Consider the following 66,536-nt stretch of genomic DNA (forward strand, 5'->3'; position numbering starts at 1 on the left):
TGGCCATTTGTAGGAAAGTGGATGGACCTCGAGGGTGTCATAAACGAAATAAGTCAGGCAGAGAAAGACAGACACCATATGGTTGCACTCATAGGTCTAACAGGAGAACAGGAAAAACCTAATGGAGGACCGGGGGAGGGGAAGGGGGAAAGAGAGTTGGGGAGAGAGAGGGATGCAAAACTTGAGAGACTATTGAATACTGAAAATGAACTGAGGGTTGAAGGGAAAGGGGGAGTGGGGAAAAGAGGTGGTGGTGATGGAGGAGGGCACTTGTGGGGAAGAGCCCTGGGTGTTGTATGGAAACCACTTTGACAATGAACTATTTAAAAATAAATAAATAAAAAACATAAAAAAAAAAGTAAATCCATGTGGTTCTTCACTACCTCTAAAATCACCCAAATTGGCAATAAAATATTAAAAAAAAAAAGAGGAGTTTGAGACATAGACACAGAGGGAAGACCATAAAAAGACACAGGGAAAAGACAGCCGTCTATAAGCCAAGGAGAGAAGCCTTAGAGGAAATGAAACTTGCTGACACCTTATCTCAGATGTCTAGTATTCAGACCTGTGTGGAAATAAATTTCTGCTTAAGCCACCCAGTCTGTGGTCCTTTGTTATGTCTTTCATAGAAAGCTAGTACAAGGATTCTGTGCTCTCTAAAGAAAAGGAGAAAATCCTATTGGAAGGTGAGGTGGGGTGGGGGCAAAATTTTAGAAAAACTGGAGAGGAAAGAATTTGAAAGGCTACTCAAAAAATTTTTGTTTCCTAAGTGCCCAGTCCTTGGGGCAGAAGTTGTACATATGTCCACTCATTATTTTGTTGGGGAGGAGAGAAGAAAATAACAGTTAAGATGCTGGAGATGCATTAGTGAGTAAGGATATGGTTTCTCCCCCTGTATTTTCTAGTGGTGGATAAGGTCACCAGCCTTCACAATTGCTAAGAAGCGGAAAACAGGCTGATGAGAGAAGAGTAACAGGCTGAACTAACTTAGTCTGAGCGTTTGGGGGAGACTTGTCTGAGAAAGCTGCACGGAAAGAGTGAGGGTTAAGCAAGGAAAGAAGAGGAGGTGTTCTAGAGAAGGGAAGGTCGACGGATATGATCAAGGATCTGAAAAGCACTATAGTGTGGCCACAGGGCTGAGAGGAGCAAGAATGTAAAAACGGAAGTTAATGAGTTAGAAAACATAAGCAGCTTAATGCTTTTCATGGAGGAAGCATCCCAAGACTGAGGCTGGGATTGAATCATCCAACCCATTCAGCTGAGCCTGCAGGCTGTACTAGACACTATCATTCATTTTCTGATCTCTGAGAGGAATAGCTAAGGAATACTTAAGCCAACTATGTGCAGTTTTTTCAAATTCATGGAAAGAACGTCTGCTCTGGATTTTCCTTTTCTTATTCCCCGGGGAGCTGACTGGGACAACTTAAAAGAAAACCTGCTTCCACTCTTGTAGGTCTAACCTGGAATTTTCTTCACTTCCCAGAATATGTGTTGCCTGTGAAGAAGGGAACCCAAATGAGAGAGGGGTTAGGAGTAATTGCAGCAATGTTAGAAGCTTTGCTTAGAGAAAATGAGAGATGGAGAGGGAAAAGATCCGTTCAAAAGGCTCTTCTTTCAGCAAACTTTGATTTGTCCTTTCTCCACTCCTGCCATGGTTACGTGGTACAGAGCTTTTATGGAGAGAGGCAGATGTCTGTCTGTACTCTGCACCTAAGCGGTTTTCGGTCTATACTGTCCCCAGTGCCCAGTGTCTAGCATTTCTGTGGTGGCTACATGGCTTCCTCCCCCCCCCCCCATTCCTCTCTTAGTATCAATGCTCTCTCCCAATCTCCTCCCCAGTGGGACCATTGGCAGTTATGGAACATGAGGGAGAGTGTTTATCAATTCCTGTTAGTCTTTAAAGTGCAAATTTTTCTGGGAAAAAATAAAACAAAACAAAAGGGATGACTGTGCTGTTTCGAACAAAGCTTTCAGAATTTGGGGATTGGGAAAGTATATTTCATGAAACTATGAAGAACATGTACTCATCTGCATAGGGAGTATTTGAAGCTACCAAACCCACTGACAATTGTTATATGCCCAGAAAAATGTGAGCTGTTTTATTGTGTTTTCAGGATGGCACCTTGGGGGGCTAGGCACAAATCCCAACAATCCTGGACTACCACAAGTAGCTCAGTGTAAGCAGATGTCCTTGAGTTGCATGATTTCCACAAACTTGGAATGACATTAGGGGAAAAATTCCCAGGGCCCAATTCAGAAGAAGAAAAAAAAAAAGGAAAGAAATGCTGTTTCCCAAATCAACCGAATGCCAGCTTGTTCTCTGCAGCAGTCTAAAGATCTATTACCAGACAAAACACAATCTAACTAGGAAGATGAATCTGCTTCTAGCAAAAACTTGTTATTCACTCCAAAGTCAAAGTTATGAATGACTTCATTCATTAAGTAAACCTCTATTGACCTTTGGATTGTCCAGTGTTTTTCATTGTCTATAAAACTGCTTGTCTCAATTTATGTTCCTAATGGGAAGCTAACTATAACTTACATTGTCTGTCTGGGGAAATGGGATGCAATGAAGCTATCTGTAGAGAGGTTATTTGAATCTTTGTCCGGAGAGAGACCAATAATTCACAGGGTGAGTTGATGGATTCTGAAAACAGCTTGGACAAATCTCCCAATGATAAAAGCACCATAAAGTATTGTGTCCCCCAATATACTTGTTAAAAGCAGAATTAGGGAAAAGAAACTTTTGTACTAATTCCTTTTTGCTATCATGAATTTCTATTCTCAGGAATTAATCAGACAAATTAAGAATACAAAGGAAATCCTGTAGGAATAGATTCTACATCCAGAAGTATTTTGTATTAGGTTACACTACAATGTCTTTGACCTGTTTTACTTTTGAGAACAAAGAGGGTGAGATGTGTGAATTTGGGAGTAGATGTATCTAAGCATGGCTTGTCCTTTATTGCTATTCCCAGCATGAGATCTTGTTATATCACTAAAAAATCAGATTTTTTCTAAGCAAGTGAACCAGAAATATTTGTATTTAGTGGGCAAAAAGCAAGTTGAACAGAGGATTAATTTGTGTTTTAAACCCCCACATAATCAGTTTCCATCTTTTAACCATGCACTTCCTATTTCTTTGACACTACAGATACCAAAGGAAGCCTGTACTGGCTGCAGGCCATCACTGGGGTAGACGGAAGAAATTTGGGAAATCTCTCATCTGTTTAATACTTGGGTTTTACATATTACCATAGCTCAGATTCCACATTGAGCCCCCAGGGCTTGGGAGGTTTATCAAGTTGCTCTTTCGAGCTTCTTTTATCTCACCAGGAAGTCACCTCCCCAGGGATGACGTAGAATGGCCACAAAAAATTAAATCAGAAACAAAGTTCTTTCTGGGGCCCATAGCTTCCTCATATTACTCAGCCTCTCCCTCTCACCTTTGCACTAAATCTTGCTGTATCTTCTCTTTTACCTCAGCTTCCTCTTTAGTTACTCTGTGCTTTTGGTAGGCTCTTCCCCATCACTAGAATGCTTCCGGAATCCTCAGTTTCTCTGAAAGCTGTCTGCCATGTCCTCAGACACGCTGCAGTCGAGGGGATTTGCACTCTCTGCCTGAGAGGCCCTCCCTTTGCAGGCTGGCTTGTTCAACACTGACCTTATCTTTGAAGTCTGAGCTTAAATTGTAGGATTTGAAGTTTGAGTTCCAGCCTGACTGAGGTTCTTCTTCCTTGTGCTTTTGTGCCATCATTTCGTCCTTTTCGTGCTAGTCTTCATCCTGGGTAGTCATGTATGGAGATGTCCATCTTCCTCTGTGACTGTGCCTTGGAAAGCATGAGCACAGTGTGCTCATTTACATGCCTCTGGGGCTTGACATAGAAGAGGTAAAATGCCCCCAAAAAGAAGAGATTGTTCAATCACTGAACAGCTATATAATAAATCATTATATAGATTCTAACATCATGCTTTCCAAGAATTTTTAATAATATGGAAAAATGCTTATTTCTTTGTGTGATAGAAAAAAAACCCAGTATACAAACTATATATATCATGATTCTAGTTCTATATTCATAAGGATGTGTATATTTATAATTATAGGTCTGTATACATATATGAATATATGCATAGAAGGATAAAAGAGTAGAAGAAAGTACACCAAAATATCACTTGGTTTTTATGGAATTGTGGAATTATATGCTATTTTTAATACATATTTTTCTCCAGATTCTCTATAGTGAACATATATTACTCTTATAATTAGAAGAAAAAAACTACCATTTCATAATGAATGGCAGATAGGAACTATTTCTTACGTGGAGGAGGGGAGTATACCTAACCTGGTTAAAGTAAAATTAGGTGAAATCAAGCATTGTTTTAAGTGTGTGATGTTCTGCCATGAAGGAAAATAATATGGGAGCATATTTTTTAGTTAACAGTCACAATGACCTTCTTTTCACAATTTCATCAATAGGTTGGGGGATATTTAAACCAGTTTGCCTCTTAGAAGATAGAGAGTAATATATTTTCTTTTTTATATTTTTTAACATTTTAATTTATTTTTGAGAGAGAGAGAGAGAGAGAGAGAGAGAGCGAGAGAGAGCGAGCAGGGTAGGGGCAGAGACACAGAATCTGAAGTAAGGTCCAGGCTCCAAGCTGTCAACACAGAGTCTGATGTGGGGCATGAACCCATGAACCAGGAGATAATGACCTGAGCCAAAGTCTGATACTTAACCGACTGAGCCATCCAAGAGCCCCAGAGAGTAATATATTTTCTAATTAAGAGCTATTGAGATCATAAAGATATGGGATAAGTGTAAAACTCCTCACTTTAACAGTTCTCTAGGGAGTGTATACTCCCTGCCCCCATACCCTCTAGTGATTTACACAAAAGTTAAAACCAGATTACACTGGGCATCAGAATAAGTCTTTGCTCTGTGCTATAGCTTTAAAAAAACAGATCAGAAAGATCAAAATGTGTGATCAACTTTACAGGTTATGAAGGAAAAGGATTGAGACAGGAGTTTATCTCTTACCTAAGGGTGTGGCATTAATTCCATGTTAACAAACATTTTAAGGAAAAAAAAAAAACCCAAAAAACAAAACATCTTTTGTGGAAAGGTCCATGAAAGATCCTAGACAGGTCAGGAAACCTACTCTTCTTGCTTCCCCCTCTCATGAAAGAAATAAATCAATGAAGCAAATCAGATGGCCAGCCTCGTACTCTGAGTGCCTGCTAACTAGACAATAGTTTAGTGGTTAATCTGGGATATTGGAATCTGACAGCCAGGGTTGAAACCTTGGCCTCATCACTAATGAGTGATGAACTGAGGCTCAGTTTCTCCTCTTAAAAAATATAACTCCTCATAAAGTTATTAAAGATTCATGAGATAATATAGGTCAATTGCTTAGCCTGTCTGGAATATACCATGTGATTAACATTTAGCAACTTACGGTATCTACTCAGACTTCCAACCCACTCCACCATTTTTATGCAGATATGGCATTTTGTTTGTATGCACACATTGTCACAAACTTTTAATAGTTGTTCTTTATCTTTTCCTTTCTTTGGCTTGGTGTTATTTCCATGTATTGATCTCAGGTTTGGGTCTTAAATTAGACCACTGTGACTCTAAGACCTCACTGCTGGGCATCCCTTTGCTCCTTTTTTCCCTTCTGTCTCAAGTGCCAAATTGACTTTTGGGCTATGTCTACACTTCGATCCAGATTTATCTTGCAGACTGTTTTATAAGTGAAACTCTACAAGTTTTAGTCATAAAGACCTGGAACTTAAATTCTGCCTCTTACCAGCTGATTTCAGGTTAGTTGCTTGTGTCTCTAAGGTTGAGTATCCATGTTTGTCATCTCCAGTGTAAGAACAATGGTACTCACCTCCTGGACCAGTTAAGAGGATTAAATGTAAAGGACCAGAGTGAAGCTCTTAAGGGAGACCTATAGGCACAGGAAGTGTTTCTTCTCCTTATTCCTTCAGAGGTCACTATTGTAAATGGTTTGTTTTCCTTCCCTCATGACTACCATGTTTTCTGTTTATATTAGTGAAACATGCTAACATGAAGACTGATGCATTAAAATACTACTTAATTCAGGACAGCCCCCTTATTAAGACTTCATGACCTTTCTGTCAGGGCCCAGGCTGAAATTTACCTTGTCATTTTAATCCTTTGGGAGAAAGAAGGAGGCCAAGGAGGAAAGGAGAAACTTGGCAATGTCTGACCCACTTTGCGCCCAGAGCTACTTTAGTGAGGAGCATGAGACTGTTTTTGCTTCATAAAAAGTACTATGTAACTAACAATGGGGTATGTTGGGGAGGCTATTGCATTTATTTAACAAAGAAAGGAAAAAGACAACTTTTTAAGGCTTTATGGCTTCTGGATGGACTATTTGAGGGAACAGTTTCCTGAATATAAATATCCCACAAACTCCAGAAAGTTGGTGATTGTACAAAAGCCATCTGTTTCCAGGTATATCACATACCACCCTTACAACTGTCCAATTACATGAACTGTGTATTTCCTCACATGAGCTTTTGAGCTAAACATGGAGTTTGTCATTGATTTTACATTAGGCTTCCATTGTTTACTGCTAAGGAATGAGCTTTGAATCTCCTACAGAAAATTTTTTAAAACTTTAATTATCTGAGCAGGTAAGAGAGGAGCGTATAGGGAGAAATTAAGATTAGAATTAAAATTTCACCTGCTGCAAACAGTTTTGATGTGTAGTACACAGAACTCCAGCACATAAAGCCTCTTAACTCTTAAGGGGGAGGAGAGAAGTGAACTTGAAGACATAAAGAAAGCTTTGAGTGTCATCTCCCGTTAGCTCTCCTTTGTGTTTTTTCTCTGCCTTACTCAAGTGCCCTGTGACCTCCAGCCTCTGCTCTTTCACAGATTCTCCTCTCCCCACTTTAGAAGGGGGCTGGACAGGCAAAGAGGAAACTAGAACTAAATCCCATCATGGTCACCCACTTTATGGTGTCAGGCAAATGACTACACTGTGGGCCTTAGTTTCCTCATCTGTAAAATGGAAAGAATAATACTCCATTCACCTGAACATTTTTGGGGATTAAGTTAAATTCTCAATTTCTCAGTGTCTTTAGGACAGAATAGTACCCTGAGATATGCCAATGGGAAATGGGAAGTGCTGTGTACTTTATATTACTGCCATCAGGTCTCCAAGGAATTCTACAACACAAAAACCCCATTTAGTTCCGTTAACCTGGGCAATGCTGAACCACAAATACAAAAATAATGAGTTCGTTCCATTAGCATCTCCTTACTTCTACCACAGGCCCTAAGTTCCCGACTTAGAGTTCAGAGAGAAGGAGCTGATCAGTACATGTGGGTGGCAGGAGGAAAGGGCAGAGAAATCATGCCCATCCCAGATAAGAGCTCAAGTCCTGCATAGATTTTTGCCCAAGATTATTCCATACTCGAGGATGATCCTAAAACTCATCTGTAAAGAAACATTTTCTCTCCAGTTAACCCCAGTTAATAAAGTTAGTATCTGCAACCAGGGTAAGAGTGAAAGAACTGAAGTCCTGAAGAAAGCATTGTCACTTGTAGTTAGATGCATCAGAAGTGGTTAAATTCCCTTTCCAACGGCTAGTAAGGCAGAAAGTATGGTTTTCCTGGAGAAACAAAATGTTTTTGTTCCCCCACTAATAAAAACAGTAACGATGAAAAGAAAATGCTTTGGAAGGTGAATGCAGAGATAGAAAGCAAGCAGCAAGTAGGGTGGTTGTAGTGTTTTTAGCAAATGACTAAGTAGAAAACCACTTCAGAGAACATAATGGACCTTGGTAGTATTCATTTGCTAAAGAATAGATGGAGAGGATTCCTTTTTGCTAAACTAAACACACAGATTAGAAAAATTGATATTCAAACATTGCGCTTGTTTTTATATTCATGGCATCAGTTCAATTTGTCATTAATTAAACAGACATTCTCAAATGTCTGTTTTAAGAAACTCCAAAAATAACCTCGTAAAATCAGGTCAGAGATACATTTTATGTCCTGAGGGCAGCAGGAAGCAAAAGGGAAAATAGGAAATTAGAAAGTGACCTGTAATAGTCACTTCACTGGAGGTGATATAACCTCCATTATCAATTAGGAACAACTTTGATGCCTAATTTCACTGGCTGTCTAACTTATCAAATTAAATTAAGCACAAATGAAGAAATACTTGGCTAAGGAAAAAAGTACCATGCCACTTTGCTTTTTATCATCTGAAAACGAACCCAATTAGCACAGACAAGGAAAAATAAGCTCAAAAATGTTTTATTGGAGGAGGAAAAGTTAAAAGGGATTATTTCCCCCAAACTGTCCTAGCAAAAGGTAGTTGTCCGAAACAGCTTACATTCCCTGGTGCTTACTATATTTCCAGAATAGAGAAATGGTTGTCTTCCTTCACTTATTCTACTAATATCTGAATGCTGATTATGTGCCAGGTTCAAATCATTGCTTTATAGGATAAATTATGCCTCCTTTTCCTCCCTGCTCTAGGCCTAATGCTTCAGTGCCTCTCCCTTCATTGTTGCAGAATTTCCCAGAGAATTTGTTAGATGGTGTATGTACTACTCGCTATAGATACTTGAAAACAATATTTTGGAGTATTTCCCCAAAAGGAAACTCTCCCAAGGTTGCATCCAAAGCAACTTCACTTCTCTGTTTCCTATGTGTACTTGGTAATAACAATGTAGAATCTTTCCTGACCGCCTGGTTCTGCCCTTGTGCTGAATTTTTGAAGCCAAGGCACCAGAGGTTGTTGAAAACTGTAAGCAATGAGCTCTGCACAGGAATCTGGAAAGCTGCTGGACCCAGAGTGGTAGAGTTCTCAATGGGCAGGAGAGTCTGACCAGGGCAAGTTACAATTCTTCCCTTCTCTGGGCAGAGATTTTCTTCACCAAGAAGTGAAGGCTGTGGGAAGAGATGCTACTATCTCAGACACTCGTTTTTCTGCTATAGCTCACTTGCTTCAGCTTATGAAAAGAACTGCCCCCACCCCTCAGAAATGGGGAAAAAATGATCTTTTTTTCTAAATGATTCATGAAACAAGGAACTGTACAGAAAGAAATCCTTTCAGCTGACCTCACTTGCATGTTCTTTCTGCTCCCTTCTTCTTGGTCATGCTCAGCTGGCACCTGCTGGGTCTTGGTCCCTTTTTACAGTCTTATTCCTGGTGTGACGGCATGTCCCTGCAGCAGGTGCCATCTGGAGAAGCTTCTCTTTCTTCCTCTGTGTTATTAATCTGCATTTTCAAATGGTTCCTTTCTCTCACTATACCTTCTGTTTCTACCCCTCTCCAACACACACACTGTGTGGAACTGACCTTCTACCCAAATCTAGCCTTTTTTCTGTCCTAAATCTCACACATATATTTTCCAGTAAACACTTAATTCTACCAAACTGTCTCTATATGTTTGTTGACTGAAAAATGCCAAATGTACAGAAATTGTTCTGTTTTTAGTAATATTTACTTGTCTCAGCAGATTTTTTTCACATGGATGTATGGGTTAATATGTGTCTAAGCCTATAGACAGCCATGAAAAAGGGAGCAACATGCAATACATTTGGGAGTACTGCATAGTTGCATGTTTTAGACTTTGATGGAGAGTGGATACTACTAAAAATTCAGATTTTAACAAAACCTTGATCTATCTTCTTTCAAATCAGGTTTAGTTATATATTGGATACAGTAATATGCCTTTTTGTTCATAAGAATGCTTCCCTCTATTAGGTCTGATCAGTAACATTTAAGATATAAAAATTCTTTTCATTAAAATATCTTCACTAAAATAGATATTTCTTCTCTTAGAAAAAGAATTCAAAACTTTTAGGACCTAGTTTTAAAAAGCATCACTCTGTAGTTGATTTATTTTGGTGGTTGTTGTAGGGATGTGAAAAATATCACCACTGCCACTAGCAAGAACTATAAATGATACATTATTGCAAGTGTTCTAAAAAAATCAGAACAAAACTAATTTATTATAGTTCTGTCTTCATTATACACCACATGTTGGTGAGTTAAACACAACAAAATTGTCTTTCCTTTTAAAAGTGTCTACTAAAGATAAAAAGAATAAGGTAACAATTAACATGTAGATTGTTACATTAAAAAATCTGATATACATATTTCTATTGCCTGTTAGCTTGTTCTAAACCTCTTTAACTATTACAAAAAAGGAAAAGTCATTGTTCAAAGGCAAACATTCAATTTAGTTGATACAACATTACAGTACAGTCAACTAACATCATTCAAAGAGGGTAACAAGTCTAGCCTTTGCTTCTTGAGTTAAAAAGTCTGTAGACCAGATTGCTACAAACGGTTCAATGCTGCTTCACAACTGTATGTTAGCTTTTTGGAGGACTTTGTACTTTCTACTGATGGCTTCAGAAGGGGTCATGCTATTGGTAAAAGCACAGGGGAACCCCAACCTGTCATTAATCATTTTATTGAGCATTGTAGTTAGAACAGCATTATTGAGTTTAGCACAACAACTAAAACAAAATAATAATAATAATAATATAATAATAATAATAATCATAATAATGATAAGAATAAAAACCAAACACAAACTGGAAGCCTAGAGATGCTGCCAGCCGTGTCAAACCCTTGCGATACGCTATACTAAAAAAATTTGAAATATCCACCCATCCTCTCCACTCTGCCACAAACTAGCAAAGTCAAAAATACAAAAGTCTTCAACTTGTTACTTTTGCAGAATAAAGCAAAAACGTCTTTGTGCTCCTTACTACCAGAAGCAAAATATCCACTGAGTTACCACATGTAATAGCTTCTGGATGTGTCAACCTGGGTTGGCTTGGTGTCTGCAGAACCATCTTTGTCTTTCTCACTGTCACCTTCCCAGAGGTTAATGAGTGGTGGGTACAGCTCATTTAGTGGGATTGAAGAAGTTTTTTGCATATACTTTTTTAATGAGTGGTGGTAGTTTTTTCTCTTAAATCTTTTGGCAATGTACACAGCAATGGATGCAAGGCTAATGACGGCAAACATGGACCCCATTACCGCAGCAAGGGCTGTGCTTGTTTCTTGATCAGAAATGTCCAGTGCAAAGGCGGCATTTTTGGTTGTGACATTCACACATGACTTTTGAGTCTGCTGATGAATATTAGACACTGTGAGACACACTTCGTAATCTGTGGAAGGCTGCAGGTGTGTTAGGTTGTATTCATGAACATCTACTGGAACCCTGGCAGTATAGGTTATGTGAGGATTGTCGATCTTCATAGTGGCAGATGACCATTTTAAGTTTGATGTCATGACACTGGAATTGACTTTCCAGGACACTAAAATCGAATGAGATTCTGTCTGCTTGACATATATTTTCAGCACCTGGGTACCATCCAGAAGGGTTCCATTAACCTTAATTGTCACTACACGCGTGTCAGCCCCTTCGACATTCTGGGCGACACAAGTGTATCTTCCTGAGTCTTCAATTTGTATATTAGATATTTCTAACGTACCTTCGCTACTTAGCCTGTATTTATCTGAAAGTGTATCCACAGTTATTTTATTTCCAAGAGGAGTTACCCAGTAAATTTCAGGTTCTGGCTCAGCCATGGCCCGACAGTCTAGGAAAACCATTGTGCCAATATCCATGTTTAAATGATTTGGGAATGTGTCATGAGATATCATTGGGAGGCACTGTTCACTTGAATCTTGGATTAAAACTTCCTTTACCTGCTGCCCTCTATATTCAGGTGGCATGGCACAGAACATAGACAAAGGCTCCATGAAGCGGATGTTTGTTTTGTTGGAGTTAATCCAGTGGATGACACAGTCACACCTCAGGGGGTTGCTGTGGATACTGATCTCACGAAGATTGGGAAGGGATTCTACTGTTTTTTGGTAAACAGCATTCAAGGCATTATTGTTCAACATCAAGCTTTCTAGGGCAGGAACGCTTCGAAAAGCCAAGCGGTGGATATAAGATAATTTGGGGTTATTGGTGGCTTCTAACTTTGTGAGTTCAGGCAAGTTATCAAGGGCATAGCGATCCACAGAAACAAGTTCCCCCATATTGTTGATTCCCAGTTCTTTTAGCCGAAGCATATTTTTGAAGTCCCCTTCTTGGATTTTGTGGATAGGATTTTTGTTGAGGTCTAAGAATTTTAAATTTGGAACCTTTTGCAGGGCAAGTTGAGGGACCTTGACCAGTTTGTTATCATAAAAAGACAGGCTTTCCAGGCTATCCAAGCCCACCAAAGCATTTCCAGGAATATCAGTGAGATACATTCCTGCCAAAACCAGGCTTCTCAAATTTGAGAGGGGTTTAAAGTTCATATCCAGAATTCCAATCACGGGGTTTTCCCCAATCATGAGAATTTCCAGGTTGGGTGTTGAATCAAACCAGCGGCTATCAATAACTTTCAATTTATTGGAGTTCAAGTGGAGCCTTAAAAGATTTTTTAAGCCTGAAAAAGCATTAGCAGAAATAGTGCTAATCTGGTTATGGTTGATATAGAGCTCTTGAAGGTTGCTGAGGTCTTGCAAACAGTAATCAGTCATTTCTGTAATCTGATTTTCCTCCAAATGTAGAGTAGTGAGCTGGGTCAGGTTTGCCAGCCCAACCTCCTTAATATTTGTGAAATTGTTTTGGGAGAAGTCTAGCTCTGTCAAGTTGAAAAGCTGCTGGAGCTCATCCACGGTCTTTGCGATGTTATTGCTCTGTAAGAGAAGCACTTGAGTATCGCTAGAAAGGTTGCTGGGAATCCTGGTTAAGCGGAGGTCATTGCAATCAACAGTAGTGGCTTCTCTGTATGTGGACTGCGGGGTGAACCAGGGCCTAATTTCACACACACAAAGTTGTGGACACTCACTATTTTGTAGGGAAGACCCAGTTAATGAAGTCATTAGCAACCCCAGTACCAACTGGCAAGCTGCTAAAAGAAAGCTCATCCTAGCCATGCTGGCTTGCTGAGCAAGCTCAATCCTTGACACTCCTAAATTTTAACACAAGATGAATACTATATAGTGATAGGTAGGATAGCAAGCAGAAAATGTAAACATTCAAGCAAAGCCTTGGTTGAGATGGGTACAATTCTGGATCCCGAAGGGACGGTTTTCAGAAGTTTTCAAAAGGCAAGAAGCAACTGGACGTCTTTTAACTGGGTCTCTCAATTCCAGGCATGCCCACAGCTCTATGGTGGAAGTTACTTCAGCCAAATCGAAGTCTGGAGATGTGCCTGAAAATTAGATTAGGACAGATGTTATGTTTTTACCATATACTTGCTATATTATAGCCTTTCTTTTGTCTACTATAAAAGGCATAATCACAAATCTATTAAAAGAATATTCAACAACTATACAAGCCTTTAAATTACAGTATACATTCCTGTATTTTCCTAATTACACTAAAACTACCACTTTTATAGTTTAATTGGGTAAAAACACACACACACACACACACACACACACACTCACACACACACACACTCATTCTCAATAAGAACACTCAAAAACACACAGATGTCATTTCTTTAAAAACAAAGTTGACTTGAGAAGTTGCCTATTTAAGGCTCCAAGAAAAATCGAAAGGTCAAAAGCAAAACATGAAGGGCAGTTTATGAAACACTCAAAGTTCATTTTTAGTGTTTTGTATTTTAATAATTGTTTTTATTTGTTTTCAGAAGTTTTTCTTTTCCAAATTGTATACTCTGTAGACATATTCAGTCTATGCTTTTCTAGTTCAGTTATTTTTATACAAAAAATTAATCTAACACAACTATAAAAAGAAAATATCAGGGGGTCCTGGGTGGCTCAGGTTATGATTTCACAGCTCGTGGGTTCAAGTTCTACATCAGGTTCTGTGCTGGCAGCACAGTGCCTGAGGCCTTCTTCAAAATCTGTCTGTCTGTCTCTCTTTCTCTCTCTCAAAATAATAAATACTAAAAAAAAAGAAAATATCAGTTTTTCTTATATTCTAATAGTCACAGCTGATCTTGGACTGAATAAAATAGTCAAAGGGCTTTACCCCACTATTACCACTCGTCTTCATGAAAAACACAAATGTGTTCACAGATGTTTAATTTCACCGATCTCATGGGAATGTCACTGGCCACTTAGGAGACATAAAGCATGGATATATTGGATATGTTCCTTTTGCGGGGGTATGTTCTTTAATATTGTAAAGCCTCAGTGTCTTCAACTATATGAAATGGGGTTGTCATTAGGATTATTGAGAGAATCCAAGGAATTGATATAAAACTCTTAGTGTAGTGCTTAACAGATACTAAATGCTCAACAAAATTTAATTATATTTACTGTCATCTTACTATATCTTTTATCTATATTAGTTTTAGCTAACTAGTTGTGGGAGGACAAGTAAATGAAGGAAAACTGGGGACATTTGATTTATTCAGTCATAGTCTAATGGTTTTAATAAGGTCTTCTGAGGTCAAATATGTATTGCTTACCTGCTTATAAAGATAATATTGACAGTTAATGGTTCTAGTTTTCTGGATTTCAATCAGGTATAAAAAGCCACTGTGGATCCATGGTCTACCCTGCTTTCTCAAAACTAGGCAGTTGCTTGCTAAGATATTAAATGTAGAGATATAGGAGACATACAGCATGGATATATTGGATATGCTCCTTTTGGGGAGGGGATATGTTCTTTAATGTGAAGCCTCAGCGTCTTCAACTATATAAAATGGGGTTGTCATTAGGATTATTATTATTATATTATATGTGTGTGTGTGTGTGTGTGTGTGTGTGTGTCCTTACAATTGTCTTTCTATCCTGAACTTCAGCTTTGAGTATTGAAGGAACTTTAGTGGCTGGCGTTGTCTTTAGCCTCGTAAAATTACTGTAAGGATTCACTACAATATAGCACACAATGTACTTGAGGCCTAGTGTCCAACACAGAGCAAACTTTCAATTTGTATTAGGTGCTATTATCTTTGTATTTTGCAAAGTATAGTTATCCTTGTGATTTACCAAAAAGCACATTAATACAAATAGCCAGTCCTAAAAGTTCTGTATTTGTCATATTTTAGTAGAAAAAAAGAAAAGTGCTACATTTTTGTTGTTGTTTTACAAAATATGCAAACCAAATTACTAGTCTAACAAGATGGTATTTAAAAAAAAAAATCACCCAATCCAGATTTGGCATTTGGAGGTAGAAGGAAATGGATGTATTGCATAATGCTGATGCTGGACACTTGCTGTTCTGTGTAGGGCGAGACACGCTGGCATTTCCCTCCCCCTAATCTGGTTCTTTTACCATTACCATTTATTATATATGTACAAAACTTTTCAACAGGGGCACCTGGGTGGCTCAGTCGGTTAAGCATCTGACTTCGGCTCAGGTCATGATCTCATGGTTTGCGGGTTCGAGCCCCGTGTCAGGCTCTGTGCTGACCACTAGCTCAGAGCCTGGAGCCTGCCTTCAGATCCTGTGACTCCTCCTCTCTGTGACCCTCCCTTTCTCACACTGTCTCTCTCTCTCTCTCTCAAAAATAAATTAAAAAATATTAAAAAAATTTTTTTAAACCTTTTCAACATTATAAAACTACCTGATTCAGACTTTATCAGAAAATTCATAAAATAAAAACATACCTCACAGGGTAATACTTTTCCAAATATCATTGCCTCCACAAATTTATTCCTTTTTTTGCTTCCATTCAGAGTAATCCTAAAAGAGGTGCAATGACCACAGTAAATTTTCTGTTAAGTAAACTTCTGCCACATGTTATTGCTTAATCTTAATTTAAAATAGAAAACCCAAGAATAAATCTACTTTTCATAACTCTGAGATGGAATTTCAATTAATATTTATATTTTGACTGAACTTAAGGAAACAGAGCTAAAAGTAAATATGTACTGAAGTTGTATGAGTCTCCCAAAACCATCTGTTGCCACTGAAAGATATCTTTAATGGGGCTATACTTTGAATATTGTCATGAGTAATGCCTCCATTTTAGTTTAAAGTATGTGGTTTGAGGTAATTGTATTTCAGTACTCAAATCTGTTTGACATATACATGCCTCTTTAAACAAAGAAACAAAAAAAAAAAAAAAAACCACACAAGTTGAGAATATTAAATACATATCAAACGTAGAGGGAAGACATTTTCTTTCCCCCAAACTACATTTGGCTTCTTTGGGAGTGGAGAATGAAACTTCCTTGACATAAAAGTAGGTGTTTTAAGATGTTTCTAGTTGTATACCATTCTGAATTCTCTTTAGCGTATTTTCCAGCCTAATTTTTGAACATGATTTTATACAGAGAACAAAGCTTAATAGAATGCTTAAACCATTTTATATGTTAAAACATAAAGCATATCTCAAGAATTATTCACTAATGGTGTTTAAAAGAGAAAAAAACTACAGACCAACTGATGTTTTGCAACTGATGCAAATCTCAACAAATACTAGCAGATTGAATTCAACAGCATAGTAAAAGGTTATACATAATGACTAAGTTGGATTTATACCCAGAATGTAAGGATGGTTCAATATAAAAAATTAATTCAAAGCAATACATCATATTAACAGAATGAATGACAAAATCCACATGATCCTCAATTGAGGCAGAAAATGCATTGGAAAAAATTCAACACCTTTTCATGGTAAAAACACTCAACAAACTAGGAATAAAAAGAAAACTGCCTCAATATACTAAAATCCATATATTAAGAGCCCACAGCTAAAATCATATTCATTGTTGAATGAGTGTAAGCTTTTCCTTGAAGATCAAGAACAAAGTAATGATGCCCACTTTAGCCATTTCTATTCAACTTAGTACTGGAAGTTCTAGCCAGAACAATTAGGCACAAGAAAGAAATAAAGCATCCAAATTGGAAATGAAGAAGTAAAATTGTCTGCAGATGGTATGATTTCACATGAAGAAAATCCTAAAGATGTCCCAAAACTAAACTGTTATAATAAACAACTTCAGCAAGGTTGCAGGACACAAAATAAATACATAAAAATCAGTCGTGTTTTTATATACTAATAATGACCAATCCAAAAAGGAAATTAATAATCCAACCTACAATAGCATCAAAAAGAATGAAACACTTGGGAGTAAATTTAATCAGTGGTTTGAAAGACTTGTGCACTGAAAACTACAAAGCATAAAAGAATAAAACATACAAAGGAATAGAAATATATCCCATGTTCATGGATTGGAAGACTTAATATTGTTAAAATAACTCTCCTATCCAAATTGAATTATAGATTCAATGCAATCCATTTCAAAAGCCCAACAGCAGTATTAGCAGAAATAGAAAAAAAAATCTTGAAATTCATATTCAAGGGACTCAGAATAGCCACAACAGTCCTGAAAAAGAACAAAGTTGGAGGTCTCGTTTTTCATGAATTCAAAACATACAATAAATTAACAGTAATCAAGATGGTGTGGGACTATAGGCAGACATATAGAAGAAAGTGCACAAAAATAAATTCTCCTATGCATGATCAAATGATCTTTGACAAAGATTCCAAGACTAAACAATGAGGCAAGGATAGTTTTGCCAACTATTATTGGATATCCACATGCAAAAGAATGAAGTTGGACCCTTACCTGGCATGATATACAAAAATCAACTCAAAATGAATTGAAGACCTAAATGTAACACCTAAAACTGGAAAACTTCTAGGAAAAGACAGAGGGGAAAAGCTTCAGAACACTGATTTCTTGAACGCCTAAAACATAGGCAATAAAAGCAAAATCAGTAAATGTGAGTAAATCAGACTTAAAAACTTCTGCACATCAAAGGAAACAATCAACAGAGTGAAAAGCCAACTAACAAAATTGGAAAAATATATGCAAATCATATATCTGATAGGGACTAATGTTCAGAATACATAAGGAACTCCTATAACTCTGTAACAACAGCACAAATCTGATGAAAAATTAGGCAAAAAGAATTAGACAGTTCTCCAAAGATATCTGAGTGTACAATAAGTATATGAAAAGATGCTTAACATCACTAATCCTAAGATAAATACAAATCAAAACTACAATGAGATATCACCTCACACCAATGAGGATGACTACCATTAAAAGAACAGAAAATAACAAATAAAATAATGCATACACTATAGAATACAGTATGGGGGTTCTGCAATAAATTAAAAATAAACTTTACATATGATCCAGCAACCCCCCTTCTGTGTATATATACAAAGGAATTCAAAGCAAGATCTTGAAGAGATATTCACACACCAACATTCAATGCAGCACTAATCACTATAGCCAAGAGATGGAAGCAACCCACATGTCTACTGGTGGATGAATGGAAAAAGAAAATGTGACATATACACAAAGGGGATATTATACAACCTTAAAAAAGAAGGAAATCTTGTCACATCTACATGTGGGTGAACTTCAAGGACATTATCTTGGATGAAATCAGCCCATCATAAAAAGACCAGCACTGGATGATTCTACTTATATGAAGTATCTAAAATAGTCAAAATTATAGAAACAAAAAGTAAAATGGTGGTTGCCAAGGGTTGTGGAAAGAGGAGAGGAGGTATTTGTATTTACTGGGTATTTAAGTTTAATAAGATGAAATAGCTTGAGAATTATGTTGGACAACAATGTGAATATATTTAATACCACTGAACTGTATACTTAAAAATGGAAGATAGCAAAATTAATGTTATTTTTTATCATTAAAAAATGTAAGCCCATTATAATTTAGGCCCACTTTGTCACAAATATACCAATTAATTATCTTAAATTCTGCAAAAAATTTTAAAAATGGCCAGTATAGGTTTTTTTTTAAGTGGAATTATTTTGTTTTGAGCTTAGTTTGTGGACTAAGTCATTCAAATGTGAGAAGAAAATGTCCTACTAATTACCAGAATGATGTTCCACAATCAAGTCTGGCAGTTTAAAGAAACAATTCCTTAAGTGAGAAACCATAGCTATAAAGACCCAGAATTGGCAAGGGACGCATTTAAAGAGGTCCACAAACAATTACATAATTACATTTGATGCTTCTTTTTCCAATAAGATATGTTTGGGACACTCTGAACTGAATATAAAATTCCAAGGGAAATGGAGTGCATGGTCACTACCATCAAGTGAATTTGGTGCTGATCCCCATTTTCCCCATAGAATCATAGGAGATGGGATGTCAGTTTAACAAAATCACAATATTTAGTATAACTTGGGTTTGGTTCCTTATGCATTAAGTTTTTACAAAGTTGGATGAAAGGAATAAACAATCACAAAAACATGATGATTAAGTTAATTCTAGTTATATTAAAACCCAGATAGCTCTCCATTTGTAGAAAGAATTCTGTCTTGGGGGGATCAAGTGATCTGAATTCAGATTCTGACTTCTTCACTTATTAGATGTATTACCCTGTGTCAACTATGAAAATTCTCCATCTCATTTTCTGTGCCTAAATTAAAGCTAATTATACATACTTCATATATGAAAATTATGATAACTAAAGAACCTGGGAAAGAGTCCAGCACAGAGTGAGCCCTCAGATACTTATTTGAATCTCTGGAACCTCATCAAGTTTGCCATTAAATTTCATTCTCACTCTGCAGGGCTACTGGGAGGTAATGAATAAGCAAATCTCTTTAAGACCTTTGGACATGACAGGTGTTTGGGAAAAAGTCATCGTTACTTTTTACCATTTCCATTATATTTCCAACAAGTATTTTTGGAATTGTTAGAAATTCAGAGACCAAATATGGCCCTGTGCTAAATTAAAACCCTATGTAAGCAAGCAAATTAGGAAATACAAACCTCCAACCTAGAAATTAACATCCTTTCATAGACAAAGTAGTCACAGAATAAAGAACTAAATTTTTAAATTTTTTTAAACATTTATTATTGAGAAACAGAGAGAGACAGAGCATGAGCATGGGAGGGGCAGGCACAGAATCCGACCTGTCAGCACAGAGCCCGATGCTAGGCTCAAACCCAGGGGTGGTGAGATCATGACCTGAGCCAGTCAGATGCTCAACCAACTGAGCCACTCAGGTGCCCCAAGAACTAAATTTCTGATCCCCCAGAAAATGAGAATGCTGTCTTTGGACATGTGCCTTTATGTATACTTTCTTTGTTGGTCAAATTCACACTGTGTATATAATGTTTTAAAAAAAAAATCCAAATGGCTTTGCTTATCCATTTGGAGTGTCATTGTAACTACTGTATTGTAAATGATGGAAAATAATTGCATATGTTTAAAAAAGTGTTATATTCTAAAAATAAATAATACTTAAAAAATCATTTTTTAGGTCTATTGGTCCCCAAATAGACCCAGAACGAATACACCATTCAAATTTGCTTAGCTTCTTTTGGGAATGGCTTAATAATAGGACAATGGGATTTTTGTTCCATGAAGCTTTCCCTCTAGTTAAAAAATGCATTGTCTCCATATAAATTCTCCCTGTAGCCACTGTCTTGTGGGAGGAGGGGAGCAAGGTTAAGCTAGGCTTCATTCACTGGACTGACCTCCCAGAGGCAATTTCCCTGTGCGGAACACCAACATGACTTCTGCTTCAGGTACACATAGCTGACTGTTAGGCTCAAAAGGCTATATAAGCTTATTGAAAGAAGAGTTTAGCATAGAGTTAAGAGTGTGGCTTCTGGTGACAAACCTGGTTCAAATTCAGTTCTGTGACCTTGGGCAAGTTACTGAAGCTTTCTTTCTGAGTCTCAGCTAACTTTTTTTTTTAGAAAATGGAGATCATAAAACCTACTTTGCAAGGGTGGTGAGAGAATTAGAATGACATGTTAAATGTAAAGCTTTTGGCAGAGGGCCTGCCACACAGTGAGTGCCTGATAGATGTTACACATTTTTATTTACAGGTTTGACGTCTCATTGGATCTGAGTCTTTTTAATGGGTTTGAGTATGAAGGGAAATGGGTTTGAGTATGAGTACCCAAGAGAGGGTACCTTTGTAACATCAGCAACTATGAGTTCTGAAAACAGCCTGGCCAGGCCTTCTAACAAGTAAATGGCTAGGGCAGGGAGAGCGAGAGCGGGAGCAGGAAGAGAACAATCATGGCAAATTCTTTATGGAGGGTATATTTTATTTTCCCTGGGAAGGAAATAAGGTATTGCAAATACTTCTGGAATAGTGAAACTGCATGGACTATTTTTAATTTTTTAATCATTTTTTAAAAGAAAAGTAATCTCTACACCCAGTATGGGGCTTGAACTCATGACCCTGAGATCAAGAGCTGAGCCTCCCAGGGGCCCCTGCATAGACTATTTTTAAAGACATTAGTTTCTTGGACTTTTGACTGGTCCCTGGCCCTTTGTGAATCTTAGATTTCTTTCTTCAACCATTTCCCAAAATTATGTTCCTTGTTCACACATTATCCAAAGCAAAACACCCTGTAGTGTGTGTTAGTGATCACAGATGGAGGGTTCGTATGGGAGGAAGAGCTATAATAGTCTCCATAACACATTAAGGAAACAATAAAGTCTATCCCCTTGCAAGGACATAATGGAGCTTGCTGAGGCTCTTTTGCATAAGGAACTGTTCCTGAGAGCCCACATTATTCATCAGCAAGCAGAGCAGCAGCATATCTGAGTGGGCCGAGCAGCAGAATGAGGACACCAGAGAAGGGATTTTTAATTTTGGCTTCACCACCAACTTCCTAAGTGACCTTGAAAGAGTCTAGTAACTTTGTGTCCTATTTTATTTATCTTATAGTAAGCAGTTTGAGAGGAAAGGGAGTCATAGCTTCCCAGGCTAAGAGGAACCTCAGGAAGCCTTCTAACCAACCCATTCTCCTGGCGTCATGGAAAACTACTTCTAGCCATTTTCTGAGATACAGATAGTTTGACTATGCCAAGGCTTTCAAACTCCACTGCTTTCAGGGGCTAGGTAGGTGAAGTCAACAGAACACAGTCACATAAGAAGCTGGAGTGTGCATGGGCTCCAAAGGCATCCAGAAATGTTAATTGCTGTGCATGGGCTCCAAAGGCATCCAGAAATGTTAATTGCGCAGGCCAAAACAAAAACCATCTGCTTTCCAAGGCCTTTTATGGCCTTTGGCCAATGTGCAACCTCTGAATTATATATAAATATAACAAGCATCATATCAGTTTTAATGCTGAGCTAATGTTAGTATTTTGATAAGTAGATGATTAAATATCAATTTTAAAATATTACTGGCAAATACTCCATATGTGAAAGCCTATACTTAGAGATTCGGTATATTACAGTGTGAATCTTTGCTCTGAAGAAAATTTGAGCGGTTTAAAAAAAGTATGGCATTTAGAAAAAATTCATTTTACACTCTTTTCTTTTGGAAGACCTACTTTTAAAGGGAGGCAGGCAGACCCCTAAAGGTCCCCTAAGTGATCCAAGAATCCAAGATGACCCAGTTAATTGGCAGAGAAACAAAATAAAACCCAAATGCCTTGTGCCCTAATTCACCATTTCCTAATCTGACTACTTTAAATATTTATGGTCTTCCTGGTTCCCAGAGAAAAGTTTGATTGCCCTTTCTCTAGTTTTATTTTATTTTCTTCTTCTTTTCCTTCTTGTATTTATTATTATTATTACTTAATAAAGTATCAAAAATTCTCTGGTATACTTGGATGGTACAAAAGCGCTACTGTGCAAAGAAGAGGATGTATACAATTGATCTTTTGATTCCCCCTCATTTTCCTTCCTCTTTTGGGCCAGGGCAAATCCATCACACTGCAGGTGCAGTGTCGGCCAACATCTCTGGGAAAAACCCAAAGGCGCAGCTGGTCTCCAAGCTAAGCATAGAAGCTGGGGTCACAATTCATTCAGCTTCTAAGAGGACTGGGCATGGACAGCACGTTAGCCCTTGCAGGAGGTTTGGACAGGCACGGTAAAAGAAAAGAAAGGAAGAGAAGAGAAGAGAAGAGAAGAGAAGAGAAGAGAAGAGAAGAGAAGAGAAGAGAAGAGAAGAGAAGAGAAGAAGAGAAGAGGAGAGAGAGAAAAGAGGGAAGGAAAGAAAAGAAGGAAGGAAGGAAGAAAAGGAAGAAAGAAAAAAAATTAAAAAGCCAAAAGCCCAGACCCCATCAGCTAGCATGAATCCAAATCCAAGTAGGTGGGCTTGGCATGGTGGAGAAAGGTGCTTGTGGAAGAACCCTTGAGAATAACATCTACTTCAGATTCTCATTTGGCTTCAACTGATCAAACGCAAACAAGCTAGCCTCCCTGTGAAATAAAAAAAATATGATCTGTGAAAGTTGGAAAATGCCTTAGAGATCACGTAGCACATGTAAAACAACTTCTCATTTTATAGAAGGCACCTCAGAGAGGTGAGGTGGCATATTTAGGGGCCAACTTGTCTCCATTTCTACTCTCCAAATGCATGATCCCTTCCACTACAGAACCCCACACTGCTTCACTTAGTGTAGGGTTAGTTGAAATTTATATACTTGATCACTTGGGCAGGAATTAAAACTCTTTCAAGGATGTTAGCCTCTAGTCACCATTAATCAATTATCATTTACTAGAAGTATAAGAAAACATCATTCAATTTAGGGAGAGAAAAATAGCTTGTTTAATAACCTCTATCTTGATCTTTGATTAGGTAGATCAGGGATAGTTCAGTCAATCATGCTGATGGCTAACTTATTTCAAAAAATTAAGTCAGGTCAGTTTAATCATGTTCATTGTTTTTTTTTTTTTTTTTAACATGGCAGTGAATAGTTGAGCTATTCTACATAAGCATGGTCAAATCACAAGTTTAATTTTTAAAATGCATAAACTAAACAAACTTTTCTTAATTTGATAATGGATAATGTTTTGCATACTCTGTTAAGGGCACAGAAATTCAAATGTAGGAAATGTAAAGTGGATTTGAACAATTAGTAGGAATTGGAAATGGGCATTCAAGATAGAAGAGGCCTCATGAGTATGAATATAGTTAATTTAGTAACAGACTTACTTAATGAAAGATTTACTATGTATTAACCACTATAGTGAGTGACTACATGTGTATGATGTACAGTGTATCATCCCTGCTTTTCAGTTTGTTTCAAGATCTCAAATAAGATAGCAAGTCAAGGACATAGGGCTCATGCCCTAAAGCTATATAGCTCAGATCCCTCTCTGGTTTTCAGGTAGTCTAAACAGCAACAGTGTAGAGAGACTGAAGCACTGAACCAAGAGTTAGGGGATCCTTACCTCTCTCCAACTCAGATCATGCTGGCTACCTTCCCTATTGTAAGTGTTGAGGTTGGGCTAAATCTAGATGATGTCTTAGGGCTTCTCCAGGCTCTGAGATTGTAGGCATTTGATGATTCTTTCTGGGTTTATACTTTTAAAGGCACCCATGTAAGCAGCATTCTTTATGGTTGAGAGCAAAGTACTTGATCCTGGCTTTAAAAAAAATCTATGTTTAGTACTTTTTTAGAGTCATGGTCTCAAGAGGCAGACAGAGCTAAGTCCATATCCTGGTACTACCTATGGTGCCTTGGAGAAACTGTCCATCTCTCTGGGTCTTGGTTTCCTCATCTGTTAGAAGGAGATGGTTATATATCTGCCTCATGTGGGTGCTATGCAGATTAGAATAGAGTCCAAGTCCTGAGCAGCAACCTATACATAGTAGAATCTCAACAATCATAAATTTCCTTTGGAGTTCTCATCTTAGAAAACTAGAGTCATTTGCTAAAAACCTAAGTTTACATTTTCTTTTCCAACAAGGAAATTTCTTGAGAACTATCTGGAACAGATACCAGATCCCTTCCTTACCTCCTCCCTCCCTTCATTCATACTTTCCTTCCTTCCTCCCTTCCATTCTTTCTCTTTTTCCCCCAACCTTTCCTCCTTTCCTTCTTCCCTCTCTCCCTCCCGCTCCCTCTCCATTTTCCCCTTCCTTCCTTCCTTCCTTCCTTCCTTCCTTCCTTCCTTCCATCTTTCCCACCTTCCTTCCGAACCCAACCCTCATCTGGTTCATTCCTCATAACATCCCTTAGAGGTAAGCTCTTTGTCCCTTTCACAGTGAAGAAACAACACATTGAGATAGTAACTTGCCCAAGACATATAGCTAGACACTGAGGGAAAAGGGACTCAGAGACAGCCTGGCTCTTAAAACCCATGCCGTAAACACTATCTCCCACATGTCACACAGGGATCCCAAAGAACCCCCAATTATGAATCGACGGATGAGACTGTCGATGAGTATCAGAAATATAGTACAGATTGGGTGGCTGGGAGCATTTATAGCTTTTGCAAGCAATGCAGAGTCTTCTCTTATGACTGGAGTTCAACAAATCACAGTGAAGATCTAGGGACGGTTCATCTCTGCCAAATAGCTTGGTTACCCATGAAACATCCTCTTATTCTTCAGGTAATGATAGACTAGATTTCTAGAATATGAGAAATGTTTTAAAGCAAAGGCACAAGAATTTTCTGCAGTTTGGTTTGCATTAAATTTTATGGGAGAATCTGGTAGGTTCAAGATTTTTATTTTATTTTATTTGAATATGATATTCAGGTACCTAAGCAGGCGTCCTCCATCAACAAACTATGCGCAGGGCTCAGAAAGAGCTCGAACTGCAAACTCCCCAAGTATTACATGATACTTCAAACTTTAATGCCCCCTTTTCCCAACTCATTTCCAGGATATATTTTCAAAGGCAATGCCATTTTTGGAAGAGAAAAGTCACACATTTATTTTAATGAGACCATGCTAATTAAATCTTTGCATGCTAGTTAGTTAAGATTTCAATTTTGCAGTTTAATGGTAAGCCTCTTTAAAGGATTCTCCTTTGCCACTATGTTAAAATGTACATACCTCTCTCACTAAGAGAGGCTGAATGACACCCAAAGCATTTCTGTTCCTGATTGTCTTGGAAAGAAGTGTCCAAAATGAATAAGCTCTTTCACCAAGAAACAATGGGCATTTAGTAACACATTTCAATCTTAGTTACTATGGGTGCAAAATATAAACAGTAAGCAAAGGGAATTATATTGTTAGGCCAAGAAAGACAGGAAACATCCTTTCCAAATAATGAAGTACTTTCTAGCCATAAAAACACTTCTCTCTCTCTCTCTCTCTTTTACCTTTACGTTCATTGCAGGGTCATTCTGGCTGGGTAGTAGTCATAAGAATAATAGCAGAATGGGGCACTGGGGGGCTCAGTCAGTTAAGCCTCCGACTTCGGCTCAGGTCAGATTTCACATTCGTGGGTTCGAGCCCTGAATCAGGCTCTGTGCTGACAGCTCAGAGCCTGGAGCCTGCTTTCGGTTCTGTCTCCCCTCTCTCTGCCCCTCCCCCTTTCATGCTCTGTCTCTCTCTGTATCAAAAATTAAAAAAAAAATTAAAAAACATTTAAAAAAAAGCTGCATCCAAGAGTTGGCCCCTTTCATAAACATGTGCATGTGATTGGGGTCTCCTCTCTAAAAAAAAAAAAAAAAAAAGAATAATAGCAGTTAGTACTTACTAATAGCACTTAGCTCTTAATATGCAACATGCGCTGCACTAAGTACTTCACACAGATTATTTAATGCTCACAACCCCCAAAGGTGGGAGCCATTTCCCTCTATTTTCCCCAATGATGACATGGAGACTTAGAAATAATGAAGGTCTCTGAGCTGGGAGAGGGGTAGAGGTTCTATGTGAAGGCAGAGGTTCTCTAAGGCCAGAGCCCAGATCATATTCTTCCCATCCCAGCCTGGCTAGGCAGGGGGAGTCCTTGCCAATATGTTAATCTGCTAGAACTAGAATAAGTATCACAGGGCAGGACCTTGTTTCCGTTTCGTTCACAATGAGTCATCCAGGGCCAAGCACTGGCTTGGCATCTACCTCACGGGCACTCAATAAATAAATAAACAAAATAACTGAATCAGTGAAAATGTGTTTTCTAGGTACCCACATATAACAGTAACTTTAAGCTTGCAAATACCTAGGCTGATACAAAACAAAACAAGACAAAAATAAAATAAATCAAAACCCCTTACCATTTAGCATGTTTCTGCTCCCCATACATCCTAATCTTTTTGAGTTAGGAAAACTCTGCTCTCTCATTCATTCTTTTCTCCACACTGTGATGAAATCTAGATTCAGACTAAACGCAACACAGGTCCCATAAACCAGTGCCTACTTTAATTAGAGTAATTAAATACTGATGGCGTGTTTAAGGTGTCATAGGGCCAGAAAGACCAGATCCTGTCCTTGAAGAGTTTACATCCTGTAGGGAGAGAAGGAGCCAAATACCCAAGTGACTCTGTAAAGGAAGATACATGTCATAAGGGAGGCATGAGCGAGCAGATGTGTGGATCCTTGGGAAGGAGAGCAGAGTTGGCCAGCCTGCACTGGGTTCCCCGGCACCAGCCAGGACAACGCTGTGCGAAGACAGAAGTGTTCTGTACTGACACTGCCCACAGGGGGTTCTTGAAAGGAACTGAGTACTCTACATGTGGCTGATGCAAACAAGAAAAGGAATTTTAAAATTTTGAGCTGTGAAACAGTATATTTCTGTTGTTTACGCCAACCAATTTTTGGGACTTTGTTGCTGTAGTTCTAGGAAAGCAATACAGGGCTCTGTGTGTATCAACTACTGGAATTACTTTTATTTGAATGCTTATTTTATTAAATACCTAAGGTGCTGACTCCCTCACCCTCTCTCTCCCTACTGCGTAACTCCTACACATAAGAATTGATTACAAAAGGACATGTTTTCCACCACTGCCTGTAATCTTATGGATAGTGAGATTCCCTTTTCTTAATTTTAAAAGCAGTTAATGATCTTTGCAGCTTCTTCTTTGAGGACTCAGCAAGCAAGTTTAATACTTTTTATGAACTGTTCAGCCCTTTGCCAAAATAAATTTTCCTTCAATATTTTAAAAGTCATACATCAGGGTGCTTAGGTGGCTCAGTTTTGAGTGGCCCACTTTGGTTCGGGTCATGATCTTAGGGTTCATTGTTTAAGCCCCATATTGGGCTCTGTGCTGTTAGAGATCCTCTGTGTTTCTCTCTCTCTGTCCCTCTCCCACTCCTCTGTGCTTTCTCTCTCAAAATCAATAAACATTAAAAAGAGTCATGCACCGGACCAATTTAAAAGATTTTTGAACCTATGGTCTTTCAAATCCCTTTTCAAAACCCTGAGATAAAAAATAAATGAAATGAAATGAAATGAAATTAAAAAAAATAACATAACCTAAAAAAATAAAATAAAAACCTTAGATTTTATGACAGGCAAAGTAGGACCAGGAAAAAAAATGTTTGTTTTCTGGTTAAATCACTTGTAGGATCAAGAAAGTTTGAATCATTTTCTTTCTTTGTAAGAAATTAGCTATTTGCATAGATGGAATCCTAAAGTAGCAAATTAATATTATTGAACTGAGAAACTGACAGAAGGCTAAACAGAACAAAACATGCACGAACAACTGGGCTATTTTTGTTGCTCCTTTTTAGTACCAGCAAGTGTAGTGATATAAAAACTACCATGAAATCAATTACTTTTATTCTTTTTACAAATTATTTTAATTCTCCTCCCATAATATGTCTATATGAAATAATTGCTTTGTAATTACCGACATGATTAAATGTTAAATAAATGTAAAATCTTCAGTCTGGCAGCCTTAATATGCCTAGAAGGCTCAGTTTCATTACTTCTTTTTAAGTACTTCACAGTACATTGCTGAGAATTTTCACTGCAGACAGAGATTTCACCATGCCACGTTAATAAATGTGTCATAAGGAGCCCGTTGCTACAAAGGTTCTTGATTATATATTCAGAACTACAGAGAGAACACTGAAAAACCAGACTTATCCTAGTTGGTACCAAAAGTGCCAATCGGTAGCCTGTTAATATCAATTCCATAAGGTTTAGGATACTAACCCAATAAAGCACTTCTATTAAATTATACCAGATTTGCACTTGCTCCCAGACCCAATTAGAGTTTAGTTTGTAATATTGCAAATAACTTCTCATCAAGAAAATGGCAAACATAGTCACATCTTTTTCAGAATATGAAGTGCTTTTCTTTGCTCAAAGAGTTCTATACCATCTTTTATTATATTTTTAATTCACTAAAATTAACTATCTGATACTTTAATAAAATTTTTGCTTAAAAAATAAAACATCCAATGTCCTTAAGTTGGGAGCCTATACTTTTAGCTTGATCTAACAGTATTTCTCTTAAGAGTCTGACTGCTTAGAATTTGCCAATTAGGAGACTAACACTATTCAAACTTCAGACTAAGAAAATGTCAAAAACATATCCCTTCCACATTAAAATGGTCCTTTAAAATGTAGAGACTGATACCTGGAAGTGTACATGTATTTAGTTTCAAAGTTCTCGCAACTCAAGGTTAGAGACAACCCTGTTCGGGTAAATGACAGTATTTGCCCTTCAACTTGATAGACCTCAAGTATGCTGTATCTCTACTGAATGCCATCTCTTTTAAAGAAGCAAAATAGAGCCATCTGTCCCTGAACTCTGAAAATAAACTTGGTGTCAAGTTGCTTTTCTGAATTCTTTTTATATGACTGTTCTAATAAAGGAGTTAAAGAACTGGACTTTTTTCATCACCAGGAGAGAATGGCTATAGTAAAAAGTGTGCCTGCCTGTTTAATGTTTAAACCTTCTCTCTGAAAGCCTGGAGCTGCAGTCATTCTCTGAGAGAGGGTCACAGTTGCCAAAGGACAGGGATAGAGAGAGGATACAGAACAAAAGTGCCACGCAAAGTGCTTTGTGTTCTCATAGCACCCAATGGAGGTAGATGTGAATTTTGGATTTACAAATGACTTCAGGGCTCAGAGATTAAGCGACCGATCAAATTAAATTCAAGTTTGTCATGTGCTGAAGTCAGAGCCTTTTCTGTGATACCACCTACTTCAATGGTTTTATTGGATCTGCAGAAAGATTGTGAGTGCATACAGCATTCTATTAAGTACACACAAAAAAACTAACTTATAGAGCAAAATTTGGGTTAGCCAGATGATTAAGCTCAGGAATTTGCACATTTAATTTTCTGGGTAGCTGAAGGTTTCCTAGAAAGCTTTTAGTTTCAATCTTTAATACCCATTTTCTTGTCTTTGATAAAGGTAGTTGTGCTTTAGGTTTCTTTAAGATATATTTCTTTAAGATCTGATAATGAACTCCTACTGGAAATCTTTTTTTCTTCCAAATGTAAAGTCTTGATTATTAACTTATTTTCCCTTTTCTCCTAAAAGTGCACTTCAGAGGGAGAAAAATCCAGTTAATTAGAATTTCTGGTAATCAAGGTTTTTAAATTGTTTTGGTAAGTGAAAATCAGGTGAAAGCTACCTCCCTGAATTTGAAATTGTTTCTCATTATAGGTTCTTCTTGATGGCGGTGTATTCCCCTATGTTAGTATGCATTTGAAACTAATGGTCCAATACTCAAAGTGTTCAGATCGTTGATGACCTGGACGCCATAAATCCACCAGAGCACATTAGTGGGATGGTCCTTAATTACACAGTTTAGTCTTTGTATAATTAAATGGTGCAAAAGAACAGCTGAGAACATTAAAATGCCAGCAGACATTATAAATCATAACGCTTTCTATAGTCTTTCTTCAATTCACATGTTTTCTTAAATTAAAAGTAAAAAGAATGATTTTAGTTCAATATCCATATTGTCATTTATAACCATTAAAACATAAATGAATAACCTAACACATATAAAAAGATTATCTTTATTATTTTACCTCCTGGTTCTCTAATAGAAATTGTAGTTATTTTTTTTAAACTTTAAATATAGAAATCATTTTGTTAATGAAATAAAATTAAAAATATCTCTTAGAAAGGTAGATTACATAAAAAGGCTATTTCTTAATAAAATACAATTTTGATAAATTGCAGTGCAATCTTTTCCATCTAGAACTAACATTCACCTTAAAATTTTTCTATAGTTGTAGGTTTAAGGGAACACAATTTAAATTGTGGAATGTTCAAATTATTATAATAGAAAGGAAATCTACTTAAGTGGTGGTTTATTACTTTAAATTATATTTAAATGAGGATAATGAAGACCATATTTGAAAACAAGACCAGCAAATGAGAATCATTTTCTTGGAGAATTAAGCAACTTTAAGTAGTAAGCTTTGGCAACTTGGCATAAAATGTGCAGCTTACTTTTGCTTCAGGGCTTATAAGTCTCAAGAATCTAACTAGCCCCCATGTCAGCCCTCAAGGTTAAGAATTACTACCATCAGCATGTGGCTGGTGATTCAGTACCATTCCAAATGGCCACAGGAGCGATAGAAATCAATCAGAATGGCTTACTGAGCAGCAATTCTGTGTAAGGCCTGGGGATGGTGGGGTAGGAAACAAGGCATCCTTAAAGAAGGGGAAGGTGTGTGCAAAGCAGTGGTGTCCTGAGTCAATTGTGAGCATTTCTTTCCAAATCCACATTCAGAAACATCATGTTAGTCACTTAAGACTGGTCCTGGTGGGTGTATTTACACCATAGGAATTGGTAAACATGACAAATCAGGGCTTATCTTTTTAGAGAGCTGGCTGTTAAACATTACCAGCACACCCTAGATGTAAAGGCACCAAAGCAGCAGAGCTTGAATAGGTACATGGAATGAGAACTCTTTTATTCTGAATGGGATTTAAGGTCAAGCTAGGAATAGAAACCAAGATAGAAAGCTTGAATGGTATCTAGATATGAAGGGCCTTTCATGCTTCACTAAGGAGTTCTCTTTCATTTATTATCCTTGTCCAAGACCTAGCAGAAACCAGATGGTACATTAAAAAAGGAGTGACTAAAGCAAGTTTTGAAAAGGGACCATTTACAGGGCATGGATAAGGTTAAGGTAGACTCATAGAGGATGGCCAAGCACCCCTCAGCTAGCCCCTGAAGAAGCCAAAGCCAACAAGAAGCCAGAGAGCCATGGAGCTCAGATGGATGCAGTCCATCTGAGTCTGATGTCCAGAGTACAAAGCGAAGTGGAGAAGGATAGGGTGGATCTGGAAAGGTATAGAAAATATCCAGCACAATCCCACAGCAAGTGGGGACCACTAAATGTCTTGTAATGGGTACTAGGGGATCGTGTCTATAATTCAGAAAAACTGATCCATCAGCTGCATGTAAGACAGACTGGAGAGGGGACATAATGAATATATGGAAACCCATTAAGAAGCATTCGTATTAAGCTGAAGAAGAGGCACTGGAACTGTGATCGTGGTGGTAAGAACAGAGAAGGGCCACGTTTAGGAAACAACAGAGGCTGACAAGTAGAGAGGTTACTGTTAGATTTTACAGCTGACTAGATGTAAAAATGGCAGAGTGACAAGTTAAAAATAATTTCAAGGCACTGAGCCTGTTAGACTTTGATGATAGTCGTTGCCAAAGTAAGAGAGGGGCATGCAAGAGCAAGAGCTCACTTTGAAAGTGGGTTGCCTTTCCATCTGTATGATTAGAAGGTAGGAAGAGAAAGGTTAGAGCACTCTTTCCTCCAGTTCTCTTTCTGCTGGGCCAGTTTGTGGAGGCTTGGTTCCTCTGTATAAGGCTATGGGATACTCTCATATAGCCACAGCTCATTCTGTATCCTAGAAACCAACCACTGCCTCCCTTTGACCCTTCTGGGATATGATTTTTAGGGTGAAAATAGCCGGAAGGCATTTGCAGCTTGGGAGTAAAGTTATAAACAGAGATAAATTGGATGTCTGTCTCAAAGAGGTCTAGTATAGAAGACTTAAGATCTCAAGAGGCATAGAGAGAAAATGAAATGAAAGGGCTAAGGGGAGCCAGAGATGTACTACCATAAAACACAGTACAAGGTGAAGGTTAACTCTGCATCTTACTGAAAAATAAGTGACTATCTCCACCATCGTCTCCTTGATAACTACTTGGTGATAGTGTCTGAATTTAGTTACATGTCAATACAAAGATGGAGCTAAAACAAATTATTATAGGGGCATGCATTAGCAACTCAGTGTTGAAATGATCTCTGTATTACGAACCATAATAATTGAGATGAGGCAGAAAAGTAGATCTCTCCATGGAGGACAAATCAATAACAACCAGGTTTTATGGTCATTAGTGCTCTAATGAAATTACTTACCATCTAAATCTCTTAGAGGATCTTGAACACTAAACATCCATCACCTCTTTCATGTTAACACCAGCCAGATGTGGCTGTATATAATGGAGATCATGAACAAAATATTTCATACAGGAAGCATCTGTATTCCAAGAAATAGGGATTTTTAAAGGCATCTCCAAGCTAGTATTTAAAAAAATTATATCTGTGGCCACCACAGGTGATGTGCTATCAATTAGCCAGTATATAATAAAAGGGAATTGTATCACAAGGGAAAAAGAGGCAATAGAAAGCAGAAAACAAAAAAGGTAAACTAAATTACTAGATATTATGTGCCACGTTCACATATATCTTTAACCAAGAGTCACACAGAAATGAAGTAGAGGCTTTCCATGTGCCCTTTAGTTCTTGGCGCTTGGAGCGTGCCAGTCCAAACATGCCAGGCACTAGCATGCCCCTCAATTCAGCCACTTCTGAATTTCTCTCCAGACATTCAAGCCTTCTGTCATCATCCCCCTTCCTTGACTAAATTCAAAACATTTCATCCCTTCCATGCATAACGCAGACTCCTTTTATGGAACATTATACTAACTAGTAATTCTGTTTTCTCTAAACTCCAAGGGTACCTTGAAGGAATGGCCAAAGGAAAGTTTGAGATTTATGATCCCCCCTTTTTTTCCTATTCTAAGCCACACTGGTTTTCTCTGTTCCTCAAACCCATCAAACTTCTTGCAAAGCACTTCCCTTACACTTACCATGCCTCTTTAACTTTCACTCACCCTTGAGATTTTGGTTGAAATGTCACTTCTTTAGGAAGGACTTCTCTTAGAATCCTTCATGGAATATTTGCTTCTGGCCTTATGTACTTCTCTTTTATTGTACTTAATACAGCCATACTCCCACATGTACTTGTGGATTAATGCTGTTACCCCAATTAGATGGCAAACTCCACCTGGGAATGGACCACATCGCATCTGTTTTGCTCACCACTGTATCACCAGCTCACAGACACCTGCACAGAGGTGGTGCTGTTGATACTTGCTGACTGAAGTGAGTAACCGTCATACTCTAAGCACTGTAACAAGCCCTACCACATATTCTCTTAGCAAGCCTATGGGTTCATATTATTCCTCCATGCCATAGATGAAAGAGCTTGGAGGTCAAAAAAATGAGTCTTTTAACCAAGATCACACAGCTAGTATGTGATACAGTTGAGATTCATACCCAGAACCATCTCATGTGAGCTCTGTTTTCTCTCTGTTTTGTTGTGGAATTTCCATAGATGATCACTTAATCATCTTCTGTCTTGTTTCTATTCATTCTCTCCCCATTGAGTCTCAAAATGCATTTGGGATGGAAGTTAACACCATGTACATGTTTTTTCATCCCCTACATCACCCTTCTAATAGCACTTGATATTCTACATGCATTTAATGAATACTTTTTGATTAATAACACTTCCTTGGCATTAATATCATAAAAGCATCCCCAAATGAGTTCAACTTTCTGTAATAACCTCTCTAAAATAGTAATGCAGTATATCTCTGATGTAATATAGGTTTATAGTCTACTCATTTCTACCAAACTGCATAGGAAATAATTTTGTAAAAAAATTATAGAAAAAGCAGTATGACAAAGTAAAATAGACATGATATGGAAATCACTTTCTTCTTTCATTCACGAACTATTTATTTGCTAAGTGCATTTTCCATTTGCCAAGTGCTCTTCTAGGTGCCAGGGATCTAAGTCAAAGTAAGTCAGAGTCCTTTCCCTTAAGAAGCTGCTGTTGGTGGTGTTATTAAAGAGGAGAAAACACTTACTCCTAAAGTATATACTTGAAGTGAGGACAAGCAAATGTGTGAAAATCAAGGACAGTGTGATAAACTCAGCCTGGAGAAAAACCAGAGTTAATACCTGGTCCTAAATACTTACTAGTTTTAAGGCATTGGGTCAATTCCTTGTCTCAGGTTTTTTTCATCTTTTACAGTGGGAATAAGGTGTTTTTCATCTTTTGAAGTGGAGATAATACCTCCCAGAGTTGTTGTGTACTCCTCTCAGCACATGTAGAAAATGGTATTTAGTGGTGTACAAGAGTTGCAGAGGTGACTAGTGATAGTGAGTCACTAGCCACTAGTGGTGGTACTAGCTACCCCCAGAAGTAAGAGTACAGATATCCTCAGTTACCACTAAATGCAGGCGCCTATCAATTAGGAAACTTTGATTAGAAAGATTAAATAAGACACTGAACATGAAGTTCTTTGTTTTATTTATTTATTTAAAGTTTTGAGAATGGAGCTTCTTTTTTTTAATGTCTTATTTATTTTTGAGACAGAGAGATTCAGAGAATGAGCGGGGAGGGGCAGAGAGAGAGAGACACAGAATCTGAAGCAGGCTCCAGGCTCTGAGCTGTCAGCACAAAGCCCAATGTGGGGCTTGAACCCACGAACGTGAGATCATGACCTGGGCCGAAGTCAGAGGCTTAACTGACTGAGCCACCCAGGCGCCCCTGAAGTTCTTTGTTTTAATTATTATTTCCAGCTTCTGAAGAATTCAAAGAATAATGAGGCAGTTAATGCATACTCTCAAGACTCTCTCCTTCATGTGTATATGACGATCTACTAGCTATAACAGGGTAGAGGCTAAGTCATAGCAACCTATCCCTGTGTCTGTCTACAATGGGTCTACTTAAGGGTTACCTGATTTGGCTTGCCTGTTGATTTTCCTCTCACCTGGGTGATTCTCTCTTGCTTTGTGACTGACCCAGCTGCCAAGAGAACTCTTGGTTACACTGCATTGGTTCTAATCTCATCCCAACCAGGAGCTTTGCAGTTTGGTCAAGAAGCAAGAAGATGATGGTACCAAGAATCAATAATACCAATGATAGCAGCATGATTTATCAAGCACTTACAAGATGCTAGCCATTGTTTTAAAAGTTTTGTGTGCCCCCAAAACAGACACATAGACCAATGAAATAGAATAGACTACCCATAATTGGACCCACAAATATATGACAAACTAATCTTTGACAAAGCAAGAAAGAGTATCCAATGGAAAAAAAAGACAGTCTCTTTAACAGATGGTGCTGTGAGAACCAGACAGCAACATGCAGAAGAATGAAACTAGACCACTTTCATACACTGTACACAAAAATAAACTCAAAACGGATGAATGACCCGAATGTGAGACAGGAAACCATCAAGACCCTAGAGGACAAAGCAGGAAACAACCTCTTTGGCCTCAGCTGCAGCAATTTCTTACTCAACATCATCTCCAAAGGCAAGGGAATTAAAAACAAAAATGAACTATTGGAACCTCATCAAGATAAAAAGCATATGCACTGCAAAGAAAAACAATCAACAAAACTAAAAGGCAACCAACGGAATAGGAAAAGACAGTTGCAAATGACATATCAGATAAAGGGCTAGTATCCAAAATCTATAAAGAACTCACCCAATTCCACACTCAAAAACCAAATAATCCAGTGAAGAAATGGGCAGAGGACATGAATAGACACTTCGCCAAAGAAGACATCCAGAAGGCCAACAGACACATGAGACAGTGCTCAATGTCACTTATCATCAGGGAAATACAAATCAAAACCATACTGAGATACCACCTCATGCCGGTCAGAGTGACTAAAATGAACAAATCAGGAGACTATAGATGCTGGTGAAGATGTGGAGAAATGGGAACCCTTTTGCACTGTTGGTGGGAATGCAAACTGGTACAGCCACTCTGGAAAACAGTGTGGAGGTTCCTCAGAAAATTAACAATAGAACTCCCCTATGACCCAGCAATAGCACTGCTGAGGATTTACCCAAGAGACACAGGAGTGCTGATGCATAGGAGCACATGTACCCCAATGTGCCAAATCATGGAAAGAGCCTTTCAACAATAGCCAAATCATGGAAAGAGCCTAAATGTCCATCAACTAATGAATGGATTAAGAAGACGTGGTTTATATATACAATGGAATACTACATGGCAATGAGAAAGAATGCAATCTGGCTATTTGCAGCAACGTAGATGGAACTAGAAGGTATTATGCTAAGTGAAAAAGTCAGTCGAGAAAGACAGATACCATATGTTTTCACTCATATGGACTTTGAGAAACTTAACAGAACACCATGGGGGAGGGGAAGGGGAAAAAAGTTACAAAGAGGGAGGGAAGAAAACCATAAGAGACTCTTAAAGACTGAGAACAAACTGAGGGTTGATGATGGGTAGGGGAGAGAGGAAAGTGGATGATGGGCATTGAGGAGGGCACTTGTTGGGATGAGCACTGGGTATTGCATGGAAACCAATTTGACAATAAATTGTATTTAAAAAGAGTCTTATGTGCACCAACAACTTTATTATATAACTCTGGATCCCTCCGAGTTGAAGCTTATGGGTCCATTAGTTCTGACAATGTCTTGAATTCAGTTCCTCTTTGGGGAATGGTAGCTCTGAACTGAATATGTTCTTTCTGGTTAGAAAATCAGAGTTTATTAATGTGATTAATCAATCAAATTATGACTTAGGGGCATTGTAATATTTTCAGAGTGAGGAAAGAGATATTGGATACAGAACATAATATGGAAACAAACAAAAATGGCTCCAATGTATTCATCTGTCTGCTTTTTCTTCTAAAGCACATCAGCTGATGTAAGACTTCTTGAATGTCTGGGCAAATATAAATCTCTCTTGGGGTCCACCACCAAGGTAGACTACTTGTGAACTGTTGACTTTCCAAACATCTAGTCTGAATCTTGTTGTCTCTTAAAGTCCCTTCGCTTGCCTCTGAGTAAGCATCCTTGGAATGCAGAAACCATTTAGTCAGAAATGTTAGATTTCAATATAATACCACTCCTACCCATTACTACTATTTACAAAGTACTTACCTTGGGGTCCAGGAACTGTGCAAAGGGCTCTGTATGCATGATCTCATTGAACGAGTCCAGTGATTCTATAAAGCAGGGTCTATATTATTTCCATTTTACAGATGAAGATACTGAGGTTCACTGAAATGACTCTAGACCACAGAGCTACGATACAGATCTGGAAGTAATTCCTCTCAACTCTAAGTCCTGTCTAGTTATCCACTCTCTTTGCCCTGCCCTGGGCTATATATCCTATAACACTTAAGGAAGTGACTCACATTGTTCTGATGTATCACATGCATGTCAGAAAGATCCCTTAAAGCAAAACAACCTTTAGCAGCAAATCTCAAGTCGTTTTCATTATTGCGAGCAGTTTTAAGCTCTTATAAAAAATCATTCAATACTTTTCATAAGATTCAGCAATCTGCAAATATCCAAGACGGTAACTTTTCTCAAAATTAATCATTTTACTTCTGGCTTTTTTCTGTGTAACAAAAAGAGGCTTTTCAGTTTTTATAAACCTTCTAAATCCAGACAATACACAGTATGATGGTAATGGTTAGGAGAATGCATTCTTTATGCATTTCTGCTCATTAAAATATTTTTATCTTAAACATGACTTTAAAATATGCTGTTAATAACACCAATATAATTTTAAAGAATAATTCAGTGATTGGCTAAAATTGACTCAAAATTAAATAATAAAATGCATCATGTCTTATTTTACAGAAACTCTACTTTAATAATGGAATTATAGAATTCTTAGGGCCAGATGGGCTATGAGAGCTAGTCCAGTCCAATTCTTTTGTTTTATAGTTGCAATTAAAGATGAAGAAACATAGCTCAGTGCTCTAACAGTGCAGGTTCAGAGTCCTTCAGACCCAAGTTCTCATCCTTGCTCGGCCACGCACCAGCTCTGAGACTATGTGTCATCCACAGTCACAGAGTCAGTTCTTGCAAGCTCCTTGTCTAAGAAGCAGGGCTGCTGTAAACTGAGCATTCACATAAAAGACTCTCTCCTCTAAACCAGATGCTTATTCATTCATTCATTTGACAAGTATTTACTGAGTACACACTAGTGTGGCCTTGGGAAAGTCACTTGTTTTGTGCCTTAGCTTCTTGAGCTGTAAAGTGGGTACCCTCATTATATAGTTTTTGCAGGGATTAAATGAGTTAATGCATAGAAGGTCCATGGGATGGTTCCTGGTACTGCGGAAAGGCACACACAATGTTGGATATCATTACCTTTGTCCCACTGTTTCTACACTCTGTATTAAGTAGCACAGTAGGGCTCTGGGGATATAATTCAGGAGCCCTATGTAATATTTTCCTCCTCATTACTAAAGCATCTCTTGTATACAGAGTGAATGTCTCACGCCATTGTCACTCCTGAGGGTGAAGCTGCTTGTAAGCTTCTTTACAAGGGTTCTATTTTCACAGTGCCATCTTTCATGGTTGAAAGGAAAAATATCTGACCAGCATTTGCTCATGTACTTTCTGTTTTTTCCTTCAGATGGCTCTGAAGACACTTAAGTTTTTCACCTGGTCTCCCAGGTGAGCAATGATGAGTTTGAGAGTATGTGCGGAGGTTGGCTGGGATTCCAGAGACGGGTCGTCCCCATAGGACACAGCAGAACTAACTAGTCCTTTGGGGGTGTTAAACTTCACATGCAGTCCTCACTGCACAGAACCATAATGAGCTAAAAGAATTCCAGTTAATTGCCACTCCAGTGTCTTCAGCGGTTCTCTCACGGTTGGATGAGTTACTATAGATTCCATTAGTGTTCTGGAGACACGGGCTGAAGTTCTATGTAACTATATCACTCATGGAAATCACAGAACTGTGAGGATACAAAAGACCTTGAGTGGTCATATACCTTCTCACAAGAGAATGTTATACTATCCTAGAGAAGTGAGAAGTTACATCTTTAAGACCTTGAGAGAAGGCTCTTTTTAAAAAAAAAAATTTAATGTTCATTTATTTTCAAAAGACAGAGGGAGACAGAGTATGAGCAGGAGAGGGGCAGAGACAGAGACACAGAATCTGAAGCAGGCTCCAGGTTCTGAACTGTCAGCACAGAGCCCGATGCAGGGCTCAAACCCACGAACCATGAGATTGTGACCTGAGCCAAAGTCGGACACTTAACCGACTGAGCCACTGAGAGAAGGCTCTTTACAAAGCTCATTTTGATAAACAATTCTTATTACTGAAACAAAAACATACACTTCTCAGTATGGAATCTATCTCTCCTGCTTGTGTGTGTGTGTGTGTATACACAAAGTTAAAACATCCCTGCCAAACAAAACCAGAAAACCACGCCACTATCGCTTTTCTTTTGTAGGCAGAACATCCTCAGTTCTAGCCCATTTTGGTTATCTCATTTTCTTATCCAAACCATATCTATCCTATGAACCTTTCTTCCCAGCTTTTCACAAGTTATATTTTTAAGCCTCTAAGGTCAGTTTAAGGTAAGGTATTAGAGAGAAAGTCTGCTTAGTTCTTAGGTGTCTGGGAAACCCAGCTTAAATTTCCCTGCATGATACATTTTAATTGATACACCCTGGGTCCTTGCTCTCCTTGGTAACCCAAGAGCTAAAGTGCTGAGTCACTGTCATATTACCTGTTCTGTCACCACAGTCCAGGAGGCAGGCTTGGTGGAAGCAAGGAGCCTCAGGTCTTATCCCAGATCCAGTCTTACCCTAGATGTGTGACCTTACACAAACAAATTCATCTTACACTAGGAAAAAGAAAGATGCAACCCCTCTTTCTTTTACAACTTAGAAATGTATTAAGTGACTTGTCCAAGGTCATACTAAACCTCTCCATGGCTCTGGTGCCTTAGTAATTGAAAAAAGAGAGAAAGAATGATACTTGGTGTCTCAGAATAGTAGAGGTCAAATGAGATACATATTTAAGGACTCTGCAAAAGGTGAAGTTCTAAAACATGAGGCATATTCATTTTCTTTGTAACATGAGGCATATTCATTTTGTCAGTGCAGCCCATCTTCTCTTTATGCAGCATGTGCTGTTATAGGTTTCTTGCAGCTGACTTTCATTTTGTTTCTAGCCTCCTCTTCTGCTTGCTCAAGACACTGTGACGTCTAACCAATTCAGAGGGGTCTACCCTTTCTCAAGCAGCCATCCCACTCACTTGTGTTTTGTGAGACGAGGTGTAAAATACTGCCAAATACTTGTGTCCCAGGGGACAGCCTGCTCTGTGAATTAACCAGGTGTCTTAAAGCCTTTGTCAAAGGCCAAAATCTGAATGAAGGCTCCAACTTCCGTACTTTTGTAGCTCACACTTTTGCCATCACAGCACACTTTATTGCACTTGTCACTCGCCCTTCCGTAACGCCAAATAGACTTTAACTCAGGGAAGAGCCAATGTCTGTTGGAACAGGGTTTGTCAAAACTTTTGTACTGTTGACATTGGATCAAATAATCCTCTGTTGTGGGGGGACCATCCTATGCATTTTAGGATGTCTACCAGCATCCCTGGATTCTACACATTAGATGCCAGTAGCATCCCCCACCTTTAGTTGTGACAACTGCCAAAGATGTCTCCAAATATTGCCAAGTCTCCTGGAGGTGGGTGGAGTGGTGTGGGGGGGTTAAATCACCCCCAGTTAAAAAGCCCTGTGCTAGCTCTAGCAGAGTGCCTTCTTCACTCCATAAATATTTATAGAAGAATACATGACTGATGGAAACAAACTGCTTCTGATGGATTTAATGTACAAGCTGCAGAAAAATCAAGCTAATTTCTTTTGGTTTTAGTACCTCCTATAATGCCTGGCACACAGCTGGGGCTCAGTATATATTCAATGGGTGAATGAGTGTTCCAGGATCATAAATAGCTTCCTATATATCAGGTAAAATTATTTCCCTCATGAAGACCCAGGTGAAGTGATAAGGAACTGTCACATTAGGGGAAAAACTTTTTTAAAAGAACAACAACAAAAAAATCTCTTAGCTGTGGGATTAGGAGCCAAAAAAAAATACCTTGCAGAAAAGAGCATCATGGCTATGTTCCCCAGACCTTTAGCTCTCCATCTAATCATGGCATTTAGGGCAGAAATAAAATTCTTTGCAGTGCTAATACTAGACACATCTAGCATTTCTACATCCTTTAAAACAACTCAGTTAGGGACATGAAGTACCAGGAGGGTTGCAGGACATCTCGAAGGTCACACATTCAGGCATTAGTGTCAGAGCTGGGAAATGAGCCTGCGCCTTCCTGACTCCCTGTACAGTGCTTGATTACAGTGATTATTATGGATGCAAATTAAGACTTATTACTATTGTGAAATAACAATGCAGGTTAATGATATTCTTTATTGCCAAGCTAACATTTTTTCTAGAGGGGAAAATTATAGGCATGAAACCAATTAAGCAACCTTTCTTTCTTTGTAAAGCTTTTTAGTGTTCCTAAATGAAGATTCTCTCTTTGTGCTTACTGCTTAATAGTGCAAACTGATTTTCTGTCTCCTAGGTCTTACTGAGATGGATGCTAATACTGGTGCTGTCTTTTTTTCCTGTATGAATTGAAAATGACTATGCTAATACATTATCTCACAAAGGGCAGTCATAAAAAGGAAGAGCAAATATTTTGAAATGAATATTTTATGGGCATTCTCCTATAGAGGTTAGGCATTGTTGGAAATGCCTCCCTTGGAAATCTTAGGTAGATGAAGTCCCTTTGCTGGACACCACTAGGAACAACCCATGATTGAAACACTGGCTCCAGAAAACAATAGCAGACTAATTTATGTATCCTCCAAATTTTACACCGTTGTCATTTACTCCCAGTTCTACAAAACACAAAGACCTTTCCCATAGAAGGATGTCATGTCACATGTATATTGTTATTGTAACTATGGTAACCAAAAAAATGCCACCAATGTGACTGTTTCATACACAAATGAGGGGACAGCTGTGGAGTCCACATGTCTGCCAGTGGTATAATAGATGGGAGGTAGGGTGGCCTGGGTCAGAAAATTACAACTCATTTATATTAATCGGAGCTTTCACATAACATTCCAAACCCTTTGCTACAAAGAGCGTAATTGGAAGGCAATAAGCCACTGTAAGAGCAGTTTTACTCACAGCTTTCAAAACTAAGTGTTGCAAGTAGATGCGGCAGCATCCTCAGAGAGTCCTCCTAAGTCCGAACTGATGGACCTTCAGTGTGAATCACTGTAGTTTAAGCTGAGTTTCTCTGCACGTCAGGGATGATGGTCAGGCTGGTTAAGTACAGTGGTTCCATCCATGTTAACTGTTTGTTAGTGGTGGTATCTGAGGCACAGCTTCCTCAAGCCCGTCAGCAGTTTTATCGAATAAGTTAGTCCTTCCAGAACTACTCACTCAGCATTATGTTACAGGGTTGGAAGGGTTACCAAACATCTAAGTAACCTAGCTCTGACTAGATAGTAGCTTGCTTCCTGGCTAAATAACTTATAAAATTGCTGTTAACATTCTACCTTTGCTAGACCTTCGGAAAATATTTGAAAAGTAAAAAAATATGTAAGCCTACGTGTTTCTTTCTTTAAAAGCAATGTAACACAAAAATATAGATTTTAATTACTGACTAATATGCCTAAGAGCTCTGTAGGTGCCATAGCTCTGGAAATATATCCTATATTATTTTATCATGTATTGTAAATGCAATGTCAGTGAACTTTTTATTACACCTCTGTCTGTCTATGGTTTAACACTTGGAGGTGAGTGTCTGTAATAGATCTATAAAGTAGATGAATGGTAATATCCTAAAAGAAAAACTTTTAAAAAACAAATTTCATTTAAGAAGACTTAAGAGCAAATGGCTCCCTTGGACAGTAACCACTGAGTTTTACAAAAGGATTTAATTTCTGTCTCCATCCTGTATTTTAGGCCAAAAACAAGAGAGAATGCAGGTTTTCCTGACTTCATCTATATAATTATATTTTTACCCTGAATAAAATATTAATCAAAGCTATATTCATGAGTCAAAGAAACTTCCATTGTTCCCAGAAATCAAAATATGATTCTAAAATGGAATTTGCTTTATCTCCAGATTGGCTTAACCCCAAGTAGATACTCAGCATAATCATTTTTAAAAATTAAATATAATAGTTAAGCAACCTTATATTAGTGTTCCAGTGAATCATTCAAAGAACTATTATTTTGTAGCTTAAAATAAATTTTAAAAAAGCATTATGAAAGTCTAGCAAAAAATGACATGCAGATCCTATAATTTACTATATTTTATTTATGGTATATGATTATTTATGGCGGCATAAAAAACCCACCATTCTGTTTATTTATAGTCATACTCAATTGGCTTAGAAAGTAGAAATCTAACTCTGTGGAGACAGATTTTCTCTAGTACCTACCAGTTTGTTCCCATGAGTGTCACTGCTTTAGGATATGCGGTAATTGCTCTAGCAATTCAGGTCAAGAAGTAGCCTTAGCAGGGCCTAACCAGAGAGAGATCAATGGGTGAGTTTTTTCTTGCTGTTTTTGAATTCCGGACACTATCCAGAGCTATGTGTATTATTGTTCACTGCCGGAGTCTGCAGTTAGATCTGGCCTAAGATTTTATTTAGCACAGTGATTTTCTTAAATAATAAGTACTTTGTTACTCTCATTTACCAAGGACTATGCTCTAATCTTCCTTTCATTAGACTTGCAGAGTAACAATTTCACATAGGCAGGATAATAACCAAAGAAAGTTTTCACAAATGTGAGGCTGTGGTCAGTTTAAAGTTACCAGGTTTGCTTCAAAAATACATACCTAGATAATTTACAATAAAATGGCTTACAGCCTAGTTTAGAAAAGTCAGCTGTATTTTATAGTTAACCCTCAAGTCCATAATGGAGACAGAACTCAGGCTGAAGTCACATAAATATTTATTCTAATGATTTGTTACTTTCTGACTTCTTGATAGCGTTAAGACATAAAATGAAATCGTGGCTATAACATTTTCTTACTTAAATTTAACTCAATTCAGTTTTCCCCTCCTGGGGAAAATAAAACTGCCTTATGTGTAAAAGTCACTGAACCAGCAAAAATAACTTAAAGGAAACATGTAAAATAGCAGACTAACATCTGTTGTGCACCCCTCCCCCACAAACTCTGAGCCCTCAAAACAATGTTGTCTTTGGTGAGGGCTGGATTTTAACGTCCCTTTCAGTGATTATATAGAATACTAGGCAAGAACTGTTTAGTGAATAGGTTCTTTTTTTCCTTCAACAATGTTTCAGACTGACAAAAGAAGAGGCCAAGGAGGCTGGCTTATCAGTAGGTATAATGCCAGTGCTCACGTGCAGCCCACACCGCTGGCCTTTTGTTCAGTAGTCACACTACTCCAGGAGGGGAGTGAGCAGTGGTCTATCGGCTAATGTTAAAGGAGGCAGAGATTCCACTAGTTTCGACTCCCTTCCACTCATGGTTTCATCCTGTGACCTGAAAACCCCTCAGATAAGTAGGAACATGCTGGTTTCATCACCTTCAGTTCTACAAGTTTGATGCCTTAACTAAACTAATTCTGCTTGAACAGTGAACATTCTAGTGAGACCTTCATTTCAGTCAATGACAACTATCTTTTCCTAATTATATATCTCTGAAGATGGAGAGCAAATGTGAGTAGGAGATAAAAATGACTAAAAGAAAAAGAAAAGAAACTTTAAAAGTTGAAAGGGCAATTTGGTAATCACCTCAAACCACCAGAAGTGGATTAAAGTTACAGCCTACTCCATATAAACATTTTACTCACTATCTAGCTCAGCTTCAATGTTACACAAAAATACACAGCCAGGTAAAGAGCAAGTAGAACTTTGAGCTCTCAACACAATAGCACTCAGAGAATTTGGCTCTTGAATAAAGGTGTCAGCAAGATATGGAATTCCTAAACAGAAAAACTCACACTGTGCCTTTATTCATTTTCTTAAGGTCTATTGTTAACTAAAGACTCCTTGTCTTTTCAAATTCCTTCATGTGAATGGCTGAGGCCAGACATCTGCCAGGATTCGCTCACATTTGCATGCAAATCAGAGACTTAGGGACACACATGGCCAAGGAGCCAACAACACCACTTTTACTCTAGATTTATACTGATCAAAGTGCCTTTCTGAACTTTCCACGTCTCTAGTTCTAGCTCTTAAAAATGAAGTAATGAACATATCTGAGTAATATTATTGAGACTGTCATGCCAAAGCACACTGCAAAACAAAACAGCACACTGTCCTTCAGAAAATCCTCCAAGCGAAAGCACAAGTCAGCAATACCTGTTCCCTCACTGAAGCTCGCCTTTCCTTTACTATGTAGGTCTGGAAATGAAAATGCTAATGGTGACATGAGACTTAGGGAAGGATCCATTTTCTCGAACTCTTCTTGCCTTTGTGTAGTTCAAATGCCTCAGTATTCACACCGTACCACTCATTCATTCATTCATGCATGCATGTATACATGCATTCATTCATTCATTCCCAAGCACTGTATTTGGCCCTGGGGCTACAGCGGTGCACGCACCAGGCAAGATCTCCCTCTTCCAGAACAGGTACCACCGGCGAGTCTCTCACTCCGCATATCTACCCCGACTCCTTCGAAAGGGTCCCGGGACGGGTTTCCCATCTGTCCTGGGTGCGTGGCGCCGCTCCCGCAGCTGGATCTTTCTATACCACCCCAGCCTGCCAGGCAGGGTCTCCCACCGCGAGAGGCTGTCGCAGCAAGGCTCTGGGAAACGCCGAGTGGGGGGCTGCCCACACCCCTTTACACGCAGCACAAAGAAGAATCGCTGGCAAACTTTCCTTGCTCCGGACCCCAGCCGAGCGGGAACCCAGCACCGATTTGGTTCCTGGAGCGGACCAAGGCTCCCTGACATTTCAGTGTTCCTGGCAAGCCTCCTGAGGCTGCTACTCCTCCGGGACTCAAAATATGTAGGGTGAGGTCTTTCCCCCAATTACACTGCCCGACAATTGGGTAGGTTCTTCCGAATGCTCGGGCTTCATTACACTTCAATGCTTTGTGAATTGTGTCCCTTGCCCCTTTCTTTAACAACAAGGCCAACACCAAGACCTTCTTCCTCTTACCTCTTCCCACCACATGCTACCTTCCTTTCCCATCTCTTGGGTCTTTCTCCAACTCCCCAGAGCCCCTTCACGCGCTCTTCTCCGGCTCCAGCTGCCTTACCCGTTCACATCCCAGCCGTCCTCCTTCCTTTGGATTCCCGGGCAACACCCTCCCCCGCGTTGGTCCCTGAAATTCAGCGGGCTCGCCTCCTGTCACTGCCTTTTGCCCATTTCTGCCTTGCCTTCATTCCAAACTATTACTCCAGCGTACCCCTGTAGGGCATTTTTGGGGAGGGGGGCTGGTGGGAAGATGCGAAAAGGGTTACTAGATTGCCATTTCCCCGACTTGGTCATTTTCTCCGGCTCCATGAGCCGCGCCCCCTGGTCCCCCGTAGGCCCGGGGTCTTATCCCGCGGTTCCCCATACGCTCTGGGCCCGCCACGCCGCCAAGTTTGCCTCGACTTCCCCTCGCTGCCGCCCAAACCTTCCGCCACTCCCCGGCTAGACGAGCGCACTTACCCCGAGGCCCGGCTGGCGGGGGTGTGGGGTGCGCACGGACCCGCGGCGGCAGCAGGAGCAGGAGGCGGAGGACGGCCGGATGAGCGCCTCCCTCCCAACCCGCAGCGCGAACTGGCTCCTTAGAGGGCTCCCAGCAGAGCACCAAGACAGGAGGAGAGGCAACGACACGAGCAACAGCTGCTGCACGGGCCTGGGCTCAATCCGATTCTCGGGGGTCGGGGCAGAAGCAGGCAGGATTGGGCAGGAAAAGTGGGATGCAGAGAGCGAGGCAGAGAGCGGCCAGGTCCCAAGGAAGGAGCCCGGGGCAACTAGGGATGCCACGGCGAGGATGCCGGCGCCTGGGCTAACGCCACCAGCCCCTCTTCCCAAGCGGAGGGCGCTGCAGGCGCGGGCGCGCGGGCCTCGGCTAGCTCCCCGGCTCGCTGCCTGCGCCCTCGGTGCGCCCCGCTTTGTGCTCCCCGCAGCCGGCGTGCACCTGGTGTAAGCAAAAGCGGTCAGCTGATGGGCTGCATGCCTATTGGCTGCTCCGCGGTCTCCTCCCCTCCCGCCCGACCCCCTTCGTAGCCTCTCCCTCCTGGCCTCCCGCCCCCGGCTCAGCCCGGTGCTGGGGCACCATCTGTAGCCCGCCCAACAAAGGCGCAGCACCACTGGTCTCGGGTGGCCCCGTTGCCCTGCGCCGCCGCCGCGGCCGCTGCAGGGAGCAGTGGGCCGCCGCTTTTTGTCTGAGGTACGACAGGCTGCGGCTGGGTTAGGGAGGCAAAGCATACTGCCGTTTCTTAGCAAAAGAAATAAAAAAATAAATAAAAATTTAAAAAAAAAAAAAAAAGCCCTTGCTAGGAGGCCAGTTAGGTACAATGGGGCCCAGTCCCTGCGCAACGTAGAACTTGGGCTCAAAGACAGTAAAGCAGATAAAATTCTACCCAAGAGAGAGCCGAGTTTCAGTATGAAATCTGACCTTCGTCTTAAAATGCATGGTAATTACTTAGGCTGGGTGTTTGCATACCTAGGTGGCTGTGGAACTGGCTTGCCCTTGTGGCGGCAAGTAGTATTTTCGGACTCTTAAATGAATGGCGAAGCCACTTCCGATTTAGGAAGGGTTCAGAAAAATGATTCTGAAACTTTGTAATTACAGCTTTTTGATTCATTACGTGTGAAAGTTGTATTCAGATAACCAACAGATTGGGAATGCAGTCTATTCGGAGTTAGGGATGTCTGAGAACAAGAGGTGGAAATGGGTCTTTGGAAACTGCACGTGAACCTGAACCTCAACTTCCAGTGGCCAGCTTAGAACCAGGCTCGAGAGAAACCTTTGGTACTTGTCGCTGATGAATCTGCTTTAAGCTAGACAATTATTAATGCCTCGTTACTGAACAACTTTGGGTCGAATGTGGTAATATTTCCTCGTCATGTTCAAGCTTAGAATTTGTGGGGAATATGGAAAGATACGTTATTACGGAATCTATCTTTTGAACTTGAAGACGTACAAAATTTAATAATAATCATATATCTTGATCTTTATTGCATTTCTTGATGTCTTTCCCAGATGACTGGTAAATATAATGCTCTTATATGTCCATTTATGTTATCCTGAAACTATCATGTAGTTACTAGTGGGTCACAGTGTGCCTTAGAAAGCTCTAGAGAAAGAAAATATTAGGATTGAGGGTAGAAGGTAGGTAAAGAACAGAAGAGCTAAGCAAAAAGCCTCATTGCAACTAGGGTGGGAGAGTACTGGCTCTAAGTGAATAAGATTTAAGAACTTTCCAAGCAAATTGAGTCTTTCTCAAAATTCACAGTTTTCTCTCTTTCCCCCTTATACTGATTATATGCAGGTTAGAGTGTGTCTCAAAGAAGGCAGGGCTCTGGTGAATGACCAGGGAGAGATGGAACACAGGTGTCTTAGGGAGTCTCCCTTAGGTTTTCTAGCTGTCTTTCTGGGAGTGGAGGGGAGTTGATGCTGTAGCCCCTCCATTGTGGAGCTTTACAGAGATGTGTCATGGACAGCAGTTCAAGCAATTAATGGTGTGGGGAATTACTTTCTGAGAGGCAGGATGGATAATAGCCTCTTGGTTTGGGAAGAGACTTCATGAGAACGGTTATGAAGCCCAGCTAAGAAGAAACAATTCAGGCACGAGTCTGTGAGGCCAACGTTGCTTTAAATCTCAACACTGCAATTTATGACATGTGTCCCTCTGGGGACAAGTCACTTTACCTCTCTAAGCCTTAGCTTCCTTGGCTATAAAGTGGGGTTAATAACAGAACCTGTCCCAAAGGGTTGTGCTGATGGAGAAAGTGAAGGCACATAAAAAGCTTGGTGTAGATATTGGTATATAGTAAGCAGTCAACAAATGTAAGCAGTAGGCATTATTAGCCAGGTAGTGAAGATGAAAGCTAAACATCGGGTCAGACAGATGAGATAATTAATTCACAAATCTGTCACACAAGTGACAGCATATCTTAAAGGCATTAGCACTTCTTATGAGAGAAACAGACTATTTCCCAAGTATTCAATTCATTTATTTAAAAAAGTGTATCATTTACTTAAACTTATTTCCCTCTTCCCCAAGGCAAGAGTAAGAACAGAAGCTCTGCCAGTTTCTACTTGACCAGTGCATTTACTTGGCTCCAGGTGGAAGGAGTATGGTCAGTGGGAAGAAAGGGGGAAGGGAGCTTGGATAGGAGGATGGGGAATGTTTGGTGTTGGGAAGATTACTGTGAGACAGAAGAGGACAAATGTAGGCAGAGCCATTACAAAGGAATCTGAAATTTGGTCCAGTGTTTGGAAAATTTAATAAATTGCCTGGATGGCTAACTGGTCCAAATTTTAGAAACTGCCATTTTGTGAATCTTTTCCTACAGGGATGAATGAAGAGGAAGCATCTAGTCAATGGACCAGGATAATTAAACCAAATTCACTTGTTTCTTTTTTAGAAGTCTATCTGAATTACACCTAGTAAGCTCACTCAGTCCTGGGGTTCTAAATTTATTAGTGGAAAAGGATTTATCTTAATATTTATTTGGGGCATTATAGAAGACCTTGGAGGCTTTGGAGGACAGTAGAAATGATAGAAGGGCCTAAGAGTTCCCAAGAGAACCAGGTCTTACTACTGATGTAAGGAGGAGTTCTTGCCCCTGGAGCTGGCCATGTTGAGACACTACAGATCCCTCTGGGGTCCTCCCAACCTCCCCTTGAGATTCTTTAGCTTTGGCTTGAAGAAGCATTATAATTGGTATTAGCCTAATTGCACCGATCTATGTGGTAAGTGAGGGGGGAAAAAAGAAAGATGGGACTTTAGATGGTGATCATATCAGAATAATGTCTAAAAGAACATCTGTATTTTGAGAATAAATAATAATCCATTTAAAACCACAATTTTTAAAAGTTAAAAATGTGTTTCTCCCTAATTGAAATATTAATAAAGTGCTGATAGTGTTCTTTACAGGCTCCGAGTTACTATTATAGTTTTTAAACAAACACCACCAAGCTCTTAGAGGATGATGACTCTACAACTCATAATTATGTGACTGATGGAATTATTGTTCAATTTCATACCAAATGTGTTGTTTCTCTAAGAATCTTTCACAATTGAGTGGGTTTACTACATCTATGTAGTTCCTCTTCTTCCAATTTTGTTCTGCAGAATAAGTCATTCCAACACAAAATTGTTCCAACACACCACAAAATTGAGGTTTCTGTAATTTATTTTTGCATATAAGTCTAATAATTCAGCCTGGACCTAAGGTGACCAGTCATCTCAGCTTGCCTGGGACTATCCCGGGATTAGTCCTGTAAGTATCACATCTCAGGAAATAGCTCAGTCCAGGCAAACCAAGATCATTCTTTGTCCTAAATGGAACTCACATTAGGAAGTATATGATACTGTTGCAATCTTAGTTGAATTATAACCTTCCAGGTACAACAAATGATGTCCTAACACCTGATGGGATCAAGAATTCTGTTTCTACTTGTAGAACTTAATTGCTGTAGAGCCCGTGACAACTAATTCAACCTCCTTATTTTATAGGTAAGAAACTAAGCTCTAGGAAAGAACTCTGCCGGTCTGCTGATAAAGCTTACACTAGAAAGCTAGATTATATACTGTTTGAAGGCAGAGACTAGATGGCTAACTCCTAGCCCAGCATTCAGCATGTACTAAGTACACATTAAACATTTTGGAATCACTGAATTGAATAAATTAAATAGATAAATGTCTTTATGTGATTGGAGCACATTATATCACAAGCATTTTCTTCATATCATCAAAATCTTTGAAACTATAATGCTTAATCATTGTATAATTCCACAATCTTCCATTGGTGAGAAATAAGGGCTTTATCAATTATTTGCTATAACACATTGTACTAAACATATGTGTTAGAAGTGTCCATTTTAATTATTGAACTATAGATACATAAATATCTTGAATTAGCAAGCTAACATTCAATTTTTTTCTATTTTTATTACTATTTACCTTTAGATAGGCAGACATTCATAAAAAATAAAAGGTCATTTAGGTTGTTTTTATATTGTAAAGATTTTAGCTGATAAGAAAATTTTAGAATCAAGTTCTTTGTTTCCAATTATTTGCTCTCCATTTTGATTTCTCTTTTCTGTATATGAAATAGCTAACATTAACTAAGTACTTTGTACTGGGTACTAAGTAATGTTTCTTATTTTGAGCTAGGCAATATAGTACAATGGTAATGAGCTAGAGCCCTTGACTCGTGCTTCTGAGGTTTCGGCACCAGCTTGACACAGCTGTGTGAATTTGAACAAGTTCAACTCTGTGTTTGTAACAGTATCTATACCATGGGGTTTGTGAGAATTAAAGAGATGTATATGTGCCTAGCATATAGCAAGCATTCACTAAATATTAACAAAATTAGTTACTAGAATGCTAGGTGCTGAAACAAATCAACCAAAGAACCCTGGTGGTTTAAATATAGCAAGTTTATTTTGCACTCATGTAAGGGCTTGTGTTCCTGACTGGGTGGACTCCTCATGATCATTCAGGGTCTTGCCTGCTTCTGTTAATTCTTCCTCCTCTATTTCCACAGACTTCTTTCCATTCACACAGAGGCTAGGGATAAAGAAAGAAGGGACCACATAGGAAACTTATCTGGACCAGGCTAGGAAATAGCTTACATTGCCTCCATCCACATTCTGTTGGCAAGAACTCAGAGAAATGGCTGCATCTAAGAGCAAGGGAACATGGGAAATATAGACCACATGTGTGCCTGAAAGGGAGAGGAGGAAATCTTGCAACATACAATGGTCTATAATAAAAATATAGCTATATATTTTAGAAATATACCAATCTTTTCCCCTGTGGGCTCTCATCTTAGTCGTAATCACAAGTCTGATAAGGTAGGCAGAAGGAAATGACTGGACCAGAGTCATACTGCAAGTAAGAGGCTATCATTATAGCAAAGAAATTCTACTTGAAACAACTACTAGACAGGGCTTTCCAATTATCACTTCCTTTTAAAACTGTCCCTTGGTGATTGCCAACATGAATAGCATCACACATTACCTTCCTGAAGTTCCCAGAGACCTCAAGGAAGGAGAGGAACTGCCCCATCAGCAAGTTTGCTCCTTTATCTCTCAGGAACACCCTTTTTTCTTTCAGTAATCATAAAACTTTAAGATAGTCCAGAATCATTCCTCGTAAGAAAATGCTTAGAGACTACTGTGCTGGATTTCAGTGCCTCTATTATCATAAATTTAATATCCACATTTACTTTTGGTCCCAGGGGCCTACCAGGCTATAAAACAGAGACTGGCAGGTAAGGTAGATACAACTGGTTTGTATACATTATGTAGGAACACTGAAGCTCACAAAATTTCCCCTGCATTTCACCTAACACCTTCCTCCATTAGGTTTGTCTGCATTTTGCCCTCATTTTGTTTTATTTTTATAACAGAGACGCTCATACTTTTTATCTCTGAGTGTGTTAACAGTCTCTTCTAAGTGAAGCATTGTTCAAATTCCTTTTTCATGGATAACTAAGTACCCATCTACCAGACTAATCATCTGTTGGAATCCTTATTCTCTTAAATTTGATTCACACTTGCCCTTGATTCTGTCCCTGCCCAAAACTTTGCAATGAATGCACACTGCCTTTTGGAAAAAGGACTTAGTTTTTGAGTTTCATGACTTTGGGTGAAAGAAAAGCTGCAGAAAGATATGTGATATATAAATGGTGACTTATGCTAGTCACTAGAAGCAAGTCCATACTGCAATTCAATTTAGTAAGTACTATTGGAGTGGAGGACTAAAAAAAACCTTAGAGATACTCTGACTCAACCCTTTCATTTTACAGATGAGCAAATCCAAGTCTCAAAAACACTAACACTCCCATGTACTTGAGAGCATCTGGGAGATTTGAGTGGATATAAGCCCTTACTCAAGGTCATACTGCCTGTTAATAGGAGGATCAAGCCTAAAATCTAGTTCTCTTGATTTTCAGATCAGGAATCTTTATCTAATATTAGTGTAACCTTCCCTGGGATTCTCAGACCTTCCAGAAGTTTGTGAATATACTCTAAAGAGTCTGGTTGGTTGGGACACCTGTGTGGCTTAGTCTGTTAAGCTCCAACTTTGGCTCAGGTCATGATCTCAGTTTGTAGTTCGAGCCCCTTGTGGGGATCTTGGATCTCGGAACCTGAAGCCTGCTTCAGATTCTGTGTTTCCCTCTCTTTCTACCCCTCCCCCTTCCCTGCTAGTGCGCTCTCTCGCTCACTCTCTCTCTCTTTCTCCTTTAAAAGCAAATAAACATTAAAAAAAAGAGTCTGATTTGTTGCTATAAGAAATTTGTATTTGTTCTTTTTTTAATGTTTATTTTTGAGAGAAAGAGAGAGACAGTGCAAGCAGGGAAGAGGCAGAGAGAGAGGTACACACAGAATCTGAAGCAGGCTCTAGGCTCTGAGCTGTCAGCACAGAGCCCCATGTGGGGCTTGAACTCACAAGCAGTGAGATCATGACCTTAGCTGAAGTCAGATGCTTAACTGACTGAGCCACCCAGGTGCCCCAAGAGATGACTTAACTTTAGAAAAAAAAGAAAGAAAAATAGTCAGTTATTACATAAAATTGACCATTGAACTTGGGTTTAATTGGTTTGGCAGGGTTTTTTTTCATAAATAGTTTTATTTAAGTGTAATTGCTGGTATGAGTTCAATTGTGTCTCCCACAAATTCATATGATGAAACCTTAGCCCCAATACTTCACAATGTGACTTTATTTGCAAATGAGACCATTGCAGATATAATTAGTTAAGGTGAGTCCTACTGGAGTAGGGTGGGCCCTGATCTAATATAACAGGTATCTTTATGAAAAAGGGGAAATTTATAACACAGACATACATTTGAAGGGAGAACACCACGTGAAAACACAGGTGGAGATTAGAGTGAAGCTCTGCAAACCAAGGACCAAACCAAAGATTGCTTGCCAACTGCCAGAAGCCAGCAGAGCGGCATGGAGCAGATTCTTCCTCAGGGTCCTCAGAAGGAACCAACCCTGCAGACCTCTTGGTCTCCAATTTGGTTTTCAAGACAATGAGAAAGTATCTGTTGTTTATACTTTTCAGTTTGATGTACTCTGTTACAGCTGCTGCAGTAAACTTTTACAATTGCCATAGAATAAACTACACATACCTACACATATTACAAAATATACAATTTTGATTGTATACACCTGTGAAACCATTATTGCAATCAAGATATGGAACATATCCATCATCCTCAAAGGGTTCTATGTGCCTTTTTGTACCTAATTCATTCTTACCTGCCATAGTCTTTTCTTTGCTGCCTATCACTAGACCCAGTAAACTTTCCTGCTTTATGTTATTATAGATTAATATGTACTTCCTAGAATTTCTTTCAGTCAGCATGATTAGAGATTCATCCATGTTGTTGTGCATATGAATTGTTTTTTATTGCTGACTAGAACACCATTGTATACCTATACCACCATATGTTTATTCATTCACCATTTATGGGCATTTGAGTTGTTTCCAGATCTGTTTGTTACATATAAAGCTGCTTTGGGTATTTGTGTTCAAGTCTTTGACTCGATATTTGCTTTCATTTCTCTTGGGTAAATATCCAAGCATGAAATGACTGGATCATATGGTAGGTATATGTTTTACTTCTTAAGAAACTGCCAAACTGCTTTTAAAGCAGTTGGTACCGTTTTTCATTCCTACCAACAGTGTATGAGTGTACCAGTTGGCTTGCCCACTAAAAACCCTTGAAAGTAAATGTCTATAGGGAGGTAGGAACTTTTAGATGATTCAGCCACACCCTGCCATTTGCCTTATACCCATCTTGATTTACAAACTTATGCTACTTATCTATATGATTTTAAAAGTACAGCCTCTGATTAATAAATTGATTCAGAATTGCCTATTCAAATATGTGACTCACACATTATGTGTGTACAAATCTCTACAGAGTCCTGGATCATTTTAGAAGATATGAATGTACCATTGACCAGTCATGTGCCATTGGCTGCCACTTCTCTTTAATGTACTCCCTGAAAAGTCAGAGTAAAGACATTTGTCCAACTTGTCTCCCCATGGAATTGTTTTCTGGATCAAACTGAATATTCAAGGAAGTACTTCACAAACTATGATGTAGACTATTTTTTCATGATGCTATGACAGTGAACCATTCTCTGAGAGGTGGGTTTCCAGAATGAGAGTCCCAGATTGTGACAGCCTTCATGATGTGGGTGGTGTGTGATGTGGAGTACATTGGCCACCTGTACTGGCTGCCTTCTCCCTCATTTCTGGTCAGAAAACACAGTACCAGTAGAGTTTGAGACAGTGACTAACTGTCCTACCGAATAGTTTCTCTTGATGTCTCTAAAGATTCTGGCATTGAAAGTCAGGGAAAAATAATAATAAATACAGCAGCTAACTCTTATTAAGCAGGTGTTATATGCTAGGCTGGTATAATATTTTTATCGAAGTATTGTCAACATGCAACGTTACATTAATATCAGATGTACAACATAGTAATTCAACAACTCTGTGCATTATGCTACTCTCACCACAAATACAGCTACATGGTACAGTTTTTTGCATGAGTTTCTTGTAATTCTTACAACAATACCATGAGATAGGTATGTATGATTATCACTCTTGGTGTTTTTTTAAGTAATTGATATATTAACAAAGGTAGATTTCTTGCCCTGGATACCAGAGCTCTTGCTCTTAGCTATAACATAATCTGTAGTGTCCAATCCTTTCTATGCTATAATAGTATAATCTGAAAGGCATATATCATTTCATCATATTGACATAAATACACCTGTTGGGAAATTCTTTTAAATTAAAAAACAAAACAGACTGAAGTAGTGTCCCAGGAACTGTCCCCAAATATCTTAATATTTCAGAAAGGAAGAATATGAGGAACACTACTCAGATTTTGTTAGAATAACAGTGACATTCACAAAATAACAAGATTTGAAAGTCCATCATAGCAAGGGATTTGAAAATCATTGAAATGTAAAAAGCAATGAAATTTCAATTTGTAACATTGGAGACTTGGAACATGTGTGCATGAAGAGCCAGCATGGGCCACCTAGTTGATTCTGAAGGGCTGAGCAATCATATGGGATGTAGTTTGCCAAGCATAGTTCATGGTCACTTCATGGAAAATCACTTGGTGAGCTTATAGAGAAGAGAGAATGGATTCTAGACTAAACTTCACTATTAATGGTTTTACTTCTCTGAACCCCAATTTCTTTATGAGTAAAATGAGGTTGCTGATAAAATGTGTGTTTTCATACATTTTATTCCCCCCAGAATTCTTTAGTTAAATTAAATTATAAGGAAATACCACATGATGACATTAAAGCAAATTTGTGACAACAACCAAATCTACTTTAGATAGTTTGGGTAGTATTAAAAAGTACTAGTTAGTCTTTGGGCCTCTAGAAGAGCTGGAGAGTTGGGCAACAACCAAATTTACTTTAGGTAGTCTGGGTAGTACTAAAAAGTACTAGTTAGTCTTTGGGCCTCTAGAAGAGCTGGAGAGTTGAACATGGATATTGCGCAACCAAGAACAAAACAGCTAGAGAACATGCGTTACCACCATGTACCTATTATAGTGGAAGCACCATTTGTCACCATTTGTCACTGTTGTCCATCCCTTGATACCTACCACACTATGGTTTGTAATTTAGAAATTCTATACAGCCCTCTTTTAGATGCTACCACAGTCCTTGCCAAATTTGAACCCCCAGCCTGTGGCTGCCTTTTTATGTAGCTCACTTGTACCTATATGTTGCTTGACTGAACCTAGGCCTTTTGCTGGACAGGAAGCCATCTTTAGAAAGGGGCTATACTGGGTGCTGAGTGGGCCAACTCACAGTATCAGTGCTCCTTTAAGATGGCCAGAGCCCCCACTTGACCTTCACATGTCACTGTTCCTTGATGATAATGGGGCCAGATTGGCTAGTCACTAAGCAGGTCTCCAGGTCTCTGCCGATCAAAGTTATAAAACCACCAAACTAGATTTTTCTAGGATTCTCTCTAGTGCTAAAATTCCTTGATTCTATGCATTTCCAAGATTAAATTAAAGTAGAGGGGCTTAAAGAAGTATTTTCCTGTAGGGCTTGGCTAATTCCAAGATATTCTTGGTAATTATTAGTAGTTAAAAATATTACACCCAGGGAGTGTAGCTCATGTACATTTGTGTTTTCATTGAATTCCTCAGTTAGGTATATTAGTACAAGAACATCCAATTCACACAAAAGAAAAGGAAACAGTAAGAGATAAAAAAGGAGAACATTTCACAAAGATGTATAGGATTTCTTTTCAGAAGGGTGTATTTTGAGATTTTCAAGGGAAGCATTTTTAAGTTGCAAGTACTTGCAGATGTATTTATAGGGAAAATGCTTACAGTGTTGGCATAAGTTCAGATTTACAAAATCCAAGCACAAAGTTCCAATAATCAGAAGAGAGAGCAAACAAACTTAAGCTACGTTAAGTTTTACAGGTATCTGTTTACATAATCTTTTGCAATCTAACATCTCTCAATGACCAGAAAATAACATTCTTGTTATAATCAAGGCACTATAAAGACATCAGAAATCAGTGAAATACAATATTATTAGTCATGGTATATCCATCAAGTGTATGGTAACTAAGGATGTACTGTGTCAGTGTTCCTGAGAGCTTGGGCTCTGCATTCATCCCCTTCAGAAGCTTTCACTGACTTACCCATAGGATAAGAATAATGATAGTAACTGCATCATGATTTAAGTATTGAGTGGGGATAATGTATGTTAAACTACCGGCGTTTTCCCTGGGATATAAGAAATGTTGTCTAGCACAGTCATTAGGGCACCTACCCTGGCTTTTGGTTGTTCACAAGCTCACCTGGTGTTGACAGCTAAGCAGTGGTTTGGGGACACTGCTGCCCAAAAGAAGGACAAGTGCCTCTACCAGTTGACTTTCCAGAGGAGAGAAATATAATATTTATAAACATGCAACCAACCCACCATCCTCTACTATCACCAAGACATAGAGATGGATTCTCCCTATTTCCCTGTGTCTTCTTTAAATATTTAAGATCACTCTTGCTATATGTTAAGGACTGATTTCATCTGTATTTGATTCAGTAAACATCTATGTGCATTGATTACATACATGCGAAGTAGTGTGACATAAACTGGGGGACCAGACAAACATAGACACTGATTTCGCAAACATTTGTTGAATTTCTACTATATTCTAGGGACTGTTTTTGGCTCTGAGCGTTAGTGAGGTTCTGGAGGATCTGATATGGGCTGGGGTGACTTTATGGGGGAATGACATTAAATAAGCAGATATTAGGATTGACTATGACCCTCTACATATGGGGAAACCACAGGTAAAGTAAATAATCATCCTACTTTGCCTGGGACTGAGCAGTTGCCTCGTGCACACAATTTTCTATTTTAAATGAGGATAGAGTTATTCCTCAGGATATGGTATTTTGGTGCTAAAACCAGGAAGGTACTAGCAAACCTAGGACAAATTGGTTATACTAACAGGTTCTATATCCTCTACTGGATAGTCTCCTTGCGTCTGAGGAATTTAGTTCCCTTCATTCAAAATGAGGAACTCTGCCTTGGGACGGAGCAGTGATGTGGCACAAAGAAGTCTGGAGTGGGATTGCAGACAGCAGCTAAGAACTCACTCCTAGCTCTTGCTATTGTGATGACCCTTGACAAATTACATCTCCTAACCATACATAGCTCTGTCCTCTAGAGAAGCAAAGAGACCTATGCCTTGGGTGTTTGAATAGGTTACATAAGATAATATATGTACAAGTGCCTGGCACAGAGAGGATGCATAATTTTTAAAAAATTTTTTCTATTTTTGAATAGGAAAACATGTGGTACTAGTTTAAAACTAAAAAGTTGCATATATACATGGTTGTCTACATTAGCTTCCCATCCTTGTGCTTCGTGTATTGCCCTGGAAATGCTCTTTAAATGTTTCCATTGGGTGTGTTCCAAGTTACTAACAAAATTGTAAAACTCCCTGAATGCAAGCATGATCTTTTTATGTATTGGGTATCTCCCCAAAGCTTCTAGAACATAGCATGGTCAAATGTCAAATCTTGGGAACACAAAGAGCTGAGGTTGGTTTGTAATGCCCTGGGTATAAATTAAGCAGTAATTATTTTGTTTATTTTTTACCTGCATTTTAAACTACAAATCTACCACCATGAATGGTATTCTGATATAGATAAGAGGAGCTTGCTTAGGTCAAATGTTTTTGATGCCTCCTCCTTACCTAAATTATTGTATTTTAATCCCTTTACGTGTATGATTTCCTTACAATGTACAATTTTAATGGAAGGTAAAGATGGCAGGAGAGGACAGATGCATACCTCATGATGCTAAATAGGCAGAAATCCCTCTGTGCCTGTGAGCCTGAGAAAACAGTTTAAATGTCGAAGCTAACACCATACAACCTCACATTAGCCAAATGGAGATAAACTTCTTTGTAATTTCAAATTTTCTATTAACATAATGGGTTAGTGGGTCTGCTCCGTTTGGAAATCCTAAAGAGATTTCTTTAAAAGTATCAGCAAGAAGAGAAAATGTCACCCATTATTATCTAGCTTGACTCTTCCTATATTAATTCCCCATCTCTCTTTTTTCGGCCTCTCTCCATATCTTTCACATCAGGCAATTTCTGCCACTGTTTTCTTACCAAATGTTCATTCAGTATCCTTGACATATATCGTTGTACAATGGCTGTAATGGTCTTCACATTAGGTCTCTTCTCCTGATAATTGAATCAGCTGAGCCAAATGCTTTTATGGCTCAGGGCAGCACAGACTCTGAGAGATGGCTCATTCCCAGGCCATTGGGATCAACCCCTAAACCAGACTGGAGACATCTACTCAAATCTCATTACTAGCACCAGTCCCTCTGGTGCTTGAAGGAATAGATATTCCTGAGTTTGTGCTCATTGAGGTCATTCCCAGTGTTTTATTCTCAAGGTAGTAGAAGGGTGGGGAGGGTTCAGCAGAATGTTTATAATTGCTAAAAGAGCTAACGAGACCTCAGGCTGTATTAAAAAAAAAATACTGTGTTTAAAACAAGAGAAGATAAGTTTTAGCAGAACATGAACATCAGTCCTCAAGTTAAATTATTCATTTATTCAACTAACATGTATGACACCTACTCTGTAAAAGGCACTGGGCTGTGAAATATACAAATATAACAAGTAGCACACTAACACAAATATAGATTGTATTAAGCAATAGTCCTGGGCTGCTTTTCTGGTTTGGCTCATGGGACTGCCAGAATCTTTGCTATTGCAATCACAAACCAAGACATCGACACAAGGCTGACTGATAAGTGAGTAAAATAGCCCAGTGACAACTGTTCCAAATTGGATAAAACATCCCCTGTTTAAAGTGGGCAGCTGCTATTTAGTACTATTAGATTGTCATCTTGTGAGATGTGAATCTGGTTTGGCCAAGAGGAACTGAAGATTCAGAATTGTATGTGTAATACTTCATTTAAAAGTAGTGTCAAGATGGTAGCTAATTCAACTATTTAAAAGCTCTGTAGAACTCTTACCTGTCCTTGGGCTACATCCTGCTCATGGGCTTTCCATTTGTAAATTCTACTCTGATCAGTAGGTTTCACCTAGTCAAAGTATATTTGCCAAAATTTAGAGAGGGGCTCTTTAACTTCACATAAATAACCATTTGGTATAGATTGCCAGGTTCTGTAATAAGGACTCAGTTTACTTAATAACCAGTAGATAAAGATAAATGAGTGACATATGTGTATTTTATAAGATTTTTGGTGGAGGGATTTGGCTCTCCACTCACAGTGGAAAGTTTTAGCATATTCAGCTCCCTGTGTACTATACTAGAAGCATTTGACACTTCCACTGAGACGTGGTAAAGGGAATAGAAACTCCTGGACTCCATTTGTGTAATTTGAGACTGAAGAAAGCTATTTCTCTGGTGGTTTCTTAGGATGGATTTATGGTGGCCTCAGGCTAAATTCTCTGTTGATACTTTGAACTTTTGTCCAGAGCATCATCTCCATTACAAAGGAACTGGCTTTCTCTGTTTCCTCATGAGAGAAATATGTGTGCTTAGTTACTGGGTGGGTACCTCTTGAGTTGTGCTTAGTTACTGGGTGGGTACCTCTTGAGTAACTTCTGGCAGTGTCTGGATGGAACCTCTGTTTCTTATGGAAGAGCTAAGGTTGATCTCTTTTTCTGCTGCCTGTATCATGCCTAACAGAAATGCCCAACCAAACCATGCCCCATTAGTAATTTGGTAATTACACAAACCAGCCCCATTAATAAGGGAAGCAATGGGCCATTTTCTTCTGTTATTAATTATGTAAAGTACATTTACAATACTAAATATGGTAATGGTTACCATTTCATTGTTTGGTAGAATACAGAAGGTAAATGGTATATACTTCAGTTGGCTTTTTTTTTTTTTAAGTAAAATAAGTGGAATAATGGTTGCCATTATCAGTGAGGGGTGATCACGCATTAGTTGCAAAGTAGTGAAGGTTTGGCTGGTACATTTGTTGAGATTTGTGCTTCTTGGAGTTGGAAAGTTAAAACCCAGGCAGAAACTGTCACACAAACTGGCTAACTACTTTACCCATGGGTCTGTATAAGTCTGGATAAGACTGTCCCTCCTTAGTGTAGGTAGAGCATGATTAATATGATTTGAGACAGGGCTGAAGAGGGGAGGGATACATTCTGTACTTGGTCATGAGATGAGCAACTGATGATGAAGCAGTGTCAGAGGTTGAACTTATAAAATTTAAAGCTAAGGGTGTAAATTCCATAGCCTCTCTGTGGGTTTAAAACAAGCTTCGTCACACTCTGGCAATGTCACTCTAGGGAAGCTCTGAAGTTTCCTCTCCTGTAGAATGGAGACTTAAAATAGTACCTCCTCACCCAACCTTGAGGGAGTGGCCTCATGTAGGAGATGAATCTTGTCATTCAGCCCTGCCTCAGCTCTTGGTTGTCTGTCAAACCTTTGTATGTGTCCAAGTAGCCTAATGTATTTTTAATAGTCCCTAATAGTTAAGGATGCCCAAGACTTGTCACCATCTCAAAGGGGAGGACCTCAGCACCTAGAATCAGGCAAGCCATATCCTCAGGCAACAACTTTTAAAAGTATGAAGTATGTACACTCCTGGGAGACCATAAGCATAAGCTCTGTTGGCCATCAGAGCCAGGCAATCTGGAGGTGTTCCCTGGGTGGTAGTCCACAAAAATCAGGGGTCCATAACAGTGTATAAGATCTTTTCTGGGTAATACCAGTGAGCTGGAGCAAGGCAGAAGAAGAGCACCAAGATGGTGTTCACAGGCTGTACTTTAAGAGCAGCTCCGTAAGCCACATAGGTATGCCAAATCTGAAGGCTGTCCTTCAGGCCAAAACCCCAGGCCAAGCAAAGAGGCTTCCTTCACAGAAAGGCTGAGGGACGTGCCTCAGTCTTCTGTCTTTGCAGTTCTCAGAGTGGTAGCCTTCCAGGAGCCATCTCTCTGATCACCACGGTTCCATGGAACCCAGAGATGCAAGCCTCCACAGCCACCAGAGCCAGGCGCTCCTAGATGTCCCCTAGGCAGCAGCCAGAAAGAATAAGGCACCAGTCATAAAAACCAGAGCACCAGGCACATGTAAAGCTTCCCCCAGGAGACACTGGCACTCTAGAGAGTGGGAGAGGATGAGTGTAAAGATGGCTTCCACCCTTCAGGTTCTCTGGGAGGCAGTATAATCAGGCCTTTTCAGTGTGTTTCATTAGAAGCCTGCCACTCAAGCCATAGCCATGATGATGGGCTCATAGGCTTCCTTCACAGAAAGACCAAGTTCCTGAATTTGTTGCCTCTTGCTGTGCACTGGGGGTGGTAGCTGTTTAAGAACTTGTTGGTTGTAGTCCTGAGAGACCCACAAATGTAAGCCCCACTGGCCAGCAGAGCCAGGTAATGCAGAGCCAGGTAATGTCTCCTGGTGGCAGCTGCAAAAATGGGGTGGCCACAAGCATGCAAAAGCTCCCTTTTGGGAAATACTGGTGCTTGGGGACATGGTAAAGAGAAAGTAGGAAGATGGCATCTAACAAGTGTCCTACCTGCAGAGTGTTCCCATAGGTTCCTAGATATGTGTATTTAATGATCCCTCAGGCCAACACTTTATTGTAAGCAGGTGAAACTTCTTTACTTTAAGTCTAGGTGCAATCAGCTGCTTCTGAGCTAGACCCTGGGGTAGATCAGCCTAAGCACAAGGGACCTGTTTCTCAGATTCCTTCAGTATTGTGGGTCTCAGGATATGAGCCATTGTTTTTCAATGTTAGAAGTATTGGGGGTTTGTGTCTCAAGTGTATGTCTTAAAATTTGGGATGCTTGGTCTAGGGTTCAATCCCTTTGCTATCTAGGGAGAAGCTCTGGGTTTTGAGTTCCCTTCTATTTGTGGTTCATGGCACCAGGGCTGGGGTTTATAACAAGATTGTGTAAGATATATGCATCCCCATGTTCACTGCATCATGATTTACAACAGCCAAGATATGGAAACAATCTCTGTCCATCATGAATGCATGGATGAAGAGACTGCGGTATATATATATATATATATATATATATATATATATATATATATATATACAATGAAATATTATTCAGCCATAAAAAAATAAAATCTTGCTGTTTGTGACAACATGGGTGGACTTCAAGGGTATTATGTTAAGTGAAGTTAAATCAGAAAAAGACAAATACTGGATGATCTCTCTTGTATGTGGAATCTAAAAATAAATACAGGTATTTCCCACGATGAAAAGTTTGCATTGTTCCACTGCTTTTTTGAAAGACTTTCATTAGTAGTTTTCAATAAATGAAAGAAATCCAAAGAGGATTTACACTTTTGTCAAAAAAGTCAATAAGCAAAAATAGCATTCAGCATTTGTATTTCAGTGAGCCCTTGCGGGGAAGGGCACACCCCAACCAACTGCCAAACTGTTTCCCTGGGAACTATACTCAGATTCTCAGCCTTAAGTTGCCTAGCTTTGAACTGTGTCTGTGAGCATCTGTGCTTTGTCTCGATTTATTTTGTGCATCTGTTAGCAAGATGTGTCCTAAGGTATCAGAAAAGCCTATATGAATTTATTTTTCAGGTCTGGGAATGCCAAAAATATTTTCCAAATAAATTAATGGTAATTGTTATTTTTGCTTTAAGCCATTTTGGTTTAGGACAGTTTTCAAAAGGAGTGGTCTACTTTGGATAGTGGGAAAATCCATAAAATAACATACAAAAATACCAGGTTCATAGATACAGAGAACAGGTTGGTGGTTGCCAGAGGTATAGAGTAAGGACTGGGAGAAATGGGTGACCTTGTTCTTTTTTGTTTTTGTTTTTGTGAGTTTAAAGCAATTGAATTTAAAAAATAAATAGAAGTGTGATTTGGAGAACTTTTACCCTTCAATGTATATCAGATTACATTTATAATACAATTAAATTATAAACCATGTAAGTGAACAAATGATAATTTCTTTATGTAAAATATTAATAGATGTCTGCATACAATATGGTTTTAAAAATGAAATCATGTGTATATGGTTGTATTCATAAAAGTAAGTACACTAACCTATTTAACAACATTAGCAACAAATCCAAATACCAACAGAAGTATTCTTCTGAATTTTATGTTCCATTGAACATCAGAAACCACCATTGTATTAAACTGAGTTAAGGACAAAAAAGTATTTAAAAATTGTATAAAAGATTTAATGTTTCCAATTCACTTTCTTTTTACAATAAGCTTGTTTGTTATTTAATCTAAAATGCACAAAAGAATGGAATTCACTATTAGTATAACTGGAAATGAACTAAAAAAACCATTTCAATTTTTATTACTTCCCTTTCCATGTTACAAGAGACCAATTCACCAAAAAACACTGAAGCAATGTTAAAGCTGATAACTAATAGATTTAAAAAGTATATTAGGTAACATCTAAAAAATTATTCTCAGTCTTTCAGCTAATTTGTAAACCTCACTTTTTCCATCAGGTATCATATGTACAGAATATTTTATTTCTTTTTGTGTAATTTACTTTGTCCATAAACTCAAGATCAAGCATGAGTACTTATACTGTTGGTGGGAATGCAAACTGGTGCAGCTGCTCTGGAAAACAGTGTGGAGGTTCCTCAAAATATTGAAAATAGAACTAACCTAGGACCCAGCAATAGCTGGGTGCTAGGAATTTACCCAAGGGATACAGGAGTGCTGATGCATAGGAGCACATGTACCCCAATGTTCATAGCAGCACTTTCAACAATAGCCAAATCATGGAAAGAGCCTAAATGTCCATCAACTAATGAATGGATTAAGAAGATGTGGTTTATATATACAATGGAATACTACATGGCAATGAGAAAGAATGAAATATGGCCATTTGTAGCAACGTGGGTAGAACTAGAGGGTATTATGCTAAGTGAAATAAGTCCGTCAGAGAAAGACAGATACCATATGTTTTCACTCATATGTGGATCTTGAGAAACGTAACAGAAGACAGTGGGGGAGGGGACGGGGGAAAAAGTTACAGAGAGAGATGGAGGCAAACCATAAGAGACTCTTAAAGA

The 66,536-nt window shown here is 38.9% G+C and overlaps 1 protein-coding gene across 2 annotated transcripts; it reads right to left on the reverse strand.

The window, feature by feature from the left end:
• Positions 1–8,284: 8,284 nt before the first annotated feature.
• On the reverse strand, positions 8,285–47,846 carry LRRN1 (leucine rich repeat neuronal 1). 2 transcript variants are annotated; one of them, XM_029918474.1, is made up of 3 exons: positions 47,411–47,846; positions 15,604–15,679; positions 8,285–13,229 (listed from the first exon to the last, which is right to left on the reverse strand). In XM_029918474.1, the coding sequence occupies exon 3, from the start codon at positions 12,949–12,951 to the stop codon at positions 10,801–10,803; it is 2,151 nt and encodes a 716-aa protein (XP_029774334.1). In that variant the 5' UTR covers positions 12,952–13,229; positions 15,604–15,679; positions 47,411–47,846; the 3' UTR covers positions 8,285–10,800. The 2 variants fall into 2 exon arrangements, with proteins under 2 accessions (XP_029774334.1, XP_029774335.1); XM_029918475.1 differs by lacking the exon at positions 15,604–15,679.
• Between the last annotated feature and the right edge of the window lie 18,690 nt (positions 47,847–66,536).

This window comes from Suricata suricatta, chromosome 12 (genome assembly GCF_006229205.1).
Source record: "Suricata suricatta isolate VVHF042 chromosome 12, meerkat_22Aug2017_6uvM2_HiC, whole genome shotgun sequence".
In the NCBI taxonomy this organism is placed as follows: Eukaryota; Metazoa; Chordata; class Mammalia; order Carnivora; family Herpestidae; genus Suricata; species Suricata suricatta.

Coding starts and splice junctions, on each gene's coding strand:
- LRRN1 (XM_029918475.1), bottom strand. CDS start 12,951: ATGGCTAGGATGAGCTTTCTTTTAGCAGCTTGCCAGTTGGTACTGGGG.